This window comes from Clarias gariepinus, chromosome 3 (assembly GCF_024256425.1).
Source record: "Clarias gariepinus isolate MV-2021 ecotype Netherlands chromosome 3, CGAR_prim_01v2, whole genome shotgun sequence".
NCBI classification, from domain to species: Eukaryota; Metazoa; Chordata; class Actinopteri; order Siluriformes; family Clariidae; genus Clarias; species Clarias gariepinus.
The window spans coordinates 30,420,929-30,493,017 of record NC_071102.1 but is presented as its reverse complement, the minus strand read 5'-3'; the positions used below and the strand labels follow the sequence as shown (position 1 = coordinate 30,493,017).

At 38.3% G+C, this 72,089-nt stretch overlaps 1 protein-coding gene across 2 annotated transcripts; it reads left to right on the top strand.

Annotated features, from left to right (window-relative positions):
- Nucleotides 1-14,560: 14,560 nt before the first annotated feature.
- On the top strand, nucleotides 14,561-31,462 carry cndp2 (carnosine dipeptidase 2). 2 transcript variants are annotated; one of them, XM_053492703.1, is made up of 12 exons: nucleotides 14,561-14,644; nucleotides 14,958-15,073; nucleotides 16,194-16,337; nucleotides 16,566-16,728; nucleotides 17,381-17,469; nucleotides 18,428-18,628; nucleotides 18,730-18,814; nucleotides 27,061-27,221; nucleotides 28,704-28,868; nucleotides 30,183-30,324; nucleotides 30,608-30,755; nucleotides 30,880-31,462. In XM_053492703.1, the coding sequence occupies exons 2-12, from the start codon at nucleotides 15,014-15,016 to the stop codon at nucleotides 30,944-30,946; spliced, it is 1,425 nt and encodes a 474-aa protein (XP_053348678.1). In that variant the 5' UTR covers nucleotides 14,561-14,644; nucleotides 14,958-15,013; the 3' UTR covers nucleotides 30,947-31,462. The 2 variants fall into 2 exon arrangements, with proteins under 2 accessions (XP_053348678.1, XP_053348679.1); XM_053492704.1 differs by lacking the exon at nucleotides 14,561-14,644 and adding an exon at nucleotides 14,645-14,720.
- The last annotated feature ends 40,627 nt before the right edge of the window (nucleotides 31,463-72,089 follow it).

Sequence of the window (72,089 nt, the reverse complement as noted above, 5' to 3'; positions counted from 1 at the left end):
GCACCGATAATTCTTTTAGCAGTCTGAATCATCCTTTGTAGTCTTCTGATGTCTGATTTTGTAGATGCCAAACCAGACAGTTATTGAAGTGCACAGGACAGATTCAATGAACTGTGTGAGCAGCTGTCTGTCAGCAAGCTGGTGACCAACTGATAGATAGAGCTAGAAACAGAGAACTGGGTAGTATGGTCTGGAGCAGGGTGTGATGATTGTATTAAAAGCCGTAGAGAAGTCCACAAACAAGACCCTTAAATAAGTCCCTGACTGGACCATACACATGTTGCAGGATGAAGTGCAGTTATTCCTGCAGATAAGCATGGACGGTTCTACTTGCGGTTTAATTAGAAGTGGCTCACATGTATTGTGCATAAATAATATTTTGGTGTTTAAGTAAATGTATAAAATGTATACAAATTCCAGTATATTGTTTGTGTGTGCATGAGGGGGTGAGGGAGAAATAAGTCGACCTCATGAGCCGGTTTCAACGAATCAGTCTGGTAGCATGATGGTGAAAAATGTCTATTCTGTAAAGCTGTCCTGATGATAAATAATCCTAATTTCGGAAAATCCTCAACAAAACAGAGTTCACTATCCAATACAATTAAAAACAGCTCTGAGACAAATGTTGTCCAGGATTCCCCTCGTAATTTGAAGGCACAGAGACAACATTTTACTGTGCATTTCATTTTTATTTAGGCAGTGTGGGGAAAGGGGACAGATTTGGTCAAGTGGATTGGTATGCTTTACATTGAGTCTTACACGCCTTTGAAATGAATGAAAAGAGCTCACAAACACACTTTGTCAGACTTAAGAACAAATCGGACTTACGAACGTGCTCCCGGAACGGAACTTGTTCCATTAAGGGCCAAATAATGACTTTCGGATAAGCCAGCACTAGTTTTTCACCCAACAAGGGTTAGGGCAACTTGTAGTCATTAAGTCCTTTGTTTTTGAGATTCTTTGGAATAGGGATGATTAAGTGAAGCAGGAAGGGACTTCAAATAGCTCCAGTGATCATTTGAAGATCCTTGTGAAGATGGGGGCCAGCTGGTTAGCACAGGATTTCAATCAAGCTGGTGTAATGCCATCTGGGCCTGTAGATTTCCTTCTCTTCTGTCTCTGAGAAGATCTGATGAGCATCCTTTTTGCAGGCCTACCAGAGGTGTTAATGGTTGTGTAGAGAGGTTTTAGGTGTAGTGGGATGACATCTTGTAGTTAGTAATGGTTTTCAGCCCTTTATACACTGAAGCAGGACGGTTTGCTAAAAAAAACTGGTTTTCCAGCTTAGTGTGCTACTGGCATGGTTGTACAAGATTCTATCCCCACTCCTGTAGACATCTGTCTGAGTTTTGCTGTAAACCATGGTTTGTATGGTATGGTATGTAATTCCCGCTCTGCTACCCTGGTCCATCTATACAAACTGCACAAACTATATAATAAAACTATATAAGCTACATAGCCTTTACAAGAATCTACTTTTAAATGCACTCACAATGACAACAAAACCTTATGATTTTGTAAAATAAGGCAAACAGGGTGCTCTATTCTGTAATGGTTTCAGTGAACTTAAGCGCATCTTGAAAAATGAATTCTTATAAAAAGCAAAATGTCTGCTTTTATATAAAATAATGAAAAACAAATTTCAGATGATGTAATTCATATGGACCGTGAATAATGGGCGCATCCACTGCTGCGGAGAAGCCAAGATGACATGATTACCTTCACCACTACTGTACATCAGCCGAAACAAAGAAATCACTAATTTATCAATGAATTATTAAGATGGTCAGATCACGATGTCGGCTCAACATCCCGGAGCTCAAACCTTATTTAAATTACATTTTTTAAATAATAAATATTGTAAGTAAACAATTTAATTTAGACGATAAAAAAAAAAAAATCTGCATCTATTTTTAGGTGTGTCAGCTAACACTTTTTTTTATACAACTCTTTGTTAGTGTAAATCGTTCAGTGACAACCTTGCAAATCTTGATGTAAAATAGATGCATCTGTATGACTAAATTGTTGAAATGTATGTATCATGAGCTATTGATCATTGATGTATGTAAATGACTGAATTTGGTCTGCTTTGCGGGAGTTGCCACTCTGAGTGTGTTTGTGTTAAGTGAGGTGGGGCTGCTTGAGTCAGTGCTTTGATTCAGTCACAGGGGTGGCGGCTTTTGTGAGGCGGACAAAGTGTGGAATCAGTGGTAGTATAGTGGTGTGTGTGTATATACTGTATATATACTGGCTAAATAGACGCTGCCTTTTGCAAAGAAAGAGTAAAATAAACGTCAATAATAGTACCGCAAAAATGCAACAAAACACAAATATATACCTGCCTATTGCAATGTGGGGGTAATGAGGAGCTTTATTTAAGTCGTGGTATACTCGGACCACAAAAAAACAACAAAAGCAAAAGAGTGCCAATATCTTCTTACTTAATAAATGTTGCTTTTTGCGATGTGGGGGCGCGCCGATGTGTGAGGAATCTGAATGTATCATTGTAAATTTGGTTGTTTTGCTATGGGCACACACCCTAGACTTTCATTAGCTCAGTTCTGTGTTCAGACCAATCTGTGGGTTTGTTTTTTCTCCATTTTCACTGTTTTTCTGCTATAGTTGGAAACTTTTATTTTTTTGTATTTTTTTTTTTTGACATAAGTTTAAAAGTCGCACATTAATATAATGTAATATAATAACATATTTACATCAACCACATTATGAAAGCCCATTTGGTGCTCTATGTAAGATTTGAAATTTACACAAATTTACACAAACGTTCAGTGACATCACGGTGTGATGCTTTTTTCCAGCACGGTGTGATGCTTTTTTGTCACTGAACGGGTCACTGAATATAATGTCACACAATATAAGGCACACAGAAAGTTATTACTCACCTTTCAGCATATGTTTAAGGCATCATCACAGCTGACCTGTTGAGTAAATTTATTCACAATACCACTATCTGAAGTTATCTCAGATCACTATCTTGTCTCATTGCAAGTGTGTCACAATAATAATGTATACACAGCGCCGCGCTACCGTATGAAACGTACATTCACATCAACTACCAAACAGAGTTTTATCAGTAATCTCCCAGAGTTCCCAACTTCGATTAGATCACCGTCTGACCCCACAGAACTCGATCAGGCGACTAAATATTTAGAGTCGACATTTCGCTATACCCTAGATAATGTAGCTCCAGTCAAAAGAAAAATTATTAGAGATAAAAAACTTGCTCCCTGGTATAACGATCACACGCGCACTTTAAAACAGACCGCTCGGAAATTAGAACGTAAATGGCATCAAACTAAATTACTAGTATTTCAAATAGCATGGAAGGAGAGCATCCTGAACTATAGAAAAGCTCTTAGTGTAGCTAGATCAACATATCTCTCCACTCTTATAGAAAATAACAAAAATAATCCTAGATTCTTATTTAATGCTGTAGCCAAATTAACCAGAAATAAGACCGCTGCAGAAATCTCCACAACAACATCATGCAATAGTGAGGACTTCATGAACTTTTTTAATAATAAAATTGTAAATATTAGGCATAAAATTGAGGTTTTGAAACCGAACAATGTAATTGATGCAGATGTTAATCTAGCCATGTCAGACCAGAACCTAGAATACTTTACTCCCCTTGAAGAGAATGAACTAATTTCACTCTTCTCTTCTTCAAATTCATCAACCTGTATATTAGATCCTGTACCGACACATTTTCTTAAACAGATAGTACCAGCAATAATAGAACCCCTGTTGAGAATAATTAATTCTTCACTCAGCATTGGATATGTTCCAAAATCTTTTAAATTAGCAGTTATCAAACCAATAATTAAGAAACCTGACCTCGACCCCTGTCAGCTGTCCAGATACTGTCAAGAACTAACCTGAGATGACCAGAAGACGTAGCTTTAGCGGTTAGCCCTGTGTAGCGTGACTGGTAAACCCAAACGCGGAGGGACACGAATAGGCAGGATAATCACGCAGTTAGTCTAAGGACTCTCACGATTGGGGAGCAAGGGAAAGACACAATCTAACCCGCGTCCTATAAATACACACTCAGCAAGAAAGCGAAACCAAAAAGGTGAGTACTCACAGTAAGATGACCGCAAACGAGGCAACATCGGGCAACTCAATGACTGAGCGTTGTACTGAGGTTTGTTTACTCCTTTTATACTTCCTGGTTTGCGACCGCCTTACTTCCGGGTCCTAGTGCCGGTCGCGGCTTGAGTGTGCATGACAGTACCCCCCTGTCCAGGACCGGCTCCTGACGGTCCTGGGGTGGAGGATACCCGACGACGGTAGTCTCGAATGAGTTCGGGGTCGAGGATGAACCGGGCCGGAATCCACGATCGTTCCTCGGGACCGTAGCCTTCCCAATCGACCAGGTACTGGGTGCCTCTGCCCCGAGGGCGTGAATCGAGGATCCGACGCACGGTGTAGGCGGGACCACCGTCAATGATGCGGGGAGGAGGAGCAGGGGGGGTGGGTGGAATCATTGGAGAGGTGATGAAGGGTTTGAGTTGAGATGTGTGGAAAACCGGGTGGATCCGGAGCGCCGCAGGCAGCTGGAGCCGGTAGGTGACAGGGTTTATCCTTAGGGTGATGCGGTATGGTCCTATGAAGCGAGGTGAGAGTTTCCTGGATTCGGTATGAAGGTGGAGGTTCTTTGTGGATAGCCATACCTTGTCACCTACTCTGTACAAACGTCCCGGAGGGTGTCGACGGCGGTGTTGAGTGGTATACTGTTGATTGGCCTTCTGGATAGCGAGGTTGGCTTGGTTCCAGAGCCGTCGACACCTACGGACCAACTGTTGGGCCGATGGTACGTCGACCTCCGGTTCTTGATGGGCAAACATCGGAGGTTGGAAACCATAGCATACCTCAAATGGGCTTAGATTGGTGGCTGAGGAGACGTGTAGGTTGTGGGAAAGTTCTGCCCATGTGAGGTAGCGGGCCCAGGAGCGCTGGCGGTCGGCCACAAAACATCTTAGGTAGCGCTCCAGTTGTTGGTTGGTCCGTTCCGTCTGACCATTAGTCTGAGGATGGTATCCGGATGACAGACTACTGGTGGAATTGATCAGACGGCAGAAGGCCTTCCAGAACCGGGCGGTGAACTGGGGCCCCCTGTCCGAGACGATGTCTTTGGGGAACCCATGCAGGCGGACTACGTGTTCCAGTATTAGCTCAGCGGTGGTTTTGGCTGATGGGAGTCCGGTGAGGGCCACCAGGTGCACAGCCTTGGAGAACCGGTCAACAATGGTGAGGATGGTGTTCTTCCCTTCGGAAACCGGCAGGCCCGTGATGAAGTCCAGGGCGATGTGCGTCCAGGGCCGTCGAGGAACAGGAAGTGGTTGAAGCTCTCCCGGGGGTGGCTGATTGGTGTCCTTGGCCCTGGCGCACACCGGGCACGCCTGGACGAACTCGATGATGTCCCTTCTCATGGACGGCCACCAGAACGCCCGTTGGATGAATGAGAGGGTCCTTCTCGTCGCTTGGTGTCCGGCGATCGCGGAGGAGTGGCCCCATTGGAGGACGTCTGATCTCATGTTCTGGGGTACGTAGAGTCGTCCAGGCGGCACGCCTGCCGGCCCGGCCTCTGCGGCCTGTGCCTGGCGGACCCTCGTCTCCAAGTTCCACTGAAGAGGTGCGATGATCCGGGAAGCGGGGATGACAGGCACGGGATCCGCCCGGGGAAGGTCTTCGTCATGTTGTCTCGAAAGTGCGTCGGCCTTGGTGTTTTTGGACCCCGGGCGGTACGATAGGTGGAAATCGTACTGTTCGAAAAATAGAGCCCACCGTGCCTGTCGTGGATTCAGTTGTCTTAAGTTCCTGATGGTGATTAGGTTCTGATGGTCGGTCCAGACGATGAACGGCTCACTGGCGCCCTGGAGCCAGTGACGCCATTCCTCCAAGGCCCACTTTATGCCCAGCAGTTCGCGGTCCCCTACCCCGTATCGCTGCTGAGTGGGGTTGAATTTTTTGGAGAAGAAACCACACGGGTGCAGTTTCTGGTCTGGACCTCGTTGAGAGAGAACAGCGCCGGCGCCCACATCCGACGCGTCCACCTCCACAACGAAAGGTTGGTTGGCGTCTGGGTGGAGAAGGATGGGAGCGGTGGTGAAACGATGACACAGATCTTGGAAGGCGGAGATGGCAGCAGGTGTAAGGCGAAACGGGTGAAGCGAGGGCCTGGTCAAAGCAGTTAATGGTGCTGCAACTGTACTGTAGCCCCGGATGAAGCGACGATAGAAGTTCGCAAACCCCAGAAAACATTGAAGCTGTTTGAGGGTCCTGGGTAGGGGCCAGTGACGCACAGCTTCGAGCTTCTGAGGATCCATGGCCACACCCTGGGGCGAGATGACAAAACCCAGGAACGTGGTGGAGTGCTCGTGGAAAGCACATTTTTCCAGCTTGCAGTACAGTTGGTGAGCGAGCAATCTCTTAAGAACCGCCCGAACATGTTGGATGTGCTCCTGGAGGTTATGGGAATAAATGAGAATATCGTCCAGGTAGACGAACACCCATCGGCCCAGCATGTCTCTGAGGACGTCATTAATAAATTGTTGGAAGGCCGAGGGTGCGTTGCAGAGTCCAAAGGGTATGACCAGGCTCTCGTAGTGTCCAGTGGGTGTGATGAACGCCGTCTTCCACTCATCGCCCTCTCTGATACGCACCAAGTTGTAGGCGCTCCGGAGGTCCAACTTCGTGAAAATGGTGGCACCAGAGAGGGCGTCCAGGGCAGAGTTGGTGAGTGGCAGCGGATGTCGGTTCTTTATTGTGATCTTGTTTAGCCCCCGATAGTCGACACATGGGCGAAGTTCACCCCCTTTCTTCTTCACGAAGAAAAACCCCGCGGCGGCTGGTGAGGAGGAGGGTCGGATGGTACCGTGGCGCAGGGCGTTGGCGACGTACTCCTCCATAGCCTGTGTCTCGGTGGTCGATAGAGAGTAAAGATGGCCGCGGGGGGGGGCGGAGCCTGGCTGAAGTTCAATCGCCAGGTCGTATGGGCGATGAGGTGGTAGGTGAGTGGCTCTTTTTTTGCAGAATACTTCAGCCAGGTCTCGATACTCAGGTGGAATGGCGTCGGTGTCGACGTCGGGGACCTCGGACTCCTTGGGACATGTCCCAGCCGGTGCCCGGAGGCAGAGCTCGGTGCAGGTCGGCCCCCACTGAAGGATCCGGTTCTGTGCCCATGAGATGAGAGGGTCGTGCTGCAGTAACCAGGGATAACCGAGGATGACCGGAGGTGATGAGATAGGTGTGAGGAAAAACTGTAGCTGTTCGTGATGCTGATCGATGATGAAAGAGAGAAGTTGGGTCTGGTGAGTGATGGGGCTAGATGACAGGGGCCGACCGTCGACTGAGGTGATGTGAAGCGGCTGGGATAACGCCTCGATCTTTACCCCCATTTCTTTGGCATACGTGGAGTCAATGAAGTTCCCCGCGGCACCGGAATCGATGAACGCGGTACTTCGGACCCGTTTGTGGCCAAATTGGAGGGTTACCTGAACCGTGAGACGCGAAGTGGTGGTGTGGGTGGTGGTGGAGAGGTGGATGGCGCCCGGTGAGTCTCTCCCCTTGCTCACCGGGGCTGCGCGTTTCCCGGGCGGAGCGGACAGATCGCCCGGTGATGGGCCGCTGACCCACAATAGGCGCACAGCCCTTCTCGGAACCGGCGTTCTCGTTCTGTCACGGTTAGGGAGGCGCGTCCTAATTGCATGGGTTCCCCGGCTCCGGTGTTAACCACGGCAGGAGGTGGAGATCCGACAGGTTCAGTGATGGCGGGAGTGAAGGTGGTGGATGGTCGAGGTGACGTGTAGGCGTGGATTGGAGCAGGCGGCAGGGTCCTCGGGGCTGGCTTCGGACGAGAGAGGAGGCGCTGGTCGATGCGGAGGGCGAGTTGGATTAGCCCCTCCAGTGTGGCGGGGAGTTCTCGTCCGGCCAGTTCATCCTTGATGCGTGAAGCCAGTCCCTCGTAGTAGGATGTCCGGAGCGCGGCGTCTCCCCAGGCTGTCTGTACTGCGAGGGTGCGGAATTCGGCAGTATAGCGACTCACGGACAATCCTCCCTGCCGCAGATGGTAGAGCTTTGTGTCGGTCTCCACCTCGCCCGCAGGATGTTCAAAGGTGAGTCTGAGCTGGCTGGTGAATTCGTTGTAAGAATGAGCGGTATCGGTGTCTGCTCGAAGCACTGCCGTGGCCCACTCAGCTGCCTGCCCGGACAACAACGATACGAGAAGAGCAATGCGAAGCCGATCGGTGGAGTACTTGGTGGCGTTGAACTCAAACACCAGATCTAATGCTGTCAAGAACACATTACATCTTCCGTCCGTGCCGTCCCATTTATCTGGTAGAGCTAAAAAGACATCTGAAGGGGGGGGAGGCGGCGCTGCGGCCGCCGCTGCGGGTGGCCGGCTCGTCGCGTCAGCAACAGCCGCGCGGAGATCCGCGTTCTCCCGCGGGAGCTCCGCCACCTCGCGGCGCAAGGCCGCGACGTCTTGGACGCTCTGACGCAGAGTAGCGAGCTCTCCGGTTAGCTGATTGATGAGCGCGGCATGCTGATCCACCACACCGCAGAGACGCGCATGCTCCGCTGGGTTCACCGCGGTGGGCTCAGTCATTCTGTCAAGAACTAACCTGAGATGACCAGAAGACGTAGCTTTAGCGGTTAGCCCTGTGTAGCGTGACTGGTAAACCCAAACGCGGAGGGACACGAATAGGCAGGATAATCACGCAGTTAGTCTAAGGACTCTCACGATTGGGGAGCAAGGGAAAGACACAATCTAACCCGCGTCCTATAAATACACACTCAGCAAGAAAGCGAAACCAAAAAGGTGAGTACTCACAGTTAGATGACCGCAAACGAGGCAACATCGGGCAACTCAATGACTGAGCGTTGTACTGAGGTTTGTTTACTCCTTTTATACTTCCTGGTTTGCGACCGCCTTACTTCCGGGTCCTAGTGCCGGTCGCGGCTTGAGTGTGCATGACAGATACAGACCAATATCAAACCTCCCCTTTATCTCTAAGATCCTGGAAAAGATAGTAGCGGAGCAGCTATGCTCATATATACATAGGAATGGCATACATGAACTGTATCAGTCAGGATTTAGGCCTCATCACAGTACAGAGACAGCGCTCGTTAAAGTAGTAAATGACATTCTATTGGCCTCTGATCAGGGTTGTGTAACTATGCTTGTATTACTTGACCTCAGTGCAGCTTTTGACACTGTTGATCACGCTATTCTTCTTCACAGATTAGAAAATGTAGTGGGAATTAAGGGTACAGTCCTCTCCTGGCTCAGATCCTATCTGACCCATCGTTATCAGTATGTAGACTTAAATGGTGATTATTCTGCATGTTCTCTAGTGGAGTTTGGCGTTCTGCAGGGTTCAGTTTTAGGTCCACTGCTTTTTTCCCTTTACATGCTTCCTCTGGGCAACATAATCCGTAAGCATGGTATTAGATTTCATTGTTATGCTGACGATACACAGTTATATGTCTCAGCAAAACCTGATGAGAAAAAACAGCTTACTAAAATTGAGCAATGTGTGCAGGACATAAGAAATTGGATGCTAATTAACTTCCTTCTGCTAAATCCGGATAAGACAGAAGTTCTAGTCATAGGACCGCATACAGCTAGGAGTAAAATTTTAGATCACACCGTAACTTTAGATGGCCTTTCTGTTCCATCAAATGCAACAGTGAAAGACCTTGGTGTGATTATTGATTCCAGCCTTTCATTTGAAGCACATGTAGATAATATTACCAGGATAGCATTCTTTCACCTCAGAAATATTGCCAGAATAAGAAATTTATTGTCGCTAAACGACGCAGAAAAACTAGTTCATGCTTTTATCACCTCTAGGTTGGACTATTGTAATGCCTTACTGTCTGATTGTTCAGCTAGATGCATAAATAAGCTTCAGCTAGTCCAGAATGCAGCAGCGAGAGTCCTCACCAGAACCAGAAGATATGAGCACATCACCCCTATCTTATCTTCACTCCATTGGCTCCCTGTGAAATTTCGCATTGATTTTAAAATACTACTCTTGACATATAAAGCATTAAATGGTCTCGCGCCGCAGTACCTGAGCGAACTGCTAGTGTCTTACGATCCGCCACGCCTACTTCGATCAAAGGATGCAGGCTGCTTGTCAGTACCGCGTATTATGAAAAATACAGCTGGGGGCAGAGCTTTTTCTTACAAAGCCCCAAAGTTATGGAATAGTCTTCCAAATAGTGTTCGGGACTCAGACACAGTCTCAGTGTTTAAGTCCAGGCTAAAAACCTATTTATTTAGCCGAGCATTTTTATAAATAGATTTGCCATAGGTAAAGGAGCAGATCTGGGGGACTCATGGACGTAGAGTATTATGGTGAACTGGTATGTTTGGATGCTGTCTTCCTCACTCTTATTGATCACTCAGGTTTGCTGACGGTGAGGTGATTGTTTGCTTTACATGTCAGGAAGCCCTCATGTTTGTGTTTCCTTCTGGCTATCCCTTTTAGTTATGCTGTCATAGTTAGTCCTGCCGGAGTCTCTGCTTGCACTCTACAGTTAATATACATTCACATTATACATTGTGTGACTGTGACCATACCTAACTGCCATCTCTCCTCTTCTTCTCTTTCCCCCCCTCTTTCTTTTTCCTCTCTCCTCCTGTCCCCCCCTTTCACTCTTTCTCTCTCTCTCTGTCGAGCTACACATGTCGTTCCTGAGCTGCCAGTGATCCAGACTCCCTCTGCCCTCCGGACCTGTCTGACCCATCCTGGTGCCCCGCTTCTGGCTGAAGATCTCGTCACATGGATGCCCCGTGTGTCTCTCTGGGATGCGTCTGGTGTCTGGGAATGATTCTCTCTACCTAGAAAATGGTTCTGGCCTTGACTGGTGTTGGCAACTGTTTCTCTGGGGACTTGACAGTTCGATAGTTCATGACTGGAACTTCTTACAAGTCTACCTGGGTCTTCAATAACTACCTGGACTCCATATTAACATCAATTAATAATGAGGATGGGTTCCCTGTTGAGTCTGGTTCCTCTCAAGGTTTCTTCCTATTACCATCTCAGGGAGTTTTTCCTTGCCACTGTCGCCCTCGGCTTGCTCACCAGGGACAAACTGACCATTTTGATTCATACAAATTCACATTTCATACAAACCTAAATAATTCTTTTGACTATGTAAAGCTGCTTTGCGGCAATGAAAATTGCTAAAAGCGCTATACAAATAAAATTGAATTGAATTGAATTGAATTGAATTGAGATCCTTCAATGTTTCAATGCATCCTCGATGTATTTAGATCACAATGGTCTGGTTTGGTGGCGATCGTATGAATTCCCTAGGAGAAGTATATCAAAACCCATCAGGTACATTCTTGCCAATGACCCAAAAATAACCGGCCTCCTGTTCAGTTAAGCCCAGAACATGCATTGCGAAAGTTTTTCGGCTCAATGAGCTCCAAATGTGTACCGAGTTTCATGTGTGTATGAGTTATGCAGCAAAATCTCGTTTGAGGGCACCGGGCTCAGGCATCCTCATGGCAGCAGATTCCAACCTGTCTGCCAATTTTCATGGATTTTTGAGCATGTTAAGACACCCAAAAAGCCCAAAAGGGTGGAAAAAAAACCCTAGGAAAACAAGAGCGTCCTGTGCACCCTATAAGGCTTGGGCCCAAAATATCCAAATCCAAAAGTATAAATACTCATCGCTTTTATTTACTCATCATCACGGGGGGTCACGGGGGCTTGTAGCCTATCCAAGGAGGCTCAGGGCACGAGGCAGGGAACACCCTGGACAGGATGCCAATCCATCGCAGGGCACATACACATACACTCTCACACACAAACACACACTCCTCTCTCTTCTCACACACACACACACACACACATACACACACACACACACACACTCTCTCTTATTTACACACTACGGGCAATTTGGGAACGGCAATTAGCCTAATGTGCAGGTCTTTAAACTGTGGGAGAAAACTGGAGTACCTGGAGGAAACCCACCAAGCCCAGGGAGAACATGCAAACTTCATGCACACAGGAACGGGAACTAAGCCTACACCACCAGCAACAAGTAAAAATAACAATAATAAAAAATATAATATAAAATATAAAGCTGTATGAACGATAAAAGAGAAATAAATTACAGTTTACTAAATAAACTATCGCTTGATTCTGTGTCAGCCATGTCACTCTGTGCCATGACATGAAAGTGATGGTTGGCAACATAGGTCTGCTTTCAGCCTTTTCTATTGCTCCTGGCACAGAGGTGACAGTTGTGGGCTTCTGTGTGGAGGTGGTTCAAGAACCCAGGCTTGGTTACAAAGACCAGAGAAGTTACAGAGACCTACAATAGTAATTCAAGTGGAGTAGAAAATAAAAGTATCAACATTTATCAAATTTCCAAACTTTCTTTCTTTCTTTCTTTCTTTCTTTCTTTCTTTCTTTTTTTCTTTCTTTCTTTCTGCTTTGTCATGCTAGTCCATTGAACATTTTCTCCTTAGTGTTTCTTAATATATCTTGCAGGATGCTGAACAGAACACTAAATTAAATTTATAATCCAATGTTTAAAATGTACTTAAAACATTTAAAATGCCTTTGAAAACCTCTGGGTCAACATCAGCAAAACTCACACATTTTCATTCCTTTAGAATGTATGAGGTCACCATGTGATTGTGGGAGGAATTTACCCGGTTAAGAGGAGAAAGCCAGACATGATTATGTTACATTCATTTAATACAAAAAAAACCCCAAAAAGCTATTTCAACATAATTTTTGTGCAAATTGCTAATTAAAAATCATATCTGTGCAAATAGTTTTTTGAGTTATGCAGACGTCATACTGATTCCTGTAAATAAAAGTGAAAGTGGAAAAGTTTTAATGGCTTACACTAACTTCCATTGTTTTGCAAAATAGCTTATAAAGGTTTTTACATGAATGCTAAAAAGAAAATAGACACAAGCATATATTGATTTTGCGACCTTTTTAAGACTGTTCAGGGCAAACAAACAATCAGAGGAACAATACACATGAGATAAAAGATTAGTTTTTAACTTTATATAACTTTACAAAACACATGATTAAAGCTTACTGCAATGGTCACATTATGTGCCCTATTCAGACTTTTTGGTGTATTTGCCAGTTCTTCCTGTGTCCTCTATTATGTCATATCTTTACTTTTCTTTTTCTCCTTGAGACACTGCAGAGTCTGTTGCTGACCGGTTGCTGTTGGTGAGGTCCCAAGTTAAAGCAGTCTGACCTGCAATCATTTGGTCCCCCCCTTTAGAATCACAGAAGCATATAACACCTTTTACTTACAACAGCCAACCATTAACATACGAAAGACAGCCAGTAACAAGCAGTTCTTACAACTACAACTAGTAGCTGTATATGGTCACGGTTTCTCAGGTTTGTCCACTGACTTGAGTTACGTGGTTGTTTGTGGACATTTATTTTGTAAGGCATTTTTTTTTTACTGTTTGGAAATACTTCAGGATACAATATGCGGTTCATAAATGATGATTTTAAATGATGACATGATGCATTCATGCTAGAAAACCCTCCAATGTGGCAGAATAAAACAAACAAACAAACAAACAAAAAACACTCCACCACATTAATGTGAATGACTCATTGCCAATTATTACAGTTGCCAAGGGTGGCACAACCAGCTTTAGAACAATTACTTTTTTAGAACAATTACTTTTTCACGTAGGGCGCGGCAGGTTTGACAGCTTTTTATTTTTAATAAATTAAATCATAATTAAAAAATTGCATTATGTATGTTTATTAAAATTTCTTTGATGATCTGAATCTATCTATCTATCTATCTATCTATCTATCTATCTATCTCTCTCTATATATATATATATATATATATATACAGGTAAAACTTGAAAAATTTGAATATTGTGCAAAAGATCATTTATTCATATATTATTTGTTCATGGCACCATATACTGTATGTATATCCATGTTTAAATAAAATCTTTGTTAATTCTATGAAATAAAATGAAATAAAAGCTTAATTACAATGAATGTTTGCAAATTGAAATTGAATGAAAAAACAAAACAAAAGTAAAAGATTTGAATCACTTTATTGTACCGAACCAAATGATTCGAATCACCAAAACGAATCACATCACTAGACTGTGTTAAACTCCGCACATTTCGCTCCTAACTTCGTAAATCACTAACGTGCAATTGTATATAAGTTGATTACAAAATGGTAATAAATATTATGCTTGTTGTTTGCATATTGTTGCTCCTCCTGTAGTATCTAATAACTCAGATATATTAGCAACAAAATTAAAAAATAAGATATGAACGACTTCTTACATTTATCCTTGATTATGTTAAATCTGCCACGTGATTTTCTGGCAACTGTTGCGAATTTCAGCTTTAGCGTTTTTTTTTTTTTTTTGCTCATGTGATATCCTGTGGTAGGCGTGATTCTTTCGGTCTACAGACGAAATTCTATTGGTCCACCGAAGTGTCAATTTTAACCTATATATATGGATGGGGATATTTGATTGGTTGTTTCTGGAGAGCATCTAAAGCGGAAGTAAAAATATCGAATGCATTTTATGCCAGAGTAAGAAGACTAAAGGGAGTAGTTAATCCAGGTGATTGTTTATACGCTCAATAATTTAGTTTAATAATTGATTCTAAATTAATACATATTCATCCGTGAAATCTCTGGTAACGGTGTGCTAATTCTCTGTTGTTATTTCTTTTATTTTTTGTACTGTGGCATTAACTATTTGAAACAGTGTAAGGCGGTTGGTCTTGTTAGATATTTTAAGTTATTAATGAATAATCGTCTCTTCCTGGGTTTTGTGCAGACTTATCTTTTAACCCAGCGGCTTTGATAAAGAAGTGAAGTTGTCAGCAGTTATAAAGTCCATTTCTGTAATACAAAGTCTTTGTGTTTTAAAGGGGCAAGACGTGACACTTCGGCATTAGGCGTCAGGACTTCATCATTACAGCACATCATGTCTTACCTTCCAAAACTCTTTAAATATGTGGATGAACACCAGGACCAATATGTTCAGGTAGATATTACAGTGGTTTTATATCTTCTAAAAGTTCCCACAAAATCTATTGATTACAGAATATAAGTGATGCATAGGATCATTCTGGTTTAGTGACTGAATCTTCTTTAATCCTTCGTCTTAAGGTCACAAAATGAGGAATAGAGGTTAAATACCCCGAAGACAATAGATACACAGACAAAAATTTAGGGTGTGTTCACTCTTGCCATGTTTGGCTTGATTAAAACGAACTCTGCTTCAGTTGTTTGGAATGGAGTGTTCACACTTTTTCCAGTGAAACCACACTAACAGAACAACTGTACCAAAGGTTGTTTGGTTAGACGCAGGAAATGCAAGATTCTATTGAAGGATTACAGATGGCAGTTTGCCATTTTTTCATTCTTTCATTAATGAATTAATTGATTGATTTATAGGGATGATTGCTGCTGGCGACTGTCCAGATAAAAGGTAGTTGCAAAATTCAATGTTGACTTCAATCTATAATAGTATATTTTATAAACTCTTTGTGAGTTTAAAGCTGGTAAAGGTACCACCGATTATATATAACCCACATGCCTTCTGTTGTGTCTTTTGGTCTGATTTTGAAAATTCCAGTGTGAAATCGTCAACCTAGGGAACCAAAATAAATGTATTGTTTTATGCTTTGTTCCAAAACAAGAGAACTAAACTGCGAGTGTGAACACACCCTTAAAAACACAATATTCAAACAGGAACTATAATTGCTATTGTGATACGTAACTATTAAATGTACATATTTATTTAAAGGGTTGCAGGTTCATATTGCGATTTATATTTTTATGGGTTTAATTGCAACACTAGTCAAAACCATCCTTTTAGTCTAGCTTTTACTAGACCTTTTTAGACTAACAGCTGTATGTTTGTTTAATTGTTCCAGCTCCTCATTGAAGAATGCCAAACACAATTCAAAACCGTGCTCTTTCTGTTGCTTATAAATGTGGATTATGGCTATTTTATACCCTGTAGTATACATTAACACTAGCATATTCTAGCTAATTAAAAGATTCCATAACTGGTTATACTGTCCAATCTACAAAAATGAGTTTTTGTTTCTATTGGTTAACCCTGCATCTTTAACTACAAGTGGTTTTGTGTAACGCAGCGCCTGGCTGAATGGGTGGCTGTGCAAAGTGTCTCAGCCTGGCCTGAGAAACGTGGAGAGATCAAGAAAATGATGGAGATGGCTGCCAAAGATATAGAGAGGCTGGGAGGCACGGCAGAGTTGGTAGATATCGGAAAAGAGAAGGTGGGGTTTCTGTTTGTGTCTGGTGAACCTTTTATGCGTTGTCAACCTCAGAGAGATCACAGTATACTCATGAGACCAACACAACCATGAATGAATGACTCACTATCATTGTTATCTGTAGTAAAATACATATTTTTGTTTTTTATATTGTGTAAGCTAAAAATACAGTATGGTTTCTTTTGGGTAATGACACACCCATGTGACACATCATGTCTGTGATTGTCTTAGCTGGCAAGTGGTGAAGAGATTCCTCTTCCTCCTATAATCCTGGGCAGACTAGGCACAGACCCCGGCAAGAAGACAGTGTGCATTTATGGACACCTGGATGTCCAGCCTGCACATATTGATGATGGGTGGGACTCGGAGCCCTTCACTCTAGTGGAGAGAGATGGTATGCAAAACGTTTTAGTCAAGACTCAATGTTTTCCAGTTTGTATAAAAAATTCAAGATTGATGTAATATTTAAAGAGTGTGGCCCTGTGGAACCAACACATTAATGTGGAAGCTTCATAACTTAAAGCAAGTTTTAAATTTACCATACTGAGATATAATATATATATACCTTAGAGTTTTTATTATTTAGAAACACGTAGCGATTTTATTTGCCAATGTATGTAAAATTATTTTTGATTACAGATTGAATGCATTAGTTAATTTAATCTCTGGAAAGGAGAAATCTAAGCCAATTTTTTTCAAGATTTTGTCACTAAAATGATATGTCTGAACTTAAAGAGGAACTAGAAATTTTTGCTTCTGATCACATGTAAAGCTGACCAACAAGTCATCCTGACTAGGCAGTTTACTTCTCTGCGTAATGAGAAAGTCTTGTGACAGATTTGTATTTTGCTGACTGACTCCTAACCCTGTCACAGTGTTTTCCTCTCACTCCTGTAATGTAAGAAACTTGTATCTCATGACACTGGTGGCTCTAAATGTGCATGGTAGCATTTTTTTCATCAGTTGATTTGCTGTTTGTTTAATTAATGTAATGAGCAAACGAAATCACATATTTGCTTAAACAGGAATTGTTTGCTTCCTTTCAGGAAAGCTTTATGGGCGTGGATCTACAGATGACAAAGGCCCAGTGCTTGCCTGGTTTAATGTCATTGAGGCTTTTCAGAAGATAGGACAGGTGCACACCTTCATTATTATCTTAATTATAGGCTTTACATAAATTGATTTCTAGCTACGTTTGTGTATAGTAGAAATTTCTGTCTATTTTCTGTACCTCTTATTTCTAGAATAAATTATTGCATTGAATATCAACAGACCAGATTTTTATGGTAATAAAAGTTAACCAAGTTGATTTACTGTATGTTGCTGCTTGTTGGCACTGAATTGACTGTCTAAGCAAGCCTTTAGTACTTAGGACTTTGTTAGATAATAAAACATATCTTTCCAAATCATCTACAGTACCCTATAATAAACCATGTTGTGTTGACTGTGGGTTACTGGGTGTTCAGTTCAAATGTTAAAGATCACTAATTTAACTGGCTTTAAAGATTGTAATGTGAACTTTGTTTAAATTAGCAAGCTTTATAGTAAAAAAAAAAATGTTTGTATGCTCTTGACTTAAAACAAATCTTAAAAAAAAAATAGTCATTATGAACAGTCAAATGTGTATATCTAATATAAAAAAGAATATATAACATTTGCACAGTTTTGCTCTGTAATTCTATTCCATTAGAGGGTCAGTGTTTGACATACAGTACATTACAAGATTTCTTTTTGATATTGAGAATTTGAAGGTCGGGTCAAAAACATTTTGCTAAGCCTATTATTATTATTATTAGTAGTAGTAGTAGTAGTAGTAGTATAGTTATCTAAAATAAAAAAAATGTCAAAATGAAATTACGAGAATCAAACCATTATGAGGTGCATAGAAATTAACATAACGTAAAATAGGCAGATAGTAATATTAATGAAATAACTATCAATTACAGAGAGACTAAAATAAAATACATATAATTGGAATAAAAAAAAATTAAATGTAATAGAAACATGATGGACCACTGAAAAAGTATTATATTAGTAATAATAGTTATAATTAATAATAAATATTAAACACTAGTTACTTTTTTCCTTTGCAGGATCTGCCTATCAACATTAAATTCTGCTTCGAGGGGATGGAAGAGTCTGGCTCTGAGGGACTGGATGATTTGGTGTTCTCACGCAAAGACACATTCTTTAAAGATGTGGACTATGTTTGCATCTCAGACAACTACTGGCTGGGCAAGACCAAGCCCTGCATTACATACGGGCTGAGAGGAATCTGCTATTTCTTTTTAGAGGTAAGGAAGAGATCCTTCAGTACACATGAATATGAAATATTTTATTTTGTGCAGCTTCACCCATATAAAGGATACTTCATTCTAGTGCAATTGTTAAATAGGTGGAATGCTGCGACATGGATTTGCATTCTGGAGTGTTTGGAGGCTCCGTCCATGAAGCCATGACTGACCTGATTACTCTCATGGGTGAGTGAGAAGAGCCATAATGTGCAAAAACGGTTACATAATAAGGGAGATTATATTTCTTCCACTATTCTTTCTGATATCCCAGAAACTAAATTGGGTAAAAGAAAATAGGATAAGGAATGTTTTTATATCTTATGGTAATGAATGTCAAAGACCATATTTAAAATAAAAAACACCACTTATCCTTACACCTTTTAAAACAAATACTGCCTTTCTTATATTTTTGCCATTGTTTCACGATCAGAGCTAATGATTTAAACTAAACATTAACTTTTGTTTAATCCATGGCAACTTCATCTGATCAATACAGGCTAGAGCTCATTTATTTCTGTAAAGACTGTAAAGCTAGACAGTATATCAGTGACAGTCACGTCATCCTAGCTCTTAACAAGTGTGTGTTTCTGTGAACATGCATACTGATGTTATAGCTGTGATAAAATCTCATGCCATAAAGCTTGTGCATGATGATTACTTGTCAGTAAAACTAAGGGGTTTATTTTAAACCAATGTACAAGAAACTTAAATTTCATAGATTTAAATGTTTTTCTCACTACAGTACCTTGTACTTACCCCAGGGTAAATTAGGGGGCATGACCCCACCTGTGTTTGCTTAATTTACAAATCTGGTTGTCAGGGACCTTAATATTTTGATATTGTGCTTGGAGTAACATTTTAGAAATGCTGTATTTAAATTAATGTTATTTTAGTCTTTTTCACTATTTCAACAAGCTACTGTAGTGCAGGAATTTGGCAATAAAGATTTGTTCATTTATTTCCACAAAGCATTCTACCATTGGGTCTTAAATCAAACAATTTTATTATGCTAGTCTGTTATTAAATACTTCCACTGTTGTTTTTTTTCTTTTCACAATAAAAAAATTATATTTGAAATTTACTTAACTTCATTTAAATCTACTGTGAGGTCTGTTCAACTAGTAATTATGTCTGAAATAGGGTTAGAGTTTTCAGTTTCATTTGTAGCCCATCAGATTTATCAAGATAACAGCTGATCAAAACAGAACTCAATTGTTTAACATTGCTGTGCATAAAATTTTGGTGAAATAGGCTCCCGTCCAATTTCTTCGGAAATGGCTCCAGGCCAACCAAGCACAAGTTCCTAGGAATAGATGTTCTTGACATAAATATAGCAGGTAGACAACCAGAATGGGTATTACCGTCGCGCTCACCGCCGTGGGAAAACGGCAGCAGCCAAAATAAATGAGTTGCGTTTTAAAGTCATTAGTAAAATGACCACCAGGTGGCACAAAGGGACATTTTTCACTAGCCGCAGTTTTAAATACTGTATGATTAAGTCATAAAGTTTTAACAATGTTGTATCGAAGAAATACTACAGTGATTGTAAATTCCACATCTGAGGACTTTATACAACAAAAAAAAAATATATCTTAACCAGAGCTATTGATATTTATGTATAATAATGAGTCAAACATTGACAACAAACATTGACAACAAAAAAAACAAACATTGGTTAAATGTTGTTTGGACAGACGATCAAGTTCACTAGCTGATAATTTTATTTGTACAAAGAATTAACTGTTATATAGCCTATTTTTGTTTTTATTTGTTATTTTAAAAAACACATTCAAAAATACATCAAACTTTAAATATAGAAATAACTGGTAAACTTTTAGAACACTGGAAGACTTTTAGAATAAAACATTACAGTAACTCAAAAAAGATGCACTGAAAATGCTGTGTTTCTGTAAACGCATCCTTGGGTGGTTTATGCTGGGTCAAAATTCTGGGTTATTTCGGGGAATTTAAACCCATTGTTTGGTTGCTCATGTTGGGTCAACTGGGATGTAGTGAGTCATTTACAAATGAACATCTGGTTGGGTAATTTTGACCTAACAACTGGTTTATTCTTTATTCTCTGGTTTTTCCAAATGGCAGCCTGCAAAATGTTTGAAATATTACTGTTATTGTGTCACAAGTGTGTTTTTTTTTTTTTTTCAAGTGAGATTTGAGCTTCAGTACATCTCCCAGCGCTCTGCGCATAACACCGGCCAAATTCAGCCTCGGAAAGAATTACTAAACATTTTCCAAACGTGGGCTATTGTTGTTTACTTACAATATTGGTTAATTTCATTTAAATGAGGTTAAGGCTTGGGATTTTTATTTGGTATCTGTAATGGGTTCAACCCTATTTGCACAGGCGGCACCATGAAGCACGCACACGAGGTGTGAGGTCTTACGGGAAAAAGGATAATTTATTTAGGTAAAATAGGGAAGGAAATGGTTAAAGGAGGGAGGACGGAAAGAAGGGGGAAGGATTGAAAGGCACGTACAGGTCTAGGGGCAGTGCCATGCGGGTACACAGTGTTGCCGAACGTAGCACGCGGAGGCAGCGCTCCTGCACGGAATGAAGGCGCTGTGGAAGTGTAGGGATCGAAGGGTGGAATTCCAGTGTCCAATTTAAAGTCCCTGGGGCGCGTCACATCGCCCCTTTCGCATGACACTCTTTCCTGCTCCACTGCATTACGTACTTCCCCGACCCCGGACTAAACTCTGCGCCTTGCTTTTATAATGCCGAGCAAGCCCAAAATCCTATTAACAAGATTTATCTCCAGCCAGCCCAAATAGGGAGCTCCGTCTCTTTGCATACCTACAGAAGGTGGTGCCGTCTATCTAGGGAGCCTACGGAGTGAACGAGGAGCGATAGTAGATTTGTGCGCACGCCGTGACATATCGTGATCCTCCTCTTTACCTTCCTACGTAGTCTAATCAGCGCTCAGCCGCACGCATGAAGCTAAAAAAAATGCGTCGGGGAAAAAAACAGCAAAGAGACCGACTTCCACCATTTTAATAATTCTTTGATAAATTAGTGATTTTCATTATTTTACAAAATCTTAAAGCTTTTTCTTCATTGTGACGCCCCAAAAAATAGATGCAGGTCTATTTTTCTAGTCAAACGCATAAAGTTTTCGAAAGCACAGAGGAATTTTGTTGTAATAAATAATATTTATGCAATATAATCCGAGCTTCTAATTCCTGTTTATCCTGGGATATTGTTCTTTTAGTGTTACTGTGTGTGCATTACAATGGCAGACAACATTCAAATGCAAATTATTTACCCTCCTCAGGTGTGACTCAGCTGTTCTCACCTATACATTCAGAGAAACTTAAATGCACCCCTCCCTTTCTTTAAGTCCTGGATTTTGAAGACCTGCAGTGATTCGGGCCACTTTTTAAATTTGTGCAAATTTCATCTTCTGGATCGTACAGATGTTACTCATGCGGTATTCTGGTTTTACCGCCATGCCTCACGGTGGCGACATTTGGGTTTGTACGTTTGCTGGCTTCTACCGCTGAGTGGCGCTATATAACTATAGACTGACGCCTTGGGCATCAGTTCATTCTCTCAAGGATTAATGGGCCGCGCTCCGTTAGAGCTGCACATAGTAGCGGATAAAATTAAGTGAAACGTTGTAGTTAAACAAATTCATAATAACAGTATTAAAATTACAGTATAAATGTAGAATATAAATTAAATCTTGTTAGGATTTAATTTAAGCAAAGTAAACGTTAACACAGTGAGCCTTTAGATTTTATCATGTGTAATGAGAAAAGCTACGCATGTATGTTTTTCGTCATCTTATATTTTGTGTTCTTTAAATTTGTAGTAGATTTATTAACTTAAATAAACTAAAATAAATTACCATAAAAATTAAAACATTGTCAGGCCGTGCTACTGTGTCAGCAGATGTCGATGTGTTTTTGCGTTATTATAAGAATTAAATGCAATAGGCTGTTATGATCATCATAATTTTCTTTAATAAATAAGAAAAACATTTTAACAAATTACATTTTCACATCCCAGCACCCCCGTTGTGCTGTATCACTGCCGGCAAAAACCTTATAAAATACAGTACAAGTGAATTTATCATCACAGTACTAAAATTACAGTACAAATTTAGAACTTAAATATAGGGGTTTCTTAGTTCCATCGAATTTAAGCAAAGTAAATGTTAACACAGTAAGCCTTTATATTTTATTATGTGTAACACTCGGGTAGCCAGAAAACTCTGGCTGTGTGTATCAGAAAACGTGGGTGAGTCACAGGTGTTGTCAGATTAATGGGCAAAAACTATATAATAAACCTATATAAGCTACATAGCCTTTATAAGACTTTACTTTTATTTAAGTGCACGCACAATGACGAAAAAACGTTATGATGATGTAAAATAATAAAAACAAACAGGGATACAGCGCTATTCTGTATCGGTTTCTGTGAACTTGAGCGCGTCAGAAAATAAACCGAAACTCTGTGTATACTTGCCTCACAGACGTGAAAAATATATGCTTACAGAAAGCAAAATGTTTGCTTTTATATAAACTAAAGGAAATCTGCTTGTCGTATGAAACGTGGATTACTACAGCGCATCCACTCACAGCCGAAGCGAAAAGACATCAACTTATTAATGAATTATTAAAATGGCCAGTCAGTTTCCGTGCTGTTTCCCCGACGCATTCATAATCATTAGTCTAGGTTTGCCGGTGCGGTGTTTCTTATCCCCACCTCCGTTAAAACGGCGTATTCAGAGGCTCGCCCGCGAGAGGTTGTGCGCGCGCGGTCCACTACACAGCTAAAACATTTTTATATATTATGATTGAGATAAGGCGGCTCACATCGGCGTGCGTTTCGCACAGCGCTGCAAAGACAGCGCTTATTTAACACGTATAAATGTGTGTTTGTTATATTTCTGGGAAAGAGAAATCTCTTATAAATCTCTCATATCGAAGCTCTTTCTTCATATGAAGAAACCCGCCGCGGGTTCACGCGAACATTTTACATTCACTAAAAGATTAATTTACAACCACATTTCGGCCATTCACACACATGCATTGTGCTATGTTGTTTGTAGACACTTTTACTTTTCCCCTTCCAATCTCCCCTTCGATCAAAATGCTCCCGATATGAGCCGACACCAGCTTATATCGTTTCATAAAGAGAGGCAACACATACTTGATTAAACACTGCATTTTTTTTTAAGTGAAAGCGCGCGCGATGTGAGCAGCTTTAATTATTGATAATTAAATAATTATTAAATGGTGGACATAAACAGCAAAATGAACAATATTATTTTACTTTTGATTATTATCATGTTATTGAATGATTATTTGAACCTGAAGCCATTTGTGTAGATTCATGCCACGAGTCATTTTATCATACAAAGATTATTACGTTGTGCTCAGACCACTAAGCGTCTGTGGATTCCAAAATTGTCATTTTTACCGTTTTTTAATCACTGGAATGGAAGAGATAGAAAGTTTCCTTATCATAACATGCTTTGTATTGTTTTTAATTGCTCGATACACAACCCATCATTTTTAATGCTTTTTTTACAAAGGGAAAATACAAATGGAATATATTTATTTGGTTTATTATTATTTTTTTTTATAAAATCTAAAATTAAAACATTGTAGAGTAATTAAAAACAGTGTAGCGTGATTAATAACATTAATCAAAAATCTATTATAATTAATTAAAAATCTAATTTCAGGGATTAAAAAGGTAACAATGTCAATTTTAGAATGTAGAATCCCGAAGATTTTAAATTTACACAAATTTAAGAAGAGGCCTGAAGCAAGATCCAAGATCCTCCTCACTTTGCTGAAACCATGCACAGTGGGGAGGGGTGCATTTTAGTTTCTCCGAGTGTAAAGGTGAGAATAGCTGATTCACACCTGGGGAGGGTGTATTATTTGCATTTGAATGTGTCTGACATTGCAAAGCACACACAGTAACACTGCAAGAAAAACAACCTAAAGTAAATGGAAATAAGTGGCCCTGATTTTACTGCATAAATATTATTTAGTAAAACAAAATTCCTCTGCGCTCTCGAAAACTTTATACATGAGCGCTGATTAGACTGTGTAGGAAATTAAAGTGGAAAATTATTAAGCGGGATCAAACTTTTTAAAAAATATTATCGATTAAGTGTGTGATGAAAAAGATTTTGTCACCAAAAATGTAACCGATGAGAACTCATGTCCGTCAATCTAATATACAGTATGCTGGAGAAACTCCCAGGTTTTGTGTAGTTAACATAACAAATAACAAAGACAAAAATAAATAAATAAACATCAACTTCCACCAAAGAGTCTGGAAGGCAGAGTACAGGATGCGTCACACAGCCGCAATATATTAAACTATAACCATATTATACCAAAGATGTAAGTGTATATATATTTTTTTGGTTATTTTAATGTTTTAATCTGAAGGTCTATTTTCCTATTTTATTTCTATATTTAAATTTTGGTGTCTTTAAATGTAATTTATTTTAGAATAACAATAAACCGATACAAACAGATGCTATACTGTATAACAGTTCATTCTTTGTACAAATAAAATCGTTAGCTAGTGAACTTAATTACCTAGTCTAAATATATATATATTTTTTTCACAAGCCCTTGAGCTGTTGTTAGTGCTTGTTTGGCCTGTCAGTTTCCTTGCTGTTTTCCCCGACGCATTCATAATCATTAGTCTACTTCTGCCGGTGCGGTGTTTCCCGCGAGAGGTTGTGCGCGCGGTCCACTACACAGCAAAAATATATGTTAGTATATTATTCTATTCAATTGAATTTTATTTATATAGCGCTTTTAACAATGGTCATTGTCTCAAAGCAGCTTCACAAAAAATTAAAGAATTATTATTATTATTATTTTTTAGAAAAGAAAAGAAAACGTTTGGAAGTGTGTATGTGTGAGAAAAATGTGTCTAGATAATAATTAGATGAATGAATGATGAATGAAATGTCTCTGATGAGCAAGCCAAGGGTGACGGCGACGGTGCCACGGAAAAACTTCCTGAGATGGCAATAGGAAGAAACCTTGAGAGGAACCAGACTCAATCAGGGAACCCATCCTCATCTGGGTGATAACAGATATAAATAACATCATGTGTGTTGTGCAGGTGAAAGTTCAATATAACAGAAGTTGTGTAGATTAACATGAAGATTATGACTGAGATAAGGCGGCTCAAGATTATGACTGAGATAAGGCGGCTCACATCGGCGTGGGTTTCGCACAGCGCCGCATAGACAGCGCTTATTTAACACGTATAAATGTGTGTTTTTTATATTTCTGGGAAAGAGAAATCTGTTATAAATCTCTCATATCGGCGCGCGCATTCATCTGACGTTAGATCAAAACTCGGCAAAATGAAAGACCGCACATGCGCGCCGCTGGTTTGCACAAGGCAGTGTTTATTGTTTAGTGTATATTTAAAGCGCATAAACACAATAAAACAATAATGCACACACGCGCGGGTGCGTTACAATAATAATAATAACAATAATAAATTCGGAGCACTTCTACTTATAATTATAATACTGAGTAGAGAAAGCGCAGTTAAAGAAGTGCCATCATTGAAGGAGAGAAGAAAATGAAAAACAAATACATATCAGTATTTACAGTTTGAGCTTGACACGTTTACGAGCTCTGTCGCTTGATGCCAATGGGCCCCTAAGAGAGAGAACACATTTTCGGCTCAGTAGACACACAATACTTCAGACTGAAACACGACTGCCCCCTACAGGCAATGAAGGGCATTTTCACAATGGGATCTCCTTTCTCTTGCGAAAAGAGACTTGCGTTTTTAATGCCCAGATCTGTACATGAGATTATGAATTCGTTTAACTACAATGTTTCACTTGATTTGTATCTGCAACTACGTGCGGCTCTACACGAGCTGCAACTCATTAATCCTGGAGAGAACGAACTAAGGCCTGAGGTCTCAGTCTATGGTTATATAGTGCCACTCGGCGGTAAAAGCCGGTAAAAGCCAGCAAACGCACAAACCCAAATGCTGTCGTCATGCGCCGCGACGGTAAAAGTACAATACCGTTTGTCTACCTACTGTACTGTATATTGAAATCTCTAAAAGTAATTTGTGGCACATTTTTAGCATCAAAAAAATTCATTTTATGTGCCCAAAAGGTATATGAGCCCCTGTTCTTATTTGCAGTAAATTAAATCAACAATACATTGTTACTCTTAATGAGTCAAACTTAATTTAAGTCATTAAAATGTGAAAATGCTCTAGATATTTTAATACTGATTCCAAAAAAACATTTCTGAATTGTAATGTGAACTATTTAGTCATATTAGCTAATTAGAATTTCCACACTTTGCAACACTAGTATTGTTTTTGGATTCAGCACAGCCTTCATGACTCGTCTATAGATAATAAGAGTTTCTGCGTGGCTTTGTTTGGGTTTCAGGCTCATTAGTGGATAAGAAAGGGACGATCCTGATTAAAGGGATAAATGACCATGTTGCTAAGGTCACTGACGAGGAGAAAAAGCTTTATGAGAAGATTGAGTTTGACCTGGAAGAGTACGCCAAAGACATGGGAGCCAAACGTCTGCTGCACGGCACTAAGGTATACTCTTCTACCCAAGTACAGTTTTTCATGTCTGCTGTTTTCCTGTACAACTGTAAAACAACTATCCATATGCAGTGACAGTTAAAATTATAAAATTGCAATGGTATCATGGATATTAATAAATTTATTTTATTTTTCATATTGTTTTTGGCTCCACATTTTTATTCTTAATCATAGCTCCTACAGTCAGTGATGTTAAATCTGCTGCTTTGTGCTTAAACTGCTCTGGGCTATTGTATTAGTGAATCATTAAGAATAATTCTAGCACTAGTATACAGTGCACACTTGCATTTGATACACAAGCACATCTTGCCACAATTTTGTATTTTTTTTATTATAAAAAACATCATCCAATCTGTTATCTGGTTGTTGGTTTTATGGCATTTATATAGAGTGTTTGCAGGCAAGTGACTGTATACTGCCATTCCACCACATTACTGGTCCAGGAATGGCTAGCTGCCAGCATTCTTACGCTTGAATTGTTATTAAAAATCAGTGCTTTTAACAGCCTAAAGGCTGATTGTGTGCTGGAAATACAGTGGCCAGACATGTATTTAACTTTCTATAACTTTTTCAGATATCAAGCAGTAAATTATATTAATAAAATCTATAATGTAGCTTTGGTTTGGGTATTCATAAAAGTTGGAATTTTATAACTTCATAAACTAAAAATAGGATAGTTTACAAAGTAAATATTTTGGTGAAAAAACTATCAAATAGATAAGGTTTTTTAAAATAATTAACATTAACACGGCATACGTTTTGACAATAATGGTAAATTATTACTTGTGCTTTTAAATGAACTTTTCTATAGTTATGGTATCTTGCATGCTTTCAAATCCAGTTTAAAACGCAAGTACATGCTGCCAGACGTTATCTGTTATACAGTTTGCATTTAAAATCATTTATAAGAAATAATTGGGAAAGATTAATGATGCTTCACTGACTGTTTGACTGTTGGCTGTTCTCAGCCATCACTCCACTTTGACTATGAATAGAGACCAGCATGTGCTAGGTTAATCGCTTTTTTTGCTTCCATTGCCCTTTTTTCCATTTGCCATAACCCTGTCGCGTGAATAAGCACAAATGTGCCCTGTTCCTGATTAGCTGGTTTACTTATGTGGAAGGTGTAAGACCATTTTGTTTGTTTCCCATTTATGAAGCCAATGCTGTGTATAAACATGGATAGGACAGATTGAACAGCTAGCAGACCATGATGAATTCAACAAAGTTTTAGATCAAACATGTTTACTTCTCCTTTGATAGAAATTTAGATTTTGCCATAAAATATTTTAGAGACCATATGATATAAGAGCTTTTAAACATGAATTGTCTGCTACTTTGTATTAATTGTCAGTGTCAGCCAAACAAATGTAAGTTTGTTATAAGATCGTTTGCATAAGGTTGTATGTAAAATGTTAGTAATATTGCAGTTAGATACATTTGATCACTCATTTACCATTTCTCTTTCTTTTGTAGGAGGAAGTGCTGATGCATCGCTGGAGATACCCTTCTCTTTCCCTGCATGGCATTGAGGGCGCTTTCTCTGCCAGTGGAGCCAAGACGGTCATCCCACGCAAAGTCATTGGCAAGTTCTCCATCCGCCTGGTGCCTGACATGGACCCCAAAGTGGTGGAGGAACAGGTGCCGAGACCTTTTATTCTGATGGTTCATATTTATAGCTTTGAGAGCTTTGCCTTTTGAAAATAGTAAACTCTATATAGACAAATTCATTTGAATGGGACCAGAAAGTGTATAGTACTTTGTTTAAATGTCTCTAACAAGATGTTCTTATCTCCACAGTTATTAATTTTATGTTCAGGTTCATAAGTATTTAAGCAGTGACCAATTTTATAATTTTTCCAAAGTGCACCAAGGGAATAGAATTAGAATGATGTGTTAAAAATCTTAAGCTTTAATTTAATGAGCTTAACAAAAATATTGCATCAACCTGTTTAAAACAACAGCCAGTTTTTACACAGTTCTTCCATTTCAAAGGATCAAAGGATCAAAAGTAATTGAACAACAGACTGATGATTAGCTTCATGATAAAAGTTGTGGAGCTTATTCCCAGTGTTGGATTAGCATTTAATAGCTGTGCTGATCCTGTGAAGAAGGTCATTGTTAGGCTGAAAAAACAAAACAAATATAGAACAGAAACGTAGATTAACTTGTATGAAAATTACAGCGAGAGCATAGAACACTAAAGGGCTCATAATTTATCGCATACCTCATAAACCGTCAAAAAAGATAAAGGCCTTGCTTATGCCAGGGGCAGGTATGGTTGCCAATAGAATTGAGTCTTTGGTGTTTATTAATTTGAATGCTGATTTGGCTGTTTAATGAATGCATCAGTCTGGCAGCTACAGTATAACAGGAATAACAGGATTTGCACTTATGGTTATAAGTAAATCAAAAAGCTTGCAGTCTTACTATCTCTACCAAAATCTGTTTCTTTATAAGAGTCTAGCACACGTTATCATATCACCTAGAATGATTTCTTAGCAAGTCTAGACATGTGATATTTAAGGAATGGTTGATCGGTTTTACAGCAGTTTAAAATCTAGAGTGTGCAGTTCTGCAGCTGTACAGGTATTAAAATTAAAATCAAATGAATTCTCTACCTGAGTAATCGAGAAAAGACAACATTTTCCTTCCAGAGAAAGTACAAATTAGCATATGGCTGTGATTTTTTAGGTCTTGTTTTATATCATGCAAGTTTATATAATTTTCTTGCCAAAATCTTTTTATTCTTTTCCCCTACTTTTTCAAGAATGATACTGGCGGTGATTTTGAGACTCAGTTTCTCATTGTGTTTATTTAACAAAGTTAAACCTTAATTTACAAAATCTGAAGTTCTACTTACAGGTTAAGAAGAAGAAAAACACTTCTTCTATTTTGTACAATAATTATTCTCAACAAAGCTTACTAGAGGGATACAATGTGCTTGATTCTTAGGTCATCTCCCACCTCAAAACGAAGTTTGCTGAACTGGAGAGCCCAAACAAAATAAAGGTGCACATGGGCCATGGAGCCAAAGCCTGGGTGTCTGATTTTAACCATCCTCACTACATGGCTGGTAGAAAAGCAATGAAGACAGGTAAGGAACCCTGATATCTTGCAGATGGTGATGCATACTATTTTAAGCAGCTGGACTATACAGTGCATTCAAAAAGTATTCCGGTCTCCTTAAATTTTTTTAAATGCCTATAAATTTATTAAAATGAAACAACAAAAAAAAAAAGTATAGAATGTACTTAAGTATTCAGACCCTTTGCAACAACACTTGCAAATTTTGCTTGGGTGCTTCCCATTTCTTTTGATAATTTCTATGATGTTTCTACACCTTGATTGGAGTGTCTTATTTATTTATTTTTTGGTAGTGTTTGGCGTTGAACCCGATCTGACCCGTGAGGGAGGAAGTATCCCTGTGACTCTGACCTTCCAGGAGGCTACAGGACGCAATGTCATGCTGCTGCCTGTTGGCTCATCAGATGATGGTGCTCACTCCCAAAATGAAAAACTCAACAGGTAACAAACTCAACATTCAATCGGCGCTGTATGTTCAGTAAAATTGCACAGGACCTTTTTTTCTAGTATCAATATCTAGACCTGCACATTTTAACCTTTTTTTATAAAATTTTTTTTTTTACAGGTCCAACTATATCCAGGGCACTAAAATGTTGGGTGCTTATTTCCATGAAGTATCTCAGCTCAGTTAACAGGATTGACAGCCAGCTTGATAAGGAATGAAAATAAGATGATTGAAAAACCCCCCAAAAAAAGCTATTATTTTCAGTGATTTACAAACGCAGGAGTCTACAGTAACAGCCCTGAAGTGTTTTGTACATAAATTAATCTTGGTATTTTGGAGAAGGCAGTGGTTTGGTTTGGATCATCTGTTCTAATGGCCTATCAGGCTGGAGCTACAGTAGCAAAACACCTTTTACAAGATATTGTACATGGTCTCACATGAAGCAAGTAATTATAGTTCTTATGTTTAATCCAACTGGTTCAAAATAATCAGTAAAGCAAATCAAAGTCATGTTGCTCTTGGGGCTTAAAACTTTTGGTGTTGGCTCTGGGAGACATATGGGAGTCTTATAAGCAAGCTCTATAAGCAAGGAAGTATGACGGTTAAGGACTTTATCTTTTAACTATTCAAAACCCAAAGTAATAGGTTGTCTGATCAATGACATATACAAATATGCATCAACAATAAAATCAAGTTAATCATCTATCTGCATCATTTTTTTTAAATGTCTCACATCTTAAAATGTCTCTCATTTTGCTATTTCTGTATCAAGATAACACAGGTTTTAGAGCTCCTCCAAACTGCATTCTGATGCTTCATCTGAAATCTCTCTAAGATAATGCGTTTTTATTTTTTTAACATCTCAAGCTCCCTCTGTTTTACTCCTTATTTGAACATACTGTTTAGGCCTCTATGTAAATGAACTACTGCTGAGCCTTACCTCTCCAGAGAAGTTTAAGCACAACTGGAAAACAAAAATAGAAAAAGAATAAAAAGCTAACATTTTTTTTTTGTACACGAACACTGGAGTCCAATCTAAATGTCTAATGACAAAAATGGACTTTGCATAATATGTAGGTCTCCTTTAAAACATCTGTCTAATTTATGGAGCTTATCTAAATGACTCATATCATGACTGCACAATGCTCTAATACATTATTGTTTGTATTATTAGCACAAAACTTATGCACAAAAACCTGTATGGTGGATTCTCCACATGATCTTTTTACTACTCTATTTGACATAATTCTCCACATGTCAAATAGTGAACACATCAAAAGTGCTCTTAGGCCAGATTCATCTTGCTAAGATCCATTAGATCCATCTTGCTAATATTGGGTCGGATCCCGCCTTTGCCTTAATTCTTCCTTAATGTGTTACAATGGAAAGTCCTTAGTCCATGATGCGACTTTACCACATCCAAAAATGCAGTGCATCACAAAGTTTTAATATTGTGTAAAAAGATCATTTTCTTTTATAATAGATTTAAAAATGTAAATACTTTAATGCTCGAATTAAATACCTTAGAGTTATTACATGTAAAATTAAAAACATTTTTATAAATTAAATTGTTTAATTTTTGATGATTACAGCTTGCATGTCATAAAAATCAAATAATCTGTTTTAAAATATTTCCTCTGAGCAATCATGGAAGGATACAGATATTCTAATAAATTGTTTATTACACCTTCCAATCAGTATTCCCAACACCTTAACCAGTGAGCTACCCCTGCCCAAAAGCTTGGAACAGACCACATGAAGTATTGTGAACTCATTCTATTCAATTCTGGTAGGCGACAGTGTTTACTTTTGACTTGATAAAATACAGTACAAATGACCAACAGCAGAAGATAACATTCCATCCAAAATTATCAGACTATGGAAAATTCATATTGGGCTTAAAGCAGTTTAGGTTCTTTGCTTTTTAACATTTTCTCAGGACTCAGAGGCATTGATTTCCAAATAAAATGCAAAATGACGGTCTCTCCTGAAAAGCGGACTTTGGAGGACTGAGCAGTGGTCCAGTTCTTTTTCCTGTTAGTCCATATACTGTAAGATGCTTCTGATTTTGTCTGGTTTAGAAGTGACATACTTTTCCTTCGTGCACTAACAAGAAAGTGAAATCTAATCTAACATCACGATTGCACCTTGTTTTTGTATGCTGTTCTATATGCACATAGCAGCTCACAAAAGGTGGTGGAAGCAGAATGTTTTCAATTTACCCGTATGTTCAGCCGTCCATTTATCTTTCTGGCTGGGATTCCTGTGGACATGATTTCTTAAGAAAAGATAATTGAAAGTTTGTTGCTTTCCTTTGGAGATATAACTGTAATTATGGATTATAGTTTTTGGAATCCAAACAGACTCACGTTTACAGCAAGGTTTTGTCATATTAAGTTGTATTTATTGATTTTGAGACATCCAGAATGTCTTTATCCTTCTTTATTTTATTGTAGTGTTTGGCGTTGAACCCTATCTGACCCAAAGATATCAAAAAGCATCACATTTGACTTTACAAATGCTGTGGCAACACTGTAACAGTAACTGTGCTTTCCTTAGGCCACCCTGCTCTTATTTAGCTTACCTATGAAATCTTCTGCTGTTGTTTCATTGCATTCTTATTGACCTTTTAAGTGTACTTGTTCAAAGATTTTTTTTTTTTTCTACATTTACAATATTTCATTTGTAAAAACCAGAATTAGCTTATTGTTTCAACTTTGAGACCGGGTTGGCTTTCCATGCATAGAATAAAAGGCTAAGCAAAGCTAGAGATAAGCATTAGCCTAGTCTGCAATAATCAAGACCGCTGCAATCACTAATGTCTAATTCACTATGACCTTATGATTATATTGCATAACAAACCCTCACCACTAAAATAGTTTTTAATGTGCTATTTGTTAAAAATACACAAGAGCATTTCATGTCAGATTTTAGGTCATGTTTTTCATGGCATAATTTTAAGGCATTGTCACAGCTGACCCGTTTGAGATATCAAAAATCCCTCTACAGTTTTCCATCCTTAGTGTCTTTAGATCACATAGGCCCGGTTTGGTGGCGATCGTATAAAGTTCTCAGGAAGAGTGTTCAGCTCAATGAGCTTTAAATGTTTACCGGGTTTTGCGTCCATACATGCAAGTGTGTATGAGCTACGCATAAATAAATCTCATCTGAGGGCCCTGTGCCACGCCGGGGGCCCAGACTCTCAGGCATCCTAATGACATCAGACTCCAACCTGTCTGCCAACCAACCTGTCTGCCAAGACCCCAAAAAGCCCTAAAGGGTGGAAAAAAAATATATATAGTTGCAAGCAATAATGAACGAGGCTCCAGTGGAGTTGGCCTTATCATGGAATTGACTATGACCAAAGGAATCTAGAGGCAAATGCGAGACTATCTGACTGCTCAAGCTTGGTCGAAATTGGGTCATGCAACAGGACAATGATCTGAAGCACAGCAGTAAATTTGCATCAAAATAACTGAAAAATAAGTCCAGACCTCAACTAAAATGCTGCGACATGACCATAGCAGAGCTGTTCATAAGCGAATGCCCCAAAACTTCAATGAACTGAAGAAATTCCTCTGCAATATTATGACAATGTTGTGATGACCGATAGTCATACAGGAAATGATTACTTCAAGTTATTACTGCGAATGGTGGATCTATAGCCATAGACTTATGGGTGTACTATACTTAGTATTGCCTACATAAGGTTTTCTTTTTGCTTTTATTTTGTTAAATAAATGACGACACATTTAAAAAAGTTATATGTTGTTCATCTGAGGTTGTATTTGCCTAATACTAAGTAAGACTTGCTATGATCTGATTATAAATGTTTTTATGTTTTTGTGTACACACAATTCTTTCACAATATTTAAATTCATTGAGAAGCGCTACATATTTGCCAAAAACCTACTGTACCTCCTGTATATGACATCCAGACCGCTTTGTTAATTATGGTAAATATGCCACTTATGCACTTGTGGTTAGATGCTTACTGCATTTCACTGGCATCATACTTTTTCTTTGTACAATAACAAGAAAGTGAAATCTAATCTAATATCACGATTGCACTTTGTTTTTGCATGCTGTTCTATATGCACACATCAGCTCAAGGTGGTGGAAGCAGAATGTTTTCAGTTTACCCGTCTGTTCAACCGTCTAATCATCTCTTTGGCTGGGATTCCTGTGGACATGATTTCTTAAGAAACGATAATCGAAAGTTCGTTGCTTTTCTTTGGCATTATTACTGTAACCGGTAGATAATATGCTTTGATTTTGGAATTGATCCAAACAGGCTCAAGTTCATCAAGGTTTTGTCATATCACATGAAGTTGTATTTAATGCTTTTGAGACGTCCAGGATGTCTCTATCCTTCTTTATTTTATTGTAGTGTTTGCCGTTGAACCCTATCTAACCCATGAGTAAGTATCCTTGAGCCTCTGACCTTAGAAGAGGCTACAGCATGCAATGTCATGGTGCTGCAGGTCGGCTCAGTGGATGATGTGCACTCTCCCTAAATGTGAAAGTCAACAGGTAACAAACTCAACATTCACTCGTGTACAAAACCTGTATCAGTAAAATAGAAATATAGCTGTCAGGTCACATTCATGCCATTTTTCCTTTTTCACTTTTAGGGAACCAAGTAGAACATGAGGTTTTATTTCTCATGTTGATTAATAATAATTTTTGATTGTCTGGGTTTTAAAAGGGCGGCACGGTGGTGTAGTGGTTAGCACTGTCGCTTTGCACCTCCTGGTTCTGGGTAAGATTCCCGGCCAGACTCGCTTCCCGTCTCTGTGTGCATGGAGTTTGCATGTTCTCCCCGTGCTTGGTGGGTTTCCTCCGGGTACTCTGGTTTTCTCCCACAGTCCAAAGACATACAGATTAAGCTAGTTGGCTTCTCCATAATTGCCCATAGTGTGTGAATGAGTGTATGTGTGTGTGTATGTGTGTGTGCCCTGCGATGGATTGGCACCTGGTCCAGGGTGTACCCCGCCTTGTGGCCTAAGCCTCCCGGGATAGACTCCAGGCCTCCGTGACCCTAAATACAAAAAAAAATTATTTTACAAATGTAAAATGCAGGCAACACTGTAACAGTAATTATGCTTTCATTAGGCCACCCTGGTTTTAATTAGCTTACCTATAAACCCTATGCTGTTTTGTTTCATTGAATTCCTATTGACAGTTTATAAGTGTTTAAAGAATTTAGTTTTTTCTAACTTTACAATATGTCATTTATAAAAAACCTTAACCAGGATTTGCTTATTGTTTCAACTTTGAGACCGTTTGCTTTTCATGCGTAGAATAAAAAGCTAGGCAAAGCTAGAAATAAGCCTAGTCTGCAATATTCAAGACTGCTGCAATCAGTAATGTCCAAACCCTCAACACTAAAATAGTTTTTAATGTTCCATCTGTTAAAAATATACAAGAGGATTTCATGTTTAAATTCAGGTCATGCTTTTTAAACATGATTTATGTGAGCAACCTGTTTGTGGCAGCAGACGAGTGTTTAAATGAAGCCAATGGGTAAGATGGTAGAAAGAAGCCCTGAGAACGAGAATTAGACCAGCAGCAGTCGTGAGCAGTCGTGCATGTTCATGTCTGTATGTTCTGTGTGGCTGAAAAGCAACTAATGTATACAACACTGAACATTTACATCTATCACTTGTTCTCAGCCTTCTTTTAAAGAATTCTCTTGTCACAGTGCTTTATACAGGATGTGATCTAAATACACTTCACTATGTCATAACCTGAAATCCGACATAATTTCAAGTAATTACACAATGTCTAAATAACGCGATCAAATCTTAACCATGTCATAAAATAATGTTGTAGCATATATGGAAAAATTTAAAAGCAAGTTTTAGATAATACTTTAATAGATTGTCAAAACATTATAGATAGTTTTTCAAAACATAACTGAAAAAAGAAAGGCACAAAAAGAGCATTGAAAAAAATTATTCCAATCTGACATGAGAAACTAAAAACACATTCAATACATGTAAACAATTAACATAAAAATAAACGCTTTCAAAATGATAATAATCCAACATAGAAATGATGTCATCATGCTTCGGCTCTATTTTATATGTGAAAAAATATGTAAGTGCAATTCTTGAAAAATATTAAAACACAAACATTGAATTTGTATGTAAATATCAGATGTTTAAATTAATACTTGAAAATAAATTAAATGTATGTGAAATTAATTTAAAGAATAAAAAGAAAAATAATATGTATGTAATTTGCGTACATTTAGTATATAAAAAAATTAGATGTGGAAAAAAACATGCTGTCTAAATTCTCTCAAAAATTAGCACCTGAAAAGACAAAATTATCATAAAATAATCACAAATATGAATAAAACAAAAAAAGCAATACATAAAAATATATTGAAAAAATAAAATGTTAAAACACTAAAAATGCATGCAATTACAGTTTTTTTCAGTCGCTAACAAGCGTTTGTCCAAACAGTTGTCACATTTTCAAAACTCTAAACACAATTAGCACAGCATCGGTCTTTTGTGGCCATACCATTCACACATTTCATGTCGTTTTCACCCAATATGCAGTCAGTGAACACATTTCTACAATGCTTACATTTTCTTAATAGACAAGCTATACCTCCCAACAAAATTATGGACTGTTTTTGTAGTATTTACGAATGTTAACACACAACATCCCACAATAGCAAAAACAATATTCCAAACCTTAGATACAGTATAAAAACCTCTGCTTCTGCAATGATATCAGTTCAAAAACAATATCAATATCAAAAATATATCTCAGCTGATAATAAACAAACAATTGAATAATTGACACACAGCTGATTTATGTTGGGTAAATTGGGCCAACCACAGTTTATTCCATTCTGGCTTAGACTCAGTGGGGTTTATAAGGCAAGACTTTGAGGAGTGATGTTTTTGGAAACAAAAAAAAGACAAACACTGTAATGTCTGGTCGAGGAAGAGTAAGAGCAAGGGGCCCAGGGAGAAGAGCAGGCCCAAGGAGAGGGCAAGGTAGAGGTGTAAGTGCGAGGAATGCGTGGTGGTGGCATTCCAAGGGCTGCAAGAACAGTAGTCAGTGATGAAATTCGTGCCACTATCATTGACCATGTAATCAACCATGGTCTTTCACTAAGAGAGGCTGGTGAAAGAGTGCAGCCCAATTTGAGGCGGTCAACGGTTGCCTCCATTATACGCATCTTTCAACAAACCAACAGGTAAGTATTGCATTTTACATGGATTGTTTCTATTCTCACTTGACATGTCAATATGGTCATACAGTAATGCATATGTTGAATTTTTTGTTTTTCTAAAGAATGCAACGTCTTCCACCCTCTGGGGGAAGAGGAAAGCTCCTCAGTAATGATCAAGAGCTTGCCATTGTAGAAATGGTTGCTGCAAATAATGCAATAAAACTGCGTGAAATTCAAACTAGAATTGTGGCGGACCATGAGATATTTGACAATATCGATAGAATCAGCCTCACAACCATTACGCGGACATTGTCCAAACACAGAGTGCGGATGAAGCAGCTCTACACTGTTCCCTTTGAGAGGAACAGTGAGAGGGTCAAGGAGCTACGACGACAATATGTCCAGGTATAGTGTATATTCAATTCAATGTCCAGTTCTATAAGCTTTGCACTTTGCAAGTAGGTAACCTACACAATACTAGGTTACAGTACAGTATGGTATACAGTAATAACATGACTTACATAAACTTTGTTTCAGAGAGTTATGGAATTGGAGGCCAACCAGGCCCCTCATGAATTCATACTGTATACATCGATGAGGCAGGATTCGATCTGGCCAAAAGGCTTTGACGTGGACTGTAAACTGTAACTGTAAAACTGTAAAACTGTAAACTGTAAAAACTGTATGAAAATACACAATTTATGTGACAATCGCACATGGACAGTTTAATTTAAAACATAAAATTTTTTATTTTAATAATCATAATATTAATAAAAATAATAATACAAAAACTGATATGTGTGTATACACTTGTAGAAGTCACATGTATGGTGATGTTCACATTATGTGGTGATGTTTAAGCTTTGATGTAAATGAATAAATTAACAAATGAAATAATGTCCTGACTTGGCAAATAAGTGTGTTCTGGTGAGGTGCGTGGTACTGACAGGTGGACCGACAGCTCACCGGTAGGTCTGTCCTTTTCATGTAGTTGGTCATATCTATCCCATAATTCCTTTCTCATTGCCTGGGGAACAGCGTGAGCGTCGGCCAGCTAGCTGGACATATCAGAACGGACAAACTTGTCTGGTAGCGCTAACTTTCAGTGACGGCCGCTGTGTAAATAAGAGCAGACAGTCTGTCTCTGCCCTTAAGATTTCTTACGTCTCTATAGAATAGGAACGTTTTCCCCCTCCTTTTTTCTTTTTTTTACAAATTTAGCATGATGAAGTGCACATGGGATTTGTTAGACATCATTGCCTGTGGCAGTGGAGGGTCTGAAAGTTGGCCTGTGTTTATCATGTTTTGCTTTGAGCTTTAAGCCAGATTAGATTTGACTGATAAAAGAGACAATATAAAACTCCTAGTCTGTGTTGGGTTTGACCTGTTTTCCAGAATAAACACAGACCAGGAGGTGAATTTTATACCCCAGCCCTTACAGAGACATCAAATCAATGAACACCTGTGATGTTTTGCACACTTTGCATGTTACGCTTGTTTAGAAGTTTAAAGGCTGTTTATTTTAGGTGGTAATTTCTTGTATGTGGTGCTTGTATTTTTTTTTTCCACAGTCACGTGTTTTCATTTTCTCATGTAAGACATGTGATTTATGTTTCACATGCAATTTTGCATGCAGTAAATTTGATGAAACCGGCTCTCATGAAGACCATCCCAGGGAAGCAAGACCAAAACTTACCTCTGCTTCAGTGGAGAAGTTCAGTTAGAGTCACCAGCCTCAGCACCTCAGATTAGAGCCGTTATAAAGGCTTTACTGAGCAAACACATCTTATATGTGTATCTAATATCTAATATCTACTGTTCAAAGAAGATTTTTTTTTTTTTTTTTTGCAAATTTTGGATACCTTTAAGCATTGAAAGAAATAAAAATCAGGAAAGACTATGGTGTGTCCAAACTTTTGACTGGTACTGTGTGTATGTACAGTGCGTGTGTATATTAAAGATGAGTAAATAATACATATTAGTAACGGACAACACATGCTTAAAAGTAGCTTGATTTAACAACATTATACACAGTTTTATTGTGTTTAGGGTGTTTATGACTTTGGCCACTAGATGGAGACAAATACTTGTTCATTGCAGTAAAACCTTACTGAAATTCTTTCAGTTACTGTGATTTGCCACAAATAATATGAAGAAGAATGAAAGACAATAAACCCTGTGTTAATATTTTATCTTAAGATTTTTAAAATATGACTCTTCTTCCCAAAAACTAGGTTTATATTATATTATGAAAAAAGAACAATAAACAAACAAACAAAAGAAATCACATAATATATATTTTGTAATATATTTTTTTTAGATCCCATATCTAATTATTGAATCATTAAAATAATGATCATCATAAATCACAAGTGCTTTTACATATTACCTTACATGTCTGGGTTTTCACACTTTACTTTTCTTTTCTTTTGTTTTCTTAAGCTCAGAACTGAACAGGTTTAAGAGACGTGACCTTGTTCTTGTCAGTTCCTACAGTATGTTTCATGTTCTGCAGGCAATAAACACTAGAAGAACTGCATTTAGTCCTTACTATCCTAACTATAATGGCATGTCACACACAAACGCACTACAGGGTTTTTTTTTTTTTTTAATAAAAAAAATTCACATCTAAAGGATATCAACATTTTACCCCCTGTTGTAACTTCAAAATTACATTAAAACTTATTTCAGCGCAAAGGCCTGCACGAGAACTAGCTCATTTTGTTCTAAATCATAGCTAATTTGATAGTTTAGATAAATTTATAGTGATAACTGTGTATAAAAAAACAACAGCTATGAAAACAGCTGATAATATTCCATAAGATTCACCTACAGAAAGCCAGTTGACCTCTGGATTTTACAGGGCCTGGCTTTCTTCCAGATGAGTTTAATTAGCAGCACACACTCACAGATTAATCAAAGATAAAGTGCTTCTAAGACTAAGTGATCAGCTATTCTCCCTAAAAAAAAAAAAGAAAAGGAAATGTAAAAGGAAACGACTGCAGATTTGTCACTGCTGTATCAATTCTTTATGAAGATGGCCACACGTCAACATAAAAATCCCCAAATCTTAAAATGAATTCAATCTTATGGGCTTCACTCCAAATAATTGAAAACATGTGGACATGCCTGAATAACATTCATCCATTCTGATGTACAGTATCTGTTCGAATTAGTGATCCTTCACGCTTCAACCTTCTCATTCACACACAGTATTATAACATGACAACGTCCTAATTTTCACTAAACCTTCTGACATCTCACTGATCTCCAACTACATCTCACATAATCACGCTGGGTGATCTGATTTGTTATTTTTTTCATCATTTTTTGGAGTGGAGTTCCTCTTTAATGCTTTAATACAATTAGATGGAGACAGCTCGCTTGGTTGTGTTTAATGGGGATGACATCAGAGGAGAGAGTAGGGAATGAATAAGTCATTCTCACTCTCGTTTCAAATGTGAAAGATTCATACCAGCAATTTGGATGACAGTATTAATTTAACATGACACTGCATTAATGGTCAATTTCAGATTCACAGAACTCATTTAAGTGGAATGGACTCCCTTAATTTGATGAGATGTGATAGCAGTGAGATGTCACATCTCTCTCCATCTCTCACTCCCCGTGGCAAGGGAAACACATGCACAGACGCTCACCAGCCTCAGATTTGGAATGCTGACTGAGCTCTGTGTATGTGTGTGTCTGTGTGTTTGTGTGTGTGTGTGTGTGTTTGGGCTTTTAAATGACCCCACTCATCAGCTCAGCGCTCATTAGCACATTAGGATTTGATGCGTTTCCTTTGTGACACTGAACAAACCACACGCACTCTTTCTCTTTCATTCTTTCTAAAGAAAGTGTTAAAATGAATACAATACTGTATGAGGACACACATTTGACTGATCACTTTTCCCTGATGACATGTAGCCTCTTCCAGGATGACTTTTTTTTTTTTTTTTTTTTTTTGCAAGGATGGTGTTCATTGCTCTAGGAGAAGGTGCAATTTGTGCAATGTGCACTGAAGCATCTGTAGAGACTTGCTAACACACCTTTAAGGGGTTTCTTGAATATTTAAGGGTTCTTAAGGAGAAATACTAGAAGTACAAGTTTGAAAAGAAGTTTGTAGTCTACTGTTGTACTTGTGGTTGATCTGAATTGCCCTTCCATCACATGTCGGTTAATTCAGTTGACTAAAACGTGGACATCTGACCATGTACATAAGCATAGAGAGGCCTTCCTCAAGCATCATCAGATCCAGACACTAGATTTTTAAACATGATTAATCACTTGAAATGATTCCTAAAATGAAAAGCCTCTGTGTTACTGTAGGGTTCTACAAAGAGTCTAAACTACACTATGTAGGGTTTAAAATTGGGTGGTCCACCTCACCCCCCTCACCCACCACCCCTATGACTGTCAAATCGCCAATCACTTAACCACCTTCACTTTCCTCTTGTTTTTTATTCATCCTGTTCTCTCTCTGATGTCTTCTCTTTGTTGATAAAGTCACAGCATGTGTGGTTGTGTGTTTGTGTGTACGTGTCTGGGGGACCTGTCAAGGCCTTGGCTGGGTGTGTCTCTGAGGCCTGTTAATGGCTGAAGTCGCTGCTTTCGGGCACTCTGATGGATGGCGGGCCGAGACGCCCTCTCTTTCATCCCGACAGGCCTGACACGTCTGATTTATTAATGACAATAATTAGGAATAAACCTCTTCACAACCAAACCCTCCATGATTAGTGCACTAATGATGAAGGGGAGGGCTGCGGATCTGGCGATCTGATTAATGTCGGCCATTTTGACCTTTTAGAGCTGCACTACTCTCACTGTCTGGGGAAGCAGAGAGAGAGAGAGAGAGAAAGAGAGAGAGAGAGAGGGTGACTGTCTGTGATGTCCACTTCCAATTAGTCGATGGCTGAATTAAACTGCTTGATGCACCATTTTGTTGTATTTGTGCTCTTTACTGATGTGTTAATATTATAAGTTGAATAGTTTTGCAAACAGAGGTGGAAAGAAAAATGATTCCTGTGTTTGATTTTAACTCTGCTTTTTTTTTACTGATGCTATTAATAAGTGTTTAACCTTCACAAAACTCCAGACGTTGCACATTTGGATAGGTCTAGCTCAAAACGAATGAATAATTGTAGTAAAACTTTTTTTCTGCAGTACCACATCCACTACTTGAGACCATTCAACTCTGTGACATTTGATTATTAAATGCAAATGACAGTCAGGAACCAGTTAGACTGACCATCTTCCTGCCATTGCTCATAGACAGGGAATGCGGCATGAACACTGACACCCATCTACATCTCCTTAATGACTGGGTTAACTCCTGCTGTTTGAAAGCCTACACCCAGAAGGCCTGCACGTAATGGACGATGAGGCTGAAGGTCAACGTTTTTACAGGGGTCAGACAGGAGGCAGTGAATTTGGAGACGACTGAGATCAAAGGAAAGCCATGTTGAGTGCTGGTTGATGGGTTTATGGCTCTGAACATTAGCATAGTGTCAGTGTTAGCTTGTTGTGAGCTTTTATACAACAGTCTGGGTGAATTCTTGATCGAAACGATTGAACAGAGGATCTGGCAGGGAGGTTTTTGGAAATATGCAAAAAAATGAGTAAAAAAATTATACTGCACTAATATGGTGCAGTATTCAGAATTTGGAAAGAGTTGTTATCACTAGTTTTCTACCATGGCAAAAGTCTCCACAGGCTTGCAGGCTTCATGCTTCCTTTGTAACAATACAAGCTCCATTTTATTGTTCATTAACTTGCTTTAAAACCAAAGAGAGAAAGATTATTATTCTACAGCATTAAATGTAACTAGAAATGGAAAACAGTATGATATGTTCTTTAATTAATTCAAAATGTAATCCTTCATCCATTTTAGTGGTTTATGAAGAATAAAATGTGCCATTTTCAGGAAACAGTCACCTTCACCAACTAGCTTTTTGCTTTGGTGCATCACATCATGGATTATTTTTCCATAACAGCATGTCTTGTTTTTTTTCTTTTTTCTTTTTTCTATTTCTTAGTACTGGTTTCTACCTGACTGTTGTTAGGTGCTTATTTGCGACTCCAACTCAACGTCACGAGGTGAACTACGTACGAAGACTTTGCACTGCTGCCACATTTGACAACTTCACCCGCCATGCAAACGAAGCCGCTTGGCTTCCTTGAGCGCAACGCTTCCTCCCTAAACCTAATTTTTCCTCATTAAAAGTCCCCCTGCCTTGTGTTGTTATAATTTCCCCGCTCTGTCTCCTAAAACAGAGGGCCCTTTGATTGAACGCGGGTAAAGTCGGTCATCATAACATGACCTGCAGATACAGCAGAAACGGTGCGACGGCTGACCCCGGCAAACTGCCTCTCTGCACATATTGCGCAATTCTTCATATTTAATGGGGAAACATGAGGCGGTGATTTTGTGGGCGCTTTCTCTCTGGTGTCTGCTGCTTGGGGTGGAGTGAAGCCACTTAATGAGAATCCCCTCTTCTCCTCCATCATTTTAAAGCAGGCAGTGCACTCAGCAGCCTTGGCTTCCCTCTAAGGACCCCCACCAACCCCCCCACCATGTTGTGCTCGTTTTTGTACCCACTAAATTATGCATGAGCTCCTTAAACGCTGTGAAACATTGGTTTAATATGGAACAAACTTGTTTTCTAGCTTTCCCAGCTCAAATTAGGGCAGGATACTTTAACTTTATTCAGTGTTTTTTCCCCCCTCCTTTGCCTCTGCTGGATGTAGTTGATGGCTTTCTTTTTTATCGGTCATTTTTTTCTGACTTCTGCGTGCAGACGATAAATACTGCATGGATCTGCTGGGCATTTTGAGTTCAGCTACTGCGCTTATTTCTCGTTGATGCGATAAAGTTAGATCAAGTTTGAGAAAGTGCATGCTTTTAATGTCCAAGGATGCATGACTCAAGTCTGTTTTTAGATTATTCACTTTGCTTTTCCCCCCATTAAGATTAAAGTCTGACATCAGTAATATTTCACCATCAGCTATTGTGTGTGTGTTTTCCCTGACAGTGAGTCAAAATCACAGTGATTCCCTTCTCATCCCACAGCAGCCTTCTTAAGCGGACTCTATTGTTAAACCTCATCCTCTGCTGCAATTTTTTATAATCCTCGAATAGAATCCTGTTAAAACTACAACGCTAACTATTTTTACTTGCCTTACTAGCTACGGCAGATGAGAGGGGATATGTAGATGATTATATTGTCATTTGCTGAGCTTCACTGCTAGAGTAATTGTAAATCATTGCCTCATGACATGTCAAAGGATGTCGGTAGTGGGCAATTAAATGGCACAATATAATAGAGCAAATTATTGCCTGTCAGATTTTGAACAACACAGTTGGTATTTGAATTACACTTAATCATTATGTGCATTAGAAAGCTCTTTCGAATCCTGCATAAGACCGAGCATGAGCCACTACATTATTTAAACCTCTAATTGTGAAAGCCATTTATTTGTGGTTAGAGTACAACAAGTAGAGTCTTACAAAGCACCGTGGACTTAAAAGCTCAATACATCCAAATCAAAGTCTTCAGGGGCACACACCAAATTGGCCAAAATGGGCAATTTTCACAGACAAGTGTTCTATAATTTCAGAGTGCAAGGATGAATATTAAATATTTACTTTTAACCAACGAGAAGCTGGGATCCCGCTTTGCATAATTCATTTAACAAAACAGATGAGGTTATATTTTGTCTAGACAACACACTTCTGTTTCACAACACTGCTCATGCTCGTTTGCTTTTTTTTTTCTAAAGTGCATTTATCTGTTAATAATGTAGTTAAAAACTCATACAAATTACAGTACCTTTTTTTTTTTTTTGCTTTATCGTATCAAGTCCTTGATTTACACTCTTAAATCTTTGTAAGGTATATTTCAGGTTATTTATAGAAGACTGGAGGGAAAGTGATTACTAGAATGTATTTAGCATGGGAACGTAGAACCAAACATTGGTTCCACATTACATCAGAGACCAGCACCGCAAAGTGTTCACTACTGTTACTAACGCTGGCCAAACCTTTCATTAAGTATGGATCATGGGAAGTGTGACATATCGTAGAGGCTTAAAGTTTAGTGACAAAAATTTAAATCAATGTGTTATAAATAATTACAATCAAGATCATAAGTATAAATTGTTATTTTATGCAATGAAATTCCTATGCAATAATCAATATTTAATATGAAGTCCTCCGTCTTTTAAAACCTGCTGGATCCGTCTCGCCGTAGAGTAAAAAAAGACGTCTACAGTAATCTGGTGTGAATCGCTCATGCCTTCTTGAGTGCTTCCTGAAGATCATCTACAGAAATTAGCCACAGAAATTCACAATTTACTTGAGAATTCACTAGCTTTAGCCAGTTTAGCCAGCCAGCAGCTGATTTTAATTAGCACTACATAGTATTAGACAGTCTATTCTATTCTATTCTATTCTATTCTATTCTATTCTATTCTATTCTATTCTCCAAAGAGTGGAATATTAGTTTAAATATTAATTTATTTAATGACAGTGGAACCTTTATAACTGTCATTTAAAGTTAGTTAAGTGCGTATACTCTATTAAAGGTTCAATTTGTGAAACATAACAAAATGCACACACACACCTACACACACACACACACACACACACACACACACACACACACACACACACACACACACACCACAATGTCACTGGGTGTGTATATTTAGTTAGCCGACACAGCGCTTTCATATCAGCATGACTAAAGTACTGTTGTCACAGCAAGTCAGCAAACTGCCTGATTATAATTACATGTTTGAAGTGCGTTCGAAAAAATATCATGGTATAGGCTGCCTGAAAAAACTGTGCGCACAAAATGAACACAGTGATGCAGTATGGAACAGTTTGTTTGGCAGAGTATAGGTTATGCTGAAGGAGCATGCTGCAATTAATTGTAATTAGTTGTAGTATGTACTGTATAGCGGAGCATTTCAATCGTGTGTACATTATGCTGTTTCAACTGGGTATCTCTCTGTGTTCAGGATTTTCAGTTAGTTTGGCAGTGATGTTGATGGATCAATTAACTGCTTGATGCAAAATTATGTATTACATCACTTAAACTGTGGAAACGATTAAAACAACTGCAGTGCTGGAAAATGTAAGCTGTATTTTTTTTCAATATATAATATTACAATTTCAATGTGAATAAGGCAAAAAAGAATAACACTACGTACTTCATAACATTCTGATGCGCTGTAAAATTAAAAAAGTTGTTGAACAGATTCACATATTAATGCAAACACAATAGATTTTACTGAATATATTTTAAGGACAAAATCAAAGTTGTGCAAATCTCTCTATCTCTACCACACACAGGTTGTTGTAAAAGGTCGCTTTACTTGTGTTTAACATGTACTGTATGTTTACAATTTCTTTAAATATATATCTATAAATGCAATATCAGTGGGACACAAATGGCCCCCAGTCCTAAAAATGCCCACCTAGTCATCCAGAGATGCTCATCCACCCATAAAGTGGGCGAAATTGAAGATTTCCCTTTTAACTCATTCTTTTTGTGGTGCATGGGTGGAGTGTTAGGTTATTCCGAGTCTCTAAAAAGAACCATCATGGAGACAGTGCGGGCTGAGACCTTTTCTTTTTGTTGTCAACGGGCCCCATCCCTGTCTGTCATATCATATCAGTGCAGCCCTCCCACTAGGCCATGGGCTTGTTCAAAGCAGTGCTTTGGCTCATGTTGCTCCTAGTCAGCTTCTCCAGAACATCTGTTTCCTTTCGGGAGGAGGAGAGACAAATAGGCCCATTGTCAGTGCTGTATCTGTACTTGTATGGAGATCCTTTGGCTTCTAGGACAGGTTGGAATTATCCAGGGAGGGTGAAAAGCAAATAGCCCTATAGCTCAATCACCATTGTTTGGAATCAGTCAGCGGTAATATTAGTGTTGCGCAGAACACAATTACTCAATAGCAGCGTCTTAGTGTCGTCTTGAATTTATCCCCCTGACAGATCCGGAGACGGATAATTTAATGCAAGTTATGATTAAAATCCCCTTACTGTCAACCCCCCTTAGAACAAATAACAAATACCTCTGTTTGGAAAAATGACAGTTTTAAAAATAAATGAAATTACACGTTAGAGCGCGCACAAGCAGTGGAGCGATGGAATTTATGGAGCTGAGATGTGCTGCGGGTTGATTTAGGATTTGTGCTCGGGAGGGGGGACGGCAGAAGTTAATGACTGATTAACAACAGCAATTAAAAGATGAGGAAAAGGTATATAATTAAAATGGAAGTTCTTGCTTGTCAAGAGCATGCATGTCATCCATTGTGAGCTTGTTAAAAAAGCCAGAGGAAAAAGAAACCGGCACTTAATTTGCAGCTTGGCAGAGAGTAAGGGGGTTGATCGTTTGCCCGTGGACGCTTTTCTGAAGGCTGTAACTCAGCTGCGAGTGAGGCCATGTCATTAGAAGTTCAAAGCCATGCATTTTGTGTTGACAGTCATCGGCAGAGGATATTTGGCAGTCAAGAGTAATTTAACTTAATTAATGGGATGCATATTTGATGGGAGGAATAAAATATTCAGGCTCAGCAAAGTGGAAAAAAGGAAAGATTTAGTGGGAGTGAAAGGTGGAGGGATGTAATTTGTGCATTCAATTCAAGGGCTGCTGAGGGGAGAGAGAAAGAGAGAGAGTGAGGGAAAGATGGAAAGATAGAAAGAGAGAGAGGGGGAGAGGGAGGATAAAACATGAGAAAAATGGCAAATGGAAGAGAGAGAAACTGAAAAATGGACAGGAAATGAGGATTAAGCAAGGTGAAAGAGGAAAGAGTGTTTATGACAGTACGAGAGACTTGGAAAGAGAGCAAAGGGAAGGTAGATGAAGGGCTATATAAAGCTTGTGAGAAAATCCTGCTTAGCCAGAGATGGAGATACATCCCCATTTAGCAATAAGATTAATCTAAGAAGCGGGTTCAGCTTTAATGATCACTCCACTCGGTTTGGATTGGAGTTGTACTCGCTGATGTCACTGTTTTTTCTTTCTTCTTAGAGTGTCCTTGGGCGTAAGACCAGTGCTATACTAATAACAGTTAATATTATTATGTCTTCCTACTATATACTGTATATCTGGCTCAGAATAAGTTTACTGCATGCACACGCTGTTATGTTTCACTATATAATGGGTGTACATTATTTTGCACATAATTACATTTCCGCTCAAATTGTATAGAAGTAATATTTTTAAACCAGGTAATCTGAAATTTCCATACACAATATATTACATTTTAGCATATTATCTTAAAACTAATCAGCAAAACCACTGAGGTAAGAGGTAAAAAAAATAATAATAATTTAGTTAATTTCAGATCTATCAATGCAAAAAAAACTAAACATTTATAAATCCTGTATAAACATGGAGGTATGCATACATCACATGCATGAATTTATGACCAATTCAAGACAAATATATAATGAATTATAAATACATACAAAATATTGTGCATACATATTGTTAAAAACCAGGTCTTAATGAGTCTGTTTCTCAAGATAATTTGTTATAAACAATGCGTACAGCATTATATTCTCTGTACAGTAAAATGCATTTTTAATAATGTGGAATAATTATTCTGAACTTTTAATTACATTTGTAATGGGAATGTATACATAACATTGCCTTTATAGAAAGTGTTACCCATGAAGCATGTGAAGCATGTGTTTATGACTTTAAAAGGTCAGGTACTATAATGCATTATAATCTCTGCTTATGAAAACACTGTAGACATGTGCTATAACACAGGTATAACATAGGAACACAACTTATAATCCATTATACTGTAGCATACTACCTGTACTTTATTCCATTGATAACAAAAAAGTATAAGCCATATAATACATGCCGAGATCTTTTAATAGAAATAGAATTGTATTTTAATACATAACACTAATAAAAAATACTTTATATGAGATTTGTATTACATTTAACAGATAATTTGTATTAAAGTGCAATATAACACGATGAAGTTAATAATTCCATATAAGGTGTTGATGCCAGTGTTGTATGGTATTGTGTATCCTACATAATAATGCATTGTAATTGTGTTTATAGTCTTGAAAATTCATCAAAAATATAAAGATGTTTTTTACAGACTTTGTGACCGTTTTAATTGTAGGCAAAATATGATATTATTATTTTTATTTCTAAATTTAAACTAGCTTCCTGCACATCTGTCCTAAGTGGAGGTTCTGAGTAAGGTGTGGTGTTTTGAGTAGTAACAGCTTGTAAGTGGGGTGTGTGACTAACTGTTTATAAATTCGTCTCACCATTTTAGCCTCTGCAGTTATCTAATCACAAAAGGCCACAATTAAGAGCACACCTGCTGCCAGGAACTCGAGTCCTGCTGGCTTAAAGATGCGCTCCTGAGCAAATAAACACTGAAACAACGCCGGCGATTTCCATTCAGCGCTCTGACCACACCGGGATGATCTCATTGAGCGGTGTGCAGAGATGAATCACAAGCGTGGGCTCGCATCGTACGGTTCATGCTGAGGTCTACATTCTGTGTTAATGGCAATCAATAATGTCTGAGTTATTATAAGTGTAAGATGAATTCTGGTAATGTGGGACACTGGGAAAAATTTCGTTACAGTATTTAATATGGAGAATGGAAATATAATGATCCTTTGATATAACGCAACACAAGATTTCTGAAATACAGTATATAATGTGATTAAAAAATACTATATTTCTTAGAGGATGACTTGCCAGAGAAAAAAGGAAAAGGGAAAAAACGGAACATACACTCAAAAAAATGTGCCTACTTGATTTCTTTTCTACTGATTGTGCTACCTCGTGTTCAAGAGCAAAAAACAGCTGAAATGTTACAGGTACGAATCCTCACAGCTGGAACCCTTTCCTGTAAAAGTGGCAGTAACAAAGAAAGTGTCACTCCGCTTTGTGCGCTGTGAAAAAACAGATAGATAGGAATACAGATCAGATAAGCTGCTTTTCTGAATTCCTAGAGTTTTTCTTTTGTAGATAATTGAAACTAGGAAAATGCATGCACAAAGGCTAAGAAGTCTGGAGAAGATCAGAATCCCATCTGATTGCTCAGTCTAGTAGCTGATTATTGATGTCCTTTTCCACCCTGTATCACCTAAGAACTAGACAGACACGATGTCTGAGGACTGCAATCTCACACATACAGTACAAACCTTCCACACTTCCACACTCTGTAAAGAAAACGATGGAAAAGGAGCTTAATGCGTAAAGTATTCACTTTGTAAATATGCGATAATGCTCAGAATTAGAAGTACACTCTCAGAAATAAAGGTATCAAACTTTCCTTTCCCTGTTTCTGACATGGTATCACATTTTTCTTTTTTATCACCTGAAAGCATAAATGTAGTGAGCCTTTAAAATAATTTAAATTTAAAGCATTAAAGTATGTTTAAAGCTAATTAAGTCATCATACAGACCTTCTCAAGAAAAGCTATACGATATAAAGCTTAATGGTACCAGCAGCAACAAGAACCAGTATAATTCTATATGTCTTTGCTGAGAGTGTAGGAATAGTGTGGCTAAGGTGTGGGTCATATGATATTAATAATCGTGATATTAATATTGTGAAAAATTATGCCACTTTTTGAAGATACATGTTTATTAATTAATTAATTAATTAATTCATTCATTTATTTATTCAATAAAAACTTCAATTTCTGGAAGCAAGTGGTATAATGGTTCTCCAGTTCTGATATATATATATATATATATATATATATATATATATATATATATATATATTTTTTTTTTTTTTTTTTTTTTTTTTTTATTGTATATTTTATGCTCAAAAATAAGATTTTTTCTTTTTAGAACCAATTTATTACTTAGTCAGGAGTTTTTCCCCCTTTTCTTTTTAAAGCTTTATTTGCTTTCCTGGCATGTTGTGAGCAAATGTTATGATATAATATTTTTGTCATACTTCCCATCCCTAATTTGGATGCTTGTTGTATGTAAAAATTTCTTTTCTGAGAACTTAACACGTTTTTCGACTGATCCTATTTTTTGACTATTACACACAAAAAAAAATAAAAAATAAATAAAGAAAAAGGAACCCACAACATAAAAAAAATACTAGCTGTGAGAAACCTATGCAGTTTTAATTGGGGCGTTTCCCAGAGCAGCCATTTCCTAATGCTAGCCTGCACGTTTAACGCGGTTTTGCGTGGACGACTCAGGAGGAAAACGGAGAGCATCCTGGTAATGACTTGAGGGCTTTCTGCTTATTGTGCGTTCAAAAGGCAAGGAACCAGCCTTCAGCTCACCGCCACAGCAACCCAAGAGACTCAGCAGCCTGGGATAATTGGCTAAGGCCTGTCTCTCCTCCTTTTTTTCCGGGTTCCTAATTGAGATTCGTTATTTACATGAATTTAAGTTCTTTGCACAAACCACGAAGACGAAGTACATCTTTCAAGAATATCGGCTAATTGAAGTCCTTCACCCCCTCGACTCTCTTTGTGCCACACTGAAAAGGCAAGCTGAAATAAATGATAACGCAATGAGATGAAAATGTCCTTTTTTTCCTTTCCTTTTTTTTCTATTTTTATTTTTTTTATTTTTGGCAATTATTTCCCAATTAAGGCAACCTTCCCTTAGAGATGTTGGGGGTTTGAGTTGATTAGGATGTGTGTGGTGGTTCTCGGTCAGTAGATGGCGTCAGCTTGCTTTTTGATGTTCTCTGTGGATTCAGAAGGTGTTTTAAATTGTGGTACATTTTTCTTCAGCGTATGTAAGAGTAAGAATCTTAAGTGTGAGATTTACAAAGGTGAGTCTACCTGATGAAAAAAAAAGCTCATAATTAACTCCTATTGTATCAGCTAGTCAGTTTAGGCTAATTGTATAAAGGTCACTGCAGAGAAAAAGCAATTATTTCCGTATTTAAGTACTGCATGCTGTTGATCTACCTGGGTGAGGAGAGGCTGTGGTAAAGGCCCAGTGGACCAGTGACCAGGTCTCTAGTGATTTCCTTGGTAGACACAGAGAGAGAGAGAGAGAGAGAGAGAGATAGAGAGAGGGCAATTACTGCAAGGACAAAAGCCTGTGTAGTGTGAACTATCCTACAGCTTCTTATTAATGAAGAGAGGAACTGCACTTAGAGAGCAAGACTTCTGAAATTAACAAGCACTGATAATAATGAGGGAGTAGGTGCGGTCTCTCTCTCTCTCTCTCTCTCTCTCTCTCTTTGCCTTTGTTTCTGTCTTTCCTGAATGGTGAGTCTGTACTCATTTATTAATTTGATTAGATATAAATCCATAGATGTAATGCTTGAAATTCTGCACCGCTGATTCAAACTAAAGAGGTCACGCGAGAATAGATGTGTGAAGCCTGGTCAGAAACCTCGCCGCAGCAGGCATTAAGTAATGTGCAGACGAGAAGTGTGTAATATTCTAATACTATAATGAACATTCATGCAGAAAGCTGTAATTCTTTGTTAGAGCCTCCTTCATGCTAATGCCACCCCACCTCACCTTCTCCTTACAAAATTCGGCTCAGATTTCTATAATTTTCATATTCTTGTTCATAATATATACATAAAATATGTATATATATATTTGTACTGTATATAAATACAAAATGCATACATATACATAGGTTTGTATGTGTGTGTGCGTGCGTGTTCATGTGTATTTGTGCTGAATTACTTATAACAAAAAGAATAACGGAATAAGTATTAAATCCCGCAATATTATTCCTAATTATTACATCCCTTATTAAATTTTTCTATTTATTTATTTATTTATTTATTTTCATATTTCACTCTGTTGTACAAACAATTCACTCAGGTAATTTATTACTAGGTTGTTATTTGTTTTATTATATGGCTTGTCATTTTAAACATAATTTCTAATTAAATTCTAACGTTATTAACTTAATTTTTAAAATCTATTTAAATATGTGTAATTCAACCCATAATTCACTGATTGTATGTTCATATCCTGCTACAAAATTAAATAATTAGTACAAAGTGAAATAGTTTTTTATATGACTGAATTTTGTACGAAAATAGATAGAAGTGTTTAATAGCTCCAGTAAATGCTAATAAATCTTTAATGTACTGTGTTTTAGAAAAAAGAAATCTCTATATTTTGAGCATTTTACTTTTAAGCATGAGTAAGCACAAAGGTAGTTGCATGGACTCTCTCTCTCTCTCTCTCCCCCTTTCTCTCTCTCTCTCTCTCTCTCTCTCTAGCCAGATCTGATAAGAGGCACACAAGGGCCTATTTAAATCAGGGTGTATTGGGGATGAATAGGAGCAAGTAAATGTTAGCACTGATAACCTGACTGATGCAGGAGGCGTGGAAACACTGTTCCTCAACTCAGCTGGCACAAAAGAAACAAACGCAAATAAATAAATAAATAAAATAAAATAAAGGATATATATATTGAATGTATTATATAATATTATATATTATATTTATTATAAGTACAAAGAATTTTTTCATTTTATATAGTGTATATACATGTGTGTGTGTGTGTGTGTGTGTGTGTGTGTGTAAATATAGACACATATAGATTTAATAAAATGTCTTCTATCCTCTCCTAGCATACCAGCTTATTAATACAAATAATTGACAAAAATGGACCAAATCTACTATGGATCAAGCAATCTTCTATCTAAACTCCATGACACAATATTCTAACATAAAACAAATAAACAAAGTCTACCATTTTCAACCTGTTAAATATGATGCTTGAATTTTGTCCCACCCACTGTAGTGGTTTATTAAAATTAATCAGCCTAATGAGAGCCAATAAGATGACATTTTGTGGACACGGTATGAATAATGCATATGTTTCAACAGATTTGCATGCATTTAATTGCATTTTTATTACGCAGTCTATCAGAGGCTGTCAGCTGCCAAATATTTGCTGCGCATCAACGTGAAAGAAAAAAAAAATCCTGAATATTTTTTTATTTGTATTGTATGAGTGTGTGCCATGTTGCTTTTTTTTATTAAGAGTTTGATTCAAAAGTCTTTATGAAAACACTTGTGCTATTAGTAAAAGGTTCTCTGTATTATTAAAGCATGATTAAAAATAAAACTCATCATCAGGAGTGTGTAAATGATTGTGTGAACTGTTTGTTAATGATTAAAGCTTTGTACATTTCTGTATTTGTGTGTGTGTGTGTGTGTGTGTGTGTGTGTGTGTGTGTGTGTGTGTGTGTGTGTGTTCGTTTAGGGGTGTGTGTGTGTGTGTGTGTGTGTGTGTGTGTGTGTGTGCGTGTGTGTGTGTGTTTTAACCTCTCCTCCCGTCTGGGAACCCATGAATAGTGACACCCCGGATAAAGCAATGTGGCAGTGAAAGTTTGCCTGTTAGAGCAAAGAGAGCTAGGTTCTGCATCTTGAGCAGCATCCCTCTCAAACTGTGATTGAATTTGTCGTGAAGGAGTGTCAGATTTAATCACATGTTTATGTGCAAAGGTTACCAGCCTTGCTAGCTTTCTCGCTCTCTCTCTATCTCTCTCTTTCATTCTCTTTCTCATCCTTTCTCTCGCCCTTCTCTCAGTGTTATCATTTTGCCGCTTTGGTTATATGTTTTATTTGTCTTGTATTGTGTGGTCTGTTGAGTTTTTTTTTCTTTTCTTCTCTGTACACACTCGAATTGGACGATATCTTTCCTCATCCATGATCCATCACTACAGCACAGCCATGATGCTTTGAGGTCATAATTAAACATATCGTTCAAAAACTACACGCAGCATATACTTGAATTATCACCGTCATTAAAATCGTACAAATATGGAAATATGATTGCCAGGGGCGGATAAATCAATGATCAGCCAGGCTTCTAAATTCAATAAATATGCAGAGTTAAATACTTAAATATGCAAATTACATGCACGCAATTTGCATATGGTAGTATTTAAGCGGTATGGCTAGGGTTGTAAAGATCGGCAGAGGTAAAGGCAGAGATGGGGTGGAATTAACCGATCCATTGTAAAAAAAAAAAAAAAAAAAAAAAAAAGGGCCAGCTTCCTGATACCTTATCTCAAATTTACTAATATATTTATTTATTTATTTATTAAGTCTAAAAGCATCATATAAGAGAAACCAAGTTTGTTCACACTACCACCTAGAAAATACCCCAGAGTAATACGAATAATTAAGGTGTAATTATCCTTTCTTGTCCATCTTAAGCTTAAAAGAAGGGTAGATTTAGGGAAGGAATTTATAATTCTCTAGACTTGTCAAAAAATGATAAGGTGACTTTGAGTAAAATGGCTGACCTTGCTGTAATTATTCTCCATAAACCAACTCCCTAATTAGAGCATTGGTTTCGAAGTGGTTGGTTTTGAAAGATCTATGGTTTATGGTGTGAATTCAAAAGAACCTGTGCTTTTAATGCTTTATTAATGTCTGTTTTACATACAGCATACAGCAGAGGGGGCAGTTTTTCAAACTCTGCTTAGAAATCGCCAGCTTTATCTTCGACTCTAGACGAGATGGAATGTCAGAATGACAACTCATCTCAGAGAACTGCAGTTTACTTACTGAATAAATAATGTATTTTTTAAATCCTCACTCTAGTGCATGCAAAACATTTAATTTCCTTTCCTAATCCTGCCTCGTGATCCTGTAATACTGTAAGTCTGATGATTTAATGTTAAATGTCAAACTGGTTAATCAGATTTTTGTTTGTTTTTGTGTCTCACTCACCCAAAATCAAAAACCCAGAAACAAATTTAAATGCATTTAAGTTCATTTGCAACTAGAAATACATTTAATACACCATCAAAAGAACTTTAAGTTTCATAGCAACAAGATATATTTCGTCAAATAGATTTTGCTCGTGTTCATTTGAGCAAAATAGTAAAATGGTTTGTGAGAATCATGGAATAAAACACAAAAAACAATGGACAAAATGATGTGAACTACTGTTGAAGTTTCCAATTTCTTTCTGTAGAAGTAATATAAATCCTTTCACCTTCATAATCAGCTTCAAGATCTTTTCATATTTTATGTGTAGCTTCATTCTTCTTAGTTATCGATATTCTATCATTTGTTTCCATTCACTATGGGAGCTTTGGAGTACAGGATAAACCTACAATTATCTTGGAATTATTTTTGCTAACAGGGAAACTGTTGAACCATTTGTGTGCAAACTTTAGTGCTTCGGTCCACCCACTATCAAATTCCAGCTACATCTCAGGCTTACACCTCGTTCCAGCCATCATCTCAAGCGAACAAAACACCGGTTAGCGAAAGCAGCGTCTCCGACTCTCAGAAAAGAGGAATCGATGGGCAGAGTGGCGTGAGGCCATGCTCTAAACCAAGGTGACATAGTCGGGTTAAACGCAAAGCAGATCCTCATCAGGAAAATCAATGGCCTTGCAGAATGGGACGCACGGGGCTTCGTAGCAAGAGAGTCACTTTACACCGCATGGCGCCTGTGGCTATTGAACGCACAGAGAATGAGAGACACTGTCTGTCACTGCATTCGCCCAGGACGCTCGCTTTAACACACACCTATTAATGGTGTAACCTTGTGCAGGAGGACCGTGTTACAATCAGCCAGGCTGCACTGATTATCAATGCAGCAGCTAATTCTCATTAGGAACTGTCCGTTTTTCTTTTCTTCTATTTCCAGCATCTTTATCCTGAGAAAATAATTGTTTCGGAGAGAAATCATTCGAGTAATTTAAATCAGGGATGGTGTGTTGATAATCTGTTACTCCTTAGAGTCTTAACCTACATACACATTTTTTACATAATGAGATATAAAATCACAGTCATTCCGTCTATTTTAAGCTCAATTATTATTATTTTTTATTATTTATTATTTTTATTTATTTATTATTATTTTTATTATAATTTTTAGTTTTATTATTATTATTTTTTTTTATTATCTTATTATAATAAGATTTTTTTTATGTGGTGTATCACACTACTCCATTCCCACTATTTGTGTGTAAGTATGTACGTGTGTGCCAGTATCTGTTCAGTATCTCCATGATTAAATGTCACTACACTTCCTGCCTAAAAAATTCAAAGAGAGTTAACAATAATATAATTGTATGATTAGATGTCTGTGTAGTGTTATGCCATGTTCCTCAGCTGAAGCAGTGCCGGGGCCGGCTGTGTGAGAAAAAGAGACCCTGAAAGATATCTCTGCTATGATTTTTTTTTCTCCATGACCTGTGGTCCTGTTCCTGGTTGTCCCCACCCAACATCTATTCATCGTTCTTCTTGCTTATGAAACTTCAAGGACGGAGGAGTGTGTGACTTCACAGTTTTGATAATTGGTGTCTAATATTCCTGGGGAAAAAGGCTGATTATTATTGATGAAGGCCCTCGGTGCTCATGGTGAGACCTGATATAATGGCGTGCAACCAGCAATACAAACAACAATAACAAAAAGAAAAAAAATATATATGTATACGTGTATTTATGCACGTGCAGAGCCTCACCCACCCACACATGCGATAAGTAGCAGCTCTTTGAGACGCAGTGGGTGGAACAGGATTAAAAGTTTTGGAAGGAATTTGTTTATCTAACATTTTCACACACATATTATTTGTATTTAAATGGCTCTTATGTCACTGTGAACAATGTGACTTTGACTTAACTTTAGAACACAATGCTGAATATTTTGCCTTATTTTGCATTAAAAGTAAGGTAAGAAAACAGAAGAAGAAAAGAAAAGAAAAAAAAACGCATGCAAATAAAAAACATTTAATGAAAAACACATTTTAAACCACATTTGAATGAAAACCTCAATATTTTGCAAGATCATTAAAAGTCCTATCAAACAATCAAACCCAAAGCAAAAAAGCCAACAGAAAGTTTGTAACCCCGAATCAGTACAACAGAACAAAAAATAAGCCTTAAAAATTATAAACGAATAAAGAAACCCCTCTAGTGATCTATCTATCGATTAACATTTCAAGAAAATCAAGCAAATTACCCATCAGTAAATGTTTGCTTACTATTATTGGTTAAATGTATTGAGGTAAATGTTGTATAACCCGGACATGCAGACGCGGTTGTATAGGAGTATCGGGTGCAGACTGTGTATTCTACCTGTTTAAGGTAATGGAGTGTATACAGTGGTTTCCGGAGGTGGTGGCAGCGGTGGGGCAGGTGGGGGTGGAGTGGATTCGAGTGCCCTGAGGAGGCATTAGCATGGACGGGTCATTACATCAGGGATGGCAGAAGAGAGTAGAGAGCATCCACCGCTGAGCAGCCCATATCATTTACAGAGGCCATCAGGGCCCATACCACACTATGATATTCCTCGCACCATTTCCTCTGGGCTATCACTCATTCTCTCCCCCCCCTATCGTTTTTTTTTTAAATGAAGGAATTGAGATGCCAAGAGATTTTGCAAGTCACTCTATGAACATTTTTAGTTTGACTCCAGTTTTACTGCTTCAGTCTCCATATGCTGAATATCATATGGTCATTTTTAATTGTTTGCAAAAAGTTATAACTCTTTTTTTAATCACATAAAATTTATTTTTATTTGTAATTAATTTAGTTTTTGCAGTGCAATCAAATAGTATTCATTGAATTTTTTATGTAAAGTTTTGATAACATTCTCGTATTTGTAATACAGTATTATGACAATTATGAAATTTATTAAAAGTGGTAGCGTAGTATGAGAGGAGGAAAAAAGTATATGCAAAAAAAGGTAATGAAACTGGTAATGAAATGAATTTTCTCATTGCCAAATATAAAACCATCAAATGCAGGCACATTCTTAATCAAGTACTTATTTTAATTTATTCCATCCTCGGGTTTTATTAGTATGCTAGCTGTTGGCTAAATGATAATGACAAGGATGAGGTTTTTCGCCCAAAATCCCCAGTGATAAAAATACACAGAAAAGCCCAGCAACCATGCTTAAAACATGGCACGTGATTTCTACAGGGAAATGACCTTGGCCATTAAGGACACTCAACAATTTTGTTTAGTTATGAAATGACAGAAATCATAAAAAAGGGCTTGTTTTAATTGGATAATTTATTTATATATTGCTTCATGTGTCATGGTCATAGTGTGAATGCTTTACAGTTATGAGTTGTTTATGTCTCTGACCTCGATTTTACATTTAGTGTGCTGATATTTACATGAAGGCAAAGTGAGATCATCCAAAGACATAGATGTACGCATAAAAACAAGCATATTCTGCTTATGGCCTCTGCCGGCCTTTAGGCTAAATGTTGAAAAGAATGAAACTATTTGAGTGTTGAAATCAGATTTATTGAAAACGGAAAATTAAATACCACCCAAAGTATTCGAATACATTACTTTTAGCCACACATTGGTTTATTCCCAAATCTCAAATTTCTTAAATGAATAATATCATCTGGAACTGCTAGTGTAGTGTATCTTTCTCATGCTAAACATCTGGTAAATACATTTACTTCTGTTTGTCTTTACTACTGTTTATACCTGTGTACTGTACTAACACATAGCCTAATGTTAGACAGAGGATGGGTTACTGCTTGTGTCTGGTTTCCCTCTAGGTTTTTTTTGTCTCTGCAAGTTTTAGTTTGACCCTTTCACCACTGACTTACTCATTATGAATAAAAAATCGACGTCCCGGTTTCTGTAAAGCTGCTTTATGACAATGCTCTTAAAAGCACAAAGAAGCAGAATACAGTTTTTTTGATTAGGGATCTATATCTTGACCCTGGATTTCCATAAAGCTACTGAAGTCTACAATTAAAGCTGAATTGAAAAGTAGTAGAATCGAAAGAGTGACATAAAAGTTATGTAAATGTCCTTAAAAGAAAGAGATTTATAGAGATGCATAATTAAACCTGAATAATTTATGTATGCACTATACTTCTCTAAAGAAGTATAGGTACAGTACATAACAGGAAGGGCTTTTTCTCCTCGGCATACGCCGACGCTATGCGGCCAGGAGCCAGCAGAGATGCACCTAAGCGCCCGGCCAGCTGAATTTGTTTGACTCGGGTAATTGAAAGTGTTTTAAACTATTATAGCAACTTGCCGGCTTGTTTAAGTGCCAAGCTGTCTGTCAAATGCACGAGGGTGGAAAGCACCAGCCTGTCACCCTGTCAGTCAATGGAAACAAGAAGTGTCGGCCTAATGGATTTCTTCACACGCACGTCGGCTCGGCGGCAGAAGTAAAATCAATGTGTTGTCATGTGTGAGAGCAGGGCATCAAACAGGCAGGTGAATTGGAACTGTAGTTTAGTTGTAACGTCTACATTTGCCGGTCAGGAGACAGACAGATGCTCGGCTGCTGGGCTTGCAATGCCGTGCAAGGCCTTTTGTTATGATTGCCAGTGTGAGAGGGGTGCCTGCCCTTTAATTTCTCCCTGTTGTGTAGCGCTGGTTTTGTCCCATGGCACGACAGTAAATGATTGTGCAGCAAACGCACCAGCCATCACATTTTATTTTTATTTTTTTTAAAGCTAGGATGTATACTGTATGTTTTAAGAGCAAATAAAGTGTAGTGAAACGACTGTAATGCTCTGATTAATGGTCCTAAGTCTAAAAGGACATTTTGGACATTTGGATTTGGACAAATTGATTTATCTTATATCCAATTTATGCTAGCTTTGTATCTATCCAGCACCTTAAACAAATCACAACCTTCGATGTTTGAAGAAATCTCACTTATGTAGCCATGAGTTATACATTTTAAAAATGTCTGTTTTTATCGCACTATTTGTTAAAGCCCTGTTTTTTTTTTTACAGAGCAGCAAATGATTAGCAGTTAACCAGACAAGGCAAGCTCAAGGCCATTCTTGCTTAAACTTTATAATCATTGTCTATACCGCTTTATCCTGTATGCAGGGTCGCCAGGGGGCTGGAACCTATCCCAGGAGACTTGGGGCACGAGGCAGGGTACATACTAGACAGGGTTAGTCTTAAACTTGGATAATGTGATTGTAAGTATATATTAGCCTATTAGGCTTTAACACTATGGCCTCACACCTCCAGGATTTGGGGTTTAAATCTCACCTCCGGTCCATGGAGTTTGCATATACTGTCTGTGCTATGGTTCTCCAGTTTCTTATCACAGTCCAAGTACATGCATTAATGGTGGATTTGGCATTCCAAATTAGCTGTAATGTATGATTGGGTGTGTGAGTGTGTACACTTGTTTCATTACGCAATGAAATTTGTGCAATCTTTTCCACTAAATTGACTTTGTTTGTCTTTACGTTTAGGACAAACAGAGTAGTTATATTCCATTCATTGTATCTGTGGTTAAATGTTACAAAACTGCAGCGTGGGTCACTGCTTCTCCCTTACATCTGTAAGGCTGACCTGACATTTCTCTAGTTTGAATAAGAAAGTGATATTAAACAGAGGCCCACAATCCCATGCTGAGTTATTTGATTGTTCAGCCCCGTAGAAGCTTCCTGTGTCATCCTGAACAGCTCATTAGTAGGTCTTTTTATTGGTCAATGGCCAGTGCTCTTAAGTGTATAATTCTCTATTTGATTTTTCCACTTCAAGCGGTCTTAAACCTTCAGTTGACTTTGGACTGTAACTGATTCCTCCGAGAGCGACATGCTCTAAGCCTACATGGACACAAACAGTGTTTTGTGAAAAACATGTTGCTCTCTCTCTCTCTCTCTCTCTCTTTTTTCCTGTTACACACTGAGAATTAAACAGTGCAGCTGTCGATCCATTTTCTGCTCATGAGCTCATGGAAATGGCCAACTGCCTCTCTTCCTTGTGTTTCTCCACTACTTTATTTACTTTATCTCCCTAATGTGGGTCACATCGAACCTCCATTTGCCTTGCCGCCTCACCACATCCTCCCGGTGCAACTCTAACGTGATTTATGGCTGACGGGTCCGTTCCCCACTGAGAGAGATCCACCATGTTGTCCCGTGCTGCGTTAGCTAACTGCCTACAGACGGGACCTGTCTCTTTTGAGCTAAGCCAGGCCTGTCTAAAAACCAATCAAATTATTTCATCGTGCTGAAAATGAAAAGCTGTAATTATTCATAATTGAGCTTCAGATATTTTTTCCCCCTCCTCTGATTCTTTTCCCCCTTGTTTTAGAAGTTCATTTGGTAACATACTTTGGAAAAGAGAGAACAATTTTGTGTTCATTTTGAAATAAATTGCACTTGACATTTGACAGGTTTTTTTGCACTCTTTTTGCTTTGATATTTTGGAGCTAGCAAACCATGATTATATGCTGTACTGTTTCTTCTTTAAAAAGTTCTGTTGCTTTCTCTTTTTGAGCAGTCCTGTAACATCTCCAGATGAAAAAGTAAAAGATTCTGACATGAAATAGCTGGAGCTTTATTCTGACTGGTCTCACTACTCACAAATTTTGATCCAAGCAACTAATTTGTCCAACATTGCTACCACATTTCTTCCCCTCTGAGTTTTATTGTAAACTTTCTCAGGGTAGTATTGTGTTTAGTGACATCACTTTTGATGAATGGGTGCTCGAGACATTTTAGATTTTCATTCAACAAAAACAATGTTGTAACTAAATATTTGGGATAAATTCCAATATAGGACTGACAGCATTTGCATTCGATTGTATTAGATGGACAAAGCAGGCCAATTCAGACTTTCTGGCTCCTTTGAGCACAGACATTAAAAACAAAAGACTGCAGATAAATATATCGCAGCAGTAAATTAATTTCGGTTTCTGATTTTTAGGATAATTGATTCATTTTTTGATGGGCAATGATTAATTTTTGATAATAGCAGTTCTGTATGGTTTATGTTCATGCACTCACTCTAATATGTTAACATTTATGTTGTGACAGCTCACAAATAAACTTGAAGGAATAATGCTCTGTATAAACAGATAATAATAATAATAATAATAATAATAATAATAATAATAATTATTATTATTATTATTATTATTGAAATGGAAAACTTTTCTATAAGGAGATGTTAGCATTTAGGGAAAAGGTTTTGTAACAAAAAAAAGCACAACTGTTTCTTCAAGTTTTCATTGTGTTTATCATTGCTTTGGGGTTTCTGGATGAAAATGTTTATAAAATAGCTCCTATAAATTATAATATAAGCAGGTTATATTTACCTGGTTTAAAAAGGTTCCACAACAGCAAATATTACTGCAAATGTAAATTTATTTTTAATGTGGCAAAATGGTGTATACATTTTGGCATTTGTTGTAATATGAGATTTTGCAAAAGTAAAAAACTCTGTTTTGAAATTGAGACATTGTCAAAGAATTCAACTTTATTTAGTCACTATTTGCGTCCATTTTTACTTTTGACTTAGTTATATTAAACTACCAACATTGAAAATTCACCATCTTTCAGAGGCTGGAGATAAACTTCATTTCATCCTTAATTATCTTACCAGACTATCGACAAGCAATCGACGGTACGCGGCACACTGTGTATCCTTAAGAAGGCCAAAAGGAGTTAAACAGAGGGCTATGCAGCTACGAAAAAATGAGATGTGGTAAATGTGACAGTGTGCCGCGGGTGTTTCTGCAGCTCTTCTCCTGCCTGTCTGGCCACATCATGCTGCTGGTGGCTGCACTTCTCTAGCAGTGGACTAGCTGGTGCTGTCTCTCTGCTAACTTGCTAGCAATGATGGATAAGGTCCTGCTTTTATGCTCAGACTGAAAATCATGATCCAGTACTAGACTTACTTTTCATAAAAACGGATCCGGAATGTTGAAACCTTTAAAAAGAGCAGCTTTACACTGAACTAATCTGATTTTTAGGAAAGTAAAATCATACAGCGCTAACTGCCTGTGCTCTCTCAATGCGCTCCCACGGCGCTGATTCTGTGCAGCACTGGTTTAGGTATTATTAACAAGCGTATCAGTGTCACATTCACAGCGCTAGCCTTGAAGAGAAAATGAGGTGTTTTTGGAATGCCTGGACAGATTAAATTTAGTAGGGAATAGATTTCACAGCACAAATACTGTACGAGCAAAGGAATGTCAAGTAAATAATATTATTATTGGGCAGCCTCATAGCGCCAGGGTCCCTGGTTTGATCCAGAGCTCGAGCTGTCTGTGTGGAGTTTCACATGTTCTCCACTTGCCCACATGGGTTTCGTCAGTGGTCTCTGGTTTCCTTCCACCGTCCAAAAACATAACTGAAAATGAACTAGTGACTCTAAATTGACACTAGATGAGAACATGCATACCATCCAGGTTATTATTTATACTTTATGCCCATTATTTTCAGGTTAGGCTCCAGATCTACAGCAAGCCTTACCAGGATAAAGCACTTACTAATAATCAATATTTTTATTTGCTAAATGTACTGTATGATGCATGAGTCACTTTTTCCTACTTATGAGGATGGATGACAAAAAGAATATGGATCAGATAATTAAAGGTACCACAGAGAATTGCATTATTACCTGCTCTGCTTCTTCTTCCTCTGACTATAAAAAAGAAAAAAGAAAGAAAGCATCACTGCAATGAAAATAAACTCATGAATTTATAGAGAATACAGTACACATTGAACAGTTTGCCATGAACGTCCGCGAGTCATAGTCTCATATGTTTAAAATTATTTCTGTGTATTTTCAGTGTTGGTTGTATCAAAGTGTAACACATTGTGAAAAATAGTGAAAAATATCCAGGACATCATTAAATTTATTTTTTATTATAACATTTTCTTCAGTGGTAAGGCTTGACCTAGTCTTGTTGTGTTGCCATTGATAGTATTAGAATAATTTATTTCCAATAAGAAGCAACATTATTTGCCCTTACTGTAAATACATTATACTGTATGTACCTTTTTTTGGAATGATGCAAAAAAAAGCTAAGATAAAAAATAAAAAAAACTTGTGGCTTGTTTTATACAGGATTTGACTTAGTTTAATAGTTCTTTGTATGATTTGACAGGTTTGGTTAGATGAAACATCTGTTCAGATCTGACCATGTTTTCTCAGGTTGCCACCCTCGGTGTGCTCACACACTGACTTTAAGCCTCTAGAGAGTTGACATGTGCCACATAAGTTCTGCATGTACGGCGAAGGTGTGTAAAGATACATTAAGACAACATTTCTTCAACTTGACTTCATGACTGGGCCAGCTGTGTGTGTCGGCCAGGCAATGAATCGGCCTGATGGGTGTGTTCTGCTCACCTCTGCTTTTGTTTATTCATCTTTTTATTGCTCACCATCCAGTTGTGGCTGAAAGGATCTCGCCTGTCACTTCAGCTGTGTCATGCTTGCCACTTCGCGGAGTCTCAGCCAATCACATGCCACCCTGCTGACCTTCTCTTGAGGAGCAAGGATTATACAAGATGAAGGCTGAAGCTGGTAACGGAGGAGCGTGGAGTCCAATCAGGGCTACTGTAAGAGCAACGGTCTTGCGCTAATAAGACAACAGGTTCAAACCTACATGGTGTTCTTTTTGGACATTATCCTGACCCCCACCCTTTGACCCTTTTCCTATATGTGTTGTGTGCCATGCTGCGTTTTTGGATTAGTGATGGGTTTACATGCCTGGTAATTAGAGTGGAAGAAGTGATTGGCTGTTGGCTGCATTGAAGTAAAGAGCGCACAGATGCAGCCGCGTTGGCGAGAGTAATGCAGGCCGGCACGGTGCATCAGCCCGCGTCACGCCGCTGCAGCTCAGCCTGGCCCGTTCCTGTCCAACACGATTTACTAAGTGTCACCATATAAATGCATACACACACACACACACACACACACACACGCATATTCATCCACCATGAATTGCTACACCCCTCCTTCCTACACCTCTGATCTTCCATTTCTCAAATCCTCTGTTCCTCACCTCCCTGCTGCTTTTCCCATAACTTCTCTTATCTTACTAATTCCCTTTTATTCCTCCTACTTTTGCTGAAACAGTGTTTTCTATATCATATATAAAGATTTGACACCTTTCATTTGACAAAAAGTAACAAGCACACAGCTGCAACTTTAAATGCATCCTAAACAGTTCTAGAATATGTATTGTAGAATACACTATTAATGTCTGTTCAGTGCTTCAAGTCTGTCTTCAAAATTTTTTGCACTTAATTATTGGAGTTAAATCGAGATTAGTATTCAGCTGTTTTTTTGTGCAAAAAAGTAACTGTTTCTTGTTTTTAGTCGCATTTTTAAATTTTAATTTATCCTATCTGTGAACAAAACAAAGAAACAAAACAAAAACCGCATCCTATTTTAAGCCACCTGTCTTGCCCAGGTAGGTACTAAGGATAAATGAATGAATGAACCATGTAAATGCAATACACAGCATCAACTGTTCAGGATTAATGTGTTTTTCCTTTTGTACTGCAATCTTCATAGCCTTCTGCTGGTCACACTCACACAAGCTACTTACCTGACTTTTTGCTTACGTACATGCTTTATATGTGCGCTCACCTATGTGAGTGCACATGACAAATTAGTTGCATCCATAGTCTCTTTTTATTCTCAGCCAAATGCCATGATGAACTCACTCACTCACTCACTCACTCATCTTCTATACCGCTTTATCCTGTACTCAGGGCCGGTGGGGACCTGGGGCTTATTTCAGGAGGCTTAGGGCACGAGGCAGGGTACACCCTGGACAGGGTGCCAATCCATCGCAGGGCACACACACATACACACACTCACATACCCATTTACACATTACGGGCAATTTGGGAATGCCAGTTAGCCTAACCTGCATATCTTTGGACTGTGGGAGGAAACCGGAGTACCAGAGCACACCAAACACTGGAAGAACATGCAAACTCCATGCACACAGAGACAGGACTCGAACCCGGCCCCTGGAGATGCAAGGCGACAGTGTAACCACTACACCACTGTGCTGCCAGCCATCATGAACTGTTTTGGCAAAAAAGTAAAGAAAGAAACAAACTACCAAAATAGTGTGCACTATATTCTTATCATTCCTAAACATGCACGCCTAAAACATGTGGCTTTGCATTACAGCAATGGCATTAGCCTCCACATGATGTCACAGCAAGTGGCAGTTGGCACAGCCATGGTGGAAGGGGCCGGCTGGTCCCATTGATGGGGGTAGCAAATTGACGGTCCTGTCTCATTTAGGGCTGGGGAGTAAGGAGGGGGCAAGGTTGGTCTAAATGCCTGGTGACTGGGTATTATATCAAAGCACCAGGGGGGTCAGCCACTCAGCCTTCCACACAGACTGGCCCATAATGGCCAGGGTCTTAAATCAACAGCCGAGCTTGTAACAACATTTCAGCCAGTGTTATTCCTCAGGCAATTAGGGCCTTCAGAGGGACCGCATCTCTGTGTCTTGTGCCCCTTTTGATTTTCAGCTCAGACTGGAGGAGAGTTCGTTTTCTTATTCAATTTTTCTGTCTTTGAAAATTGGGCTTCTAACCTTACCATGGTTAAACGCGCTGAAGTGTGTGGGCTAGTCATGCTCAGGGCATCTCCATTTCCTTAGCTACAGCTTTACTAAATCATCTGAATTTAAAACTCAACCCAAAAAAAAAAAAAAGTATAGTTCCATGGATTACCAGTTGTACATGTATTTGCCTGAGGTTTTTACTAATACAATCAGGACTTGTTTTTTTTTTTTACAGATCTCCAACCAGAGCAGATCAACACGCTTTGAAGTGTTCTTTGATGCCTCGGTTTATTAAAACCCTTCAATTGACGCTGGCATCAGTTCTTTACTCTATTTTATCTTCTAGGATTTGGGATCTAAATTGTATATTAACCCATGCATTTAAGAAAAAAAAAGAAATATTAAGAAATTGAGATAGAGGGAGGAAAAAGTGGGTGTGTATGGTCATGATCTTCATTCCATCTGAGCTCATTTGAAGAAATTTAGTCTCAGGGAAAGCTGAGACAGTGTTAAAAGCAGTAATTACCTGTCTCATAAGATTGAAAGAGGGGGAGGGTGTTTGTCTGTATGAGACTGCATCCGTGCAAATGTGGATGTATACTTTAGATTTACAGCCCTACTATAAAAACGTCGTATTTTCTGTTTCCCACACTCCGATTTTCTGATGACCCTAGGATGCACTACCCACTTATGGAAATCTCAGCCCAGGTAAATAACGAGACAATTATCTCTCTCACATGAGCTATCCTTTTCATGTTTACGGTCTCCTTCTCCCTCCACAATCTACTCCATGTCTCTGATTCCCTCTTTTTTTTCCTTCGGAGTCTTGTGGACCTTTGAAGTTAAGTGATGAGGGTAAGTTAATTATCTCCATTATACTGGACCAACTGCAGCCAGCCCAATCCAGTCATGGCCCTCTCTCTCCTTAATTAAACAGAGAAGGAAGCTCGGCCTGTCAGCACCATTTAAAAAGAGACTCGCCACTGAAAACACTCTCAGACGCAGAGAGGAAGAAATGGACAGTAACAAAGAAACGGAAAATTTTCTAGGCTGAGTAAATGAACATAGCAGGACTCAATGAAGGAATCTCATATTCTTGTGAGCCCTACATTTTAATACACTCCATTTTTTTCCAAATGAAAGTTAAATATACCAATTTGACTTTAAGTTTTAAAGTTGAATGAATTCCAAAAATATATATATATATATATATATATATATATATATATATATATATATATATATATATATATAATACACAAAAATGCTAACTTAAGACGACCCAAGTTAAAATCTTTGTAATTTTTCATTAATTGAAATTGCTGTATAAATGATAAAAAAAATTGCAAATCTAAAAAAAAAAAAGAGCTTCATTTATTTTTTGGCCAGTTTAACATTTTTTAGTTAGCTCATGATTAGTCTGTAAAAGACAAAAAGAAAAGGCTACTCAACACTTCTTCACAATCATCAAAGAATGCAAATAGTGCATTCCAGGATAAAAAAAAACGTATTCTTAATTTTCAGTTATGTTCCTTATTATGTTCTTCTACTGGTGGAAAAAAGATAAAGGTAGACAGACCCCTAAAGCTAAAGTTTAGTTGTTTCAGTAAACCGCACCACAGGAAAACGAAAATGCACCAATTTCAGTTACTGAACATTATCTAATGTTCTTGGGACAAAACCTTGGATCATTTTAGAATCCTCACGGTAATGTTTTGCTCGGAGGAATCCATCATGGCTAGCAATGAGGTTATAGAAATAACAAGATAGTGGGGAAGAAATATGAGCCCATTCCCAACAACGTGGCTAGAGATCACAGCATGAGATTAGAACAAAACCAAAGGATTTGTAACAAGGAGACTCAACTGCAGGCTGCAACTTCGGAGTGTTTTTTTTTTTTTTTTTTTTTTGGTAGGTAAAAGTGCAAATCCAAGTTTATCATATTTTAAAAAGCGACTCTATACAAAATACATTCCACAAGCATAACATTTGTTAGTGCAGTTCCTAAGGCCCTATTTCCCAACATGCTTCATTCAGCTCGGACAATTCGCAAGCTCTGTTAGTTGGATTCAGAGAAGGGAACCATTACAGTGGATTTCCGTAAGGGAAAATAAAAACCACTTGACAACAACATTATTGTATTCTCAAACACCAGGGCAGTATGCTAATGAACAGCATGCAATTGAACAATAAATCATAAAAAAAGGGGAAAAAAAATTAAGCCCTAATAATTCATACCGATGTTAAGCAACATGGAGACACTATTCCCACCTCAAAACAGCATGAAGTGCTTTATTCCTCTTATAACACACTAATTTATTAAAGAATTATTTTTTGCCAGCTGTAAACACTCACCTTGTCTTTTTTGTCTTTCGACATAGCTAAAATAATAGATGGAGCTTGCTGTGTCACATTTTGCAATGTGCTCGACTAAATTCTTATTGACAATGAATCACCTTTTGATTGAATCTAAACACTTCTAACCAGATAGCAGAAGTTAATCATGAACAGCTCTTCCTAAAAGAGGGCTTTACAATAGTCTGTTTCTATTTTGCTATGATATTTCCACTTTAAGAAATGATGGAGTTTGTTTGACCCCGTGTTATTCCACACCTTCATTTTTTGCACGACCATATAACTCCTGATCTATAATACAAGCCTAAAACTCATAATGGTTTAAGGCTGTATCACAATTCCACCACTGCTTAGGAGTTGTTGAACAAACTCTATAGCTCACGTTCTGTGTATTTATCTTTAGTGTAATTTAACGTTCCTTTCAGCACACACAGGGAAGCAGTGTCGCTGAAGACCTCCCTGTTTCCGATTGTTCTCAGAATAGTCTAATTGCAAAAAATTAACTTGTCAAGAGCTCACATGCCAGTGACCTAAAATGGAGCGTCAAATCGGCCCGGTTTGTTTCCTTCTCCCTCCTCTTTTGCTCACTTACTCTCCCTTTCCTTTTCCACCTCTGTCTCATTTTCTCTTGTCGCTGTTTATACCTTTTATTATTTTTCTCTCTCATCCCTTTTCTCTCTCTGTGTCTCTCTCTTTCCACACTGGGCTCAGTGGGGGTTCCAACGGTTTCCCTGAGCCGAGGCACCGGGGCGAGCAATTAAAATGGAAAATGACAGCATGAAGTATGATGATTACTGTTATACAAAAAGGCACATTTATGAATTTAGCAGATAACTGTCACTTTTCCCCTAGCTGTTACTCGCTCTGTACTTTGTTAACTTAATGTCTTCAGTGATGCTCACCCGAGGAGAGGGCCAGAGTTGTCTTTTTAATTACCGTGACACTTGACACTTTTCAACTAGTTCTTAATTTCCTGACAAATAGCACTTTTCATGAGGAGGAAAAAATGAGGACATGAGAAAAGGAAAAAAAAAAACGAGAGAAATGAGTCACATTTACAGCTCTGCGGAGATTTTAACACAAGCTGTGTTTTTTCGCCACTTTTGTTTGTTTATTTATTCAAGTGTCTTTTGTACTCTCTTTGCAAAAGAAAGAAAGAAAGACAGAAATTTTCAGAACCTGTTAATGTAAAACAAAGTGAGGTGATGAGGAGGTGTAGAGAGCGAACAGGCATCGTCTTCAAAATCTCCCGAGTGCTAACATCCGATCATCTGCCATCTGGGCCTTACTCATTTTGAGAACTACTCACTTGGAGAAAGATATCCAGAAACAGCACTGCCTTATGTGTCAAGTCCAGGTTTTTTTCCCCTCTTTTTCTTCTTAATAATAAGGGGGACGTATGGACAGATTCCTTCCAGTTTAGCCATCAGGGCCAGAGCAAGCAGACACACAGGCCTGTGGCTCCAGCAGTCTGGCTCCACACTGTAAAGAGATCC

Excerpts from the sequence above, each read along its gene's own strand:
- cndp2 (XM_053492703.1), top strand. The coding sequence starts at position 15,014 with ATGTCTTACCTTCCAAAACTCTTTAAATATGTGGATGAACACCAGGAC. Across the intron at positions 15,074-16,193 it reads ACCAGGACCAATATGTTCAG|CGCCTGGCTGAATGGGTGGC; the intron begins GTAGATATTACA and ends TGTGTAACGCAG. Across the intron at positions 17,470-18,427 it reads CTTTTCAGAAGATAGGACAG|GATCTGCCTATCAACATTAA; the intron begins GTGCACACCTTC and ends TTTCCTTTGCAG.